Genomic DNA, 68796 nt, shown 5'->3' with positions numbered 1-68796 from the left:
GTTTGTCTAACCTCTGACCTGGCGGCTGTGGACAAGTTCAGGTCTGCTATAGCCTGCTCAGGTCTACCATACCTCCTTCCAACAACTCAGCAGTTAATCCTCCTAGCTATGGACTTTCACATAGCTTTCATTCACGGTTTCTCTTTTCACAGTGTTCTACGTATATAAGGGCTTATTCACACAAATAATATTCTCACACTAGTTGTGTAATGCACACAAAACGTCTGTGAATAGGCAAGCCATTCTTTTAAATGGATGCAAATGATTACAGCATGTTCCATTTTTGGGCGTTCCATCAGAACACGTTACCCATTGTTTTCAATGGCACCTTGAAAGATATTGCGATGCTTCCTATTAGAGTCAATGGGAAACACTCACGATGCTATCAATGGCATAAGGATCGCAATTTCACAAAAGCGATTTTAAATCAAAAATGCTTTGCATCACTGTGAAAAACGCACACTGGCAAGTGTGATATCGCACGGAGTTCCTTGGTCTGATATTGTGCTCACCCAAGTGAAGATAGTCTCACAGAAAAAAACACCAACTCACCCTCCTGCAGTGCGAATGTGTCAAGCCTAAGGCCTCATGTCCATGGGGAAAATCAGGCCCGCTACGGATTCTACATGTAGAATCCGCAGCGGGTCCCTCCTGCCCCGCGGACATGAGCGCTTAAAATAACAATTAATAAGAAGCAAGAAGATCCGGCCGTGAGGGAGAGAAGACGTGCCCGGCCCGCTGCGGGTAAGTTATTCTTATTTTTGGTCTCCCGCGGATCCGGACGGCTTCCATAGGCTTCAATAGAAGCCTGCGGGAGCCGTCCCCGCGGGAGACCCGCACGAAAATGGAGCATGCTGCGTTTTTTTACATGCTCCCTTTTTTTTAAATTCACTTTTATGACCATCCGCGGGTATTTATCTTCCCGCGGGTGGTCAATGCATCCCTATGCTTCGGCTCGGCGGATGTGCCCGGCGCATGCGCGCGGCATGCTGCCGACGGCCGAAGAAAGAAGATCCGGCCGTGAGGAAGAGAAGACGTGCCTGGCCCGCTGCGGGTAAGTTTATTCTTTTAAATTCTTATTTTCAGCGCTCATGTCCGCGGGGCAGGAGGGACCCGCTGCAGATTCTCCATGTAGAATCTGTAGCGGGCCTGATTTTCCCCGTGGACATGAGGCCTTAGGGCACTGTCACATGTCCGTGAATCTCGCTCGAATATGAACTCCATTCTTTTCAATAGAGTCATATACATAAGGGAAAATTGTTGCATGCTCTATATAATCGCGTTTCTCGGAACACATTTCAATGGGAGCTTTAATGCATTGCATGGCTCTTGCTTGCCGTGCAATGTGAATGCGAGGTTTCCCATTGAAATCAATGAGAAACACTTCCGATCGTCTATCCTGTGTGAAACTTGCCCGAGTGGATCGGAATTTCACAGATGCAATTTATATTGGTGCATTTAAAGCGCTGTATATACACAACCATATATGAAAAGTTAAAGTACCGTATTTTCCGGCATATAAGACGACCCCCCAACTGTCAACTTATACGCTGGGAATACGGTGTAGGAAAACAAATCAATACTCACCTCCCACGGCGCAGCTGCAGGCTGTCGCTCCCTCCTCCTCGCCGACAGAGCATTGCTTTCTGGAGGCGGGTCTAGAATGACCCGCCTCCAGAAAGCTAATGCTCTGATTGGCTAACTCAGCGCGGCGTCAGCCAATCACAGCCACGGGAGGTGAGTATTGTTTTTTTTTTTCTACAGCTTATACTCGCCGTATAAGACGACCCCCGACTTTGGAGAAGATTCTCCTGGGTTGAAAGATTGTCTTATACGCCGGAAAATACGGTAAAATTTATACACAACATGAAAACATAAGAACTAACAAATTTCTATAATCTTAGAACTGGCATTTTGTTATTTCATCAAAAGAACTGATTAAGGGCTCACACCCACGAGCGTCGCGGGATATGCTCGCAAATTTATGCTGTGGGAGTACCGCAATTCGAAACAAAAAAGTGCCTGCGAGTGATCGTGGAATTCTGTGGTCTCCATTAATGTTATATGGCAAATAGAACATCCGTGGCAAATAGAACATGCCGCGATTTATGTCCCGTGGCAGAAATCTGCGGTAGCATTGGCAGACAGAAAGCTATTAGGTTCAATAGAACCTAATAGCCGCCGAATTCCCCAGCAGATTTCCTCCGCGGGAAACATGGTAGAAATCCATCCGTGGGCATTCACCCTAAGTTTCTTACAGTACAACTGTGTAATTCAATTACACATTCTAAAAACAATGTTGTGCAATCTTGTACTAAGGCCGGATCCACACGGGCGAGAAAAAAATGCGAGATTTGTGCGTTCATAGAGGAATTCCCCACTGTGATGCGAGACTGGTTTCACATGAAGACGCCTCATATGCAGTGGGCTTTAACATGGTGGAAAGTGCGATAATCGGGCCGTGATTCTTGACCCAATATCACCCTCGCAAAACTGGCCTCAGGGTGGTTTCACACACGTATTTGAAAACCACCACAACTTATGTGAGCCAAAGCCACAAGTAGATTTAAAGGGGGCAGGAAATATAGAAGGAAGGACTTCATCTCTCTGGATCCACTTCTGCCCTTGGCTCAAAAAAACTGCATGAAAAACTACAGTGGGCCCCCCCCCCCCTCCCAAAAACACACTGTGTAAGACCATCTTTAGGGCTCCTACCCAATAGCGATATAATTTCATACGAGGTGAGAGTGAATGAAAACTCAAGATTATGAAACCAATGATTTTCAATGGTTCTATACTCATTTGTGATTTTTACTTCTATGTCTCACAGCGCAGAGAAAAAAAAAAAAAAAAAAATCGGCGATATCGCTCAGCGTTTTCAATGGGGCCAGCAGCAGCAGCACCAGCCCCACTACAAACATAGGGAATACATTGCGGACTTCTGTCACAGCTATGGCAGCGGATTCCTTCATCCTTGCGGGGACCACGGGGGATGAAGGAATCCTCTGCAACAGCTGTCACAGATGTGGCAGAAGTCCGTGATGCTATTTTATTGCTTTCAATAGGGTCGGCACTGCTGCGGCCCCATTGAAAGTAGTGGCTTGCAGGCAACCTCTGCAGCGATGATTTTCGGGGAAGGGCTTGAAATGTAAGCCCTTCCCTAAAAATTATCCCTAGCTGTAAAAACAAAAAAAAAAAAAGTAGAAAATAAAAATACCTTAGTAGAGGCTCTTCTCTCCAGCATGGCAGTCGTCTTCTGGAGGCTGGGGATTGAAAAATCACCGCCGCCAGAAGGTGCTGGTGTCATTGGCTGAGCGCTCAGCCATTGAATGACAGCTGAGCGCTGCTTGTGATTGGTTTTTTTTTTTGTTTGTTTTTTTTAGATATAAACATATATTTTTCTATAAAATCTACGAGAAAAAAATATCCCATGGCCCCAAAAAATACCCAAGATAAAGAAAAACCACAAAACACAAATTGCACTGGGTCTATTTGCATGGGCAATTTTTCTCTTGCAGCATGCCCTATTTTCGTGCAGGTCTTGCGGGAGAGTCGTTTGTATAAATGTGCGTCGAATCTGTTTTTTTTGTGCTGTGCGACTCGCATGTAAATATGGCCTTATAGAATGAACTTTTAGCATGAGATGGTAGAATAGCTTGAAAAGAATCGGTCATGGAATTGCAAAGATACAATAATCACGCGGCTTGAACCTCCATGATTTGAAAGCTCCTGTGCCCACTAAGAATGGTAGATTTTCTCTAGGGTATGACCCCGTGTTATGTATTTCCTGCTGCAAATCCGTGCTAAAACTCTTCATTTTGCCAGAAAATCTGTTTCTTCATGCATGCCAAAATCCTGTTCCAATAGTTAAAATGAAAACACACTGCATTTGCATGCAAATCGCATTTACATGTGATGTTTTTCACATAGCCATGGCATTAATAATAGGCATTATTGCCCCCCAAAGAAAGAAAATCGCAGCATAACCTATCTTGCATTTTTGGTCCAAGAGAAATAAATTGCCCATGTGTATAAACATATAGGAAATAGTGGACAATTTTCTTGTGCAGGTTCTGTACATAACATAATCGGACACAATTTGCCCATTTGTGGTGAATTTTAACCCCTCATTTGAAGAGGTGAAATATGCAGTAACAATCCGCAGCAGAAATGGAAATACTGCAGATTTAAAGTTTCTTTAAGGATAGTTTCACACTGTCTACAAAATGCATATATGTGAAACCCATGGTGTCCAATGAGTTCTGTCACATGAAAGAGGTCTTGTAGCTTGCTACATTGCAAGACTACAAAATCGGAGCATGCTCCATACAGGCGCGATTTGCTATTTTTTGTAGCCCATGTTTCCCTATGGAGCCTCCTTGCTTATCGCATCGCACGAACTTGCGATTTCTGTGTGATGCGATTTTAACATTAAAAAGTTCTATTAAGTTTCTTGCTGTAAAATCGCACGACTAATAGCGCAAGAAAATCGCGGGTAGCAGTGACGTGATGCTATATTTTTCCCCAAGAAAAAATCATCACTGATGCTGCAAAATTGTGTGTACTTAGCAGCGATATCGCTGTCGCCCGTGTGAAAGAGACCCAAGTCACATTCACACCGCTTGCACTGTAAAATGCGTCGGATATTGCACAACCAGTTAAAAAACAGGAAATGTGTTAGGTGCATATATAACAAACCCTTAGGCCTTCCTCACACAGGCGTTGGCAGTAAACGCAGCATTTTTCAACGCTGCATTTCCTGCGGTTTCAGCAGTGTTGGCATGCGTTATGCCAGCGTTTTCTGCACAGCTGATAATGCAGCCAAGGAAGCTGAAAAAAAAAATCAAATACTCACCTAGTAGGTGCTGTCCGCTGTCCCTGCAGGCTTCCAGGCACCTGTCTGTTCCTGCAGAGCATCTCTTGCTAGTAACGGGGTTTCAAGAGCACGCCTCCAGCAAGAGATTGTTCTGATTGGGTGAGCCACGAGCCATTCATTGATTGAATGGTTGTGATTGGTGCATTCAGCGCTGGCTGTGATTGGCACTTGATTAGCCAATCAAAGCAATCTCCTGCTGGAGGCGGGATCTTCAAACCCTGTCACTGAAAGAGTGAAAATCATGCTGTGAATTCGCAGAAGTCCATTTCTGTGCGCTTGGGTAAAATCTCAACCACTTCGCTGCTACTGCAGTAAGCAGTGCTTTTGCCTCCCATAAAATCGGCCACATATCTGTCCCACGTCTGCGTAGCCTTAAGGCCTCTTTCACACGGGCTTTAAAAAAAAAATAAAAAAATAAAAAAAATCGCCGTTTATAACCCTTATCCGTATGCTATTAATTACATTTGCATTATAAAATTAACTCCACTTGTTATTTCATTGCATTTATTTAGACATTCTTACGGTGAATAACGTCTGAACCCTGAAAATGATTTAAGCAGAACAAGTGACCAAGATGAAGTGGAGAAAGAAGTCAAATTCATCTGCATCTTGAGACAATAAAAGGTCTCTTCAAGGATGTAAAAAGTAACACGATAGAATCAGAACACAATTCTTGCAATAGAAGCAGAACCAATGCATCTTTAATAAATATTCCATAGCCTTTAATATGCACGTTCTATTCCCAAATGGTGGCTTCTGGTAGAAACGGACAGTGGATTTCTTAAACCATGTATCCAGCGCCCCAGACTCTCCATAGGATCCAGATGTCTCAAACTTCAATGTGAATATTCTCTGTTATGATGTCTTATAAATACTTGAAATTATATAAATACATAAATTGATATATAACCATTAGGAGACTTTTAATGAACTTTTTTTTTATATAAATGTCCCTCATTGTCTTGCAAAACGTGTACCTTTACAGTTTACAATTAAATTAAACCTTCCAGTCCATTCTGAAGAAGTATAGCGTGTGCCCAATAAAACATAGAAAAGATAATCTGAAAAACACAGAAAAGTGTAAAAACAAGGTGCTGTTATAAGAAAAAAAGTTCTTTTTATATTTAAAATTCAGCGGGGATGAATTCCAGCATCACTCTAGAATATTGAGCAGCCACTACAGCTTAAATAAATCTCTTATTAAGATTCGATTTTTACCAATAGTGCTAGCGCACAAGAGGCCGCACCAGAAGTGCACTTTTCCAAGATTTTTGAGGTTCCCAATTTAGCGGAAACAAGTTTTGCCTCACTCTTTTTGAAAGAAAGAAACCACAGCATATATATCAGAGATTCTATGAAATCCATCTGCGGCTTAACTATACATAGACTAAGTCTCTATTTGGAGGTCTCTTCCCACCACGAGCACAATCTTCTGCATTATTCCCCTGTGTGTCATTGCAGTCATATTCAAAAGGCTTCGGGTAGTTGTATGGGTGGCCGTTATCGTCAAAGAATCTCCGGAAGGTGAACTCATAAAAGGCATGCTCGGGGTGTTTGCCATTTTTATACCACCCATTTAGGGTGTCGTTTTTATTTCCATCTTTGTCTTCATCATTCCAGAGTTTATCTGGATCTACTGGGTCGAAGTTGGAAGTGTCCGTGGAATGGGTGATAGTGGGAATATACAAGGCGTGTTGTTGGCGCAAGTCACTAGAGAAGTCTATGCTTTTAAAAAAAGGGTGAGCTTTGATCTCATCAATGCCGTTCTTGCCTAAACGATCTTCGGGGCCTCTGCAGAGCTTCACAATTAAGTCAGAAGCTTCTGGTGAAAGATTGGCTTGAGGAGGGATATGGAGTGCCGTTTGCCATTTTATTACCTTAAAAAGAAAAAAATAAAGGTGAATACATTTTCACAGTAGTTTTCCAGCTTGGGTGGATCATGATGGAAAAAGTACAGAGCACTGAGCTCCTGCCTCCTTTCCACCCCCTCTCCGCCCCTCACAACTAATTTCAATGAAAGGGGGTGGAGCTACATCCGGGAACTTAGCTCTGCCTCCGTTCCGCCCCCTCCCATTGCAGATAGTGGTGAGGGGCAGAGAGGGGGTGGAGAGGAGGCGGGAGCTCAGTGCACTGCTCCTGGCTCTTCCAGCTTCCTCCCCCTGCACAGAGGGACGCCGTATATCGGCCGGCGTGAAAACCCAGCCGATATACGGTCGTCTGAATGCGCCCTTAGGAGAATCTGGTTCACATAGTGTAAATAATTTTCATGCATTTTTTTTTTTAACCAAAAAGGAACTAAAAGGGAAGTATAAATTAAGAAAAAATAATCTATTTGTGTGGTGTGAGCCTAGACATAAACTGTACAGTCACATAGGAATGTCAATAGTAAGATGGAACAATACCTCTGCAGCGCCACCTATTGGAAGGCAGCACTCCTGCAAGTCAATGCCAGACTTTTAAAATAAGATTAGGGCTCTTTTCGACTGGCGAGGAAATCACGCGTTTTTCGTGTGATGCGAAAGTGGGAGTTCTCGCAAGAAAATATAACACATGTTGGTCAATAACAGTCTTTCCACTTAGCTGCGATGCAAGGATTAAAAATCGTGGCAGTAGGATTATTTCTGCATTTTGTTTGTTTCTCTCGCACGTCTAGTTTAATAAGAAAACAGATTTCTCACATCACATTGCGTTTTTTGCAGCTTTGCAATGCAATTTTTCCATAAAAACCTGCATCAGTCTCCTGCTCTAAAAACCCGCCAAGAGCACGACGTGCAAAAACGCACACTTTTGCGATGCGATGATTTTACAGGGAAATCGCAATCTAGCAAATTGTGATATCGCTGCGGTTTTCTCGCGGCGATATTGCTATCGCCAGTGGACATGAGCCCTTAGGGCTCCCACACACTTGTGTTTTTTTAACGCTGCGTTTTGTCAGTGGGACTTTCTAATGTTAAAAACGCATTGCAAGTTGGTGCTTTGTGATTTTTGTGTGATGCGTTTTTAACATTAGAATGTCCCATTGACAATCGCATTAAAAAAACGCAGCAATAAAAAAATGCAAGTGTGTGGGAGCCTTGATAATAATGCCTAAGGCTTAATAAAAAAGTCTGACATTGACTTGCAGAAATGCTACTTTCCACTAGGCGCTGCAGAGGTATTGCTTCATCTTACCTATGCGCATATTCCCTGAGGAGCATGTATGGCCTTATAAGTCGCCTCACACACCTTTTAAGTGCTCTCTTTAAGGAGAAACGATACCCTTCCTAATCCGAATGTCATTTACATATATTAGTCAATTTAAAAAGCTAATTAACAAAAGTAATATTGTGTCATTAAAACAAGTCCATTCTTTTTAGAAATTAAGTTCGATACGAACATCTTGCTATGCAGGTCTATGATGAGAAATCTTTTTAGCTCTTACTTTCATTTGCGTTTCCAGTGGAGACCCCGCATGAAAAGGAGCCTTTCCAACAAGCATTTCATAAAGTATAACTCCAACACTCCACCAATCACAGAGCTGCGTATATCCTACAATACGAAAATAATCATTATTCCACCATTCAATAATTGTGCACAAAGGATAAAAAAAAAAAAACAACAGGTACATTTTTGTAATGCATTGCAAACGGTGGCATCTAGATGTGATCCACATGCAGTTATGGTCTTTTAACCCGCAGTCCACTCTAACAAGTACTGATCCAAACACATTTCAATCACTGACTAATTTCACTTTCCTTCACATGGGTCAAGATTTGGCTTATGGGGATGAATGATTGCAATTACAATCCATTGTCCCAATAGGCTGGCTGTATAGCTCACTGTTCACATGTGGAGATTTACAGCCAATCATTTTTTAGGTTTGCCGAAACTGAATGATCAGCCGACAAACGAGCATTAGTTCGTTCATTGATACTTTCCACCACCTGTTCGGCAGGTCAATGAGCCCTAGGAGAAATTTGCAAGTCTGATAAGTTGGCCCATGTAAAAAAGGAGCACTGGTCCACATGTAATAAATACCAGAATTGCTGTTTTTGTTCATCAAGCCTCCCCAAAAATGGAATGAAAAGGGATCAAAAAAGTATCATGTACCCCCAAAAAGTACAAATAAAACAACAGCTCATCCCACACAAAAAGGAAAGCTGCACGAATGTGTTTTTTTAAAAAGCATGAGATTTTAAGTTTTGTAACCCACGCTTTACCTGTACGCAACAGGACCTCTGGTGCGATGTAGTTAGGGGTGCCAACCAGCGAGTGTGCCAAGCAGCGTTGATGTTGTCTTGCTGCTCGCCACTCAAGAGGCTTGGGTCTGTCACTGCACCTGCAATTTGCTGGGTCGCCCCATTCACTGCTGAAGTCCATGCTATCTTGTCGCAGGTGGTCACCTATACCAGAACAAAGAATAAAAAGCAGAATTAGACATTACGTACTGACAACAGAGAACCTTGACCTCATAAAAACATATAAAATTGATGGTCAGTGTGAAGAAAAGTCGTTGCAGGTCCTCTTCTGGTCCCAATCACAGCTGAGAACAGGACATGCCAGGTTTACAGTCCCGGCTGAAAGGACCGCACACACATGGGTGTCAATGGACTGTCTGATGCGACTTTAGTCTGAGGTTATTGGGTGCAACTTGCATAAGGCCCTCTGACAAAGGGGATTAGAATCGGGGATCACAGACAAATGACTGGCTGTATTACAGCAATGTTTTTCACTTTTAGTCCCTTTTAGTCTTCGCTGATAGAAACATCACCAGTGTCTGGATGGAAATTCCCAGTAAGCAGAAACAAATATCTCAGAAAGTCATGCATAAAAGGAATTAATCAATAGGCAATTATCTCAAAGACAGTAAAACCACTTTGCTTTAAAAAGTAATCTTCTAGGAAGTGGTCCTCTCAAAGAAGAGGACCAGAATACATAATATACAAAAGAACTAAAAATCTGTCACAGGAACTGTGATTTGGGGTGGCCTTCACTGTAGGCAACAAATCCATCATTTATAATGTAAGTGATGGGTATGACGTGTCCATGTATATATTTTTTAGCTTTCCTGACGTACATGCTTTGTTGAACATTTTTTAGCAGTTATCCCCTTTGCTGTTACCTTCAGCGATCAGCCATTGTCACCGATTGTTAAATTTCCTCCACAGGGTAAAGGATTGCTACAGTATGTCCAATGACATTCAGGGTGTTGATGTAGCACCCAAATTAGTATGGACCTCTATGGTAAGATACACTCTTTGGGGCAGATCCCTGTTCTCTTTTAAAATATGAGGCATGTAAGCATCCCTGAGGAAGCCGTACTACGCAGCGATACGCGTGGGGTTCGGGGTTCATCCCACGGGCAGCATCATCATCTATGGTTACCTTTGTCTATTACGGACTTTATCACTCAAAGCAACTTTTTTGAAACAGCGATTGTGAGTTTATATTTTCCTCACTATTATTAGGATTTAGGCAGATTTGCCTTTCTTTCTTCTCATGCACTTTACAATTCTTAGACTTGAATACTTCTCTTTTTGATGTACCTATTGGGTGCATATGTATCTGGATTAGGAACGTATTGTGCCTCCTTATCAACACCATGTCCCACTTGGGACCTACCTGCGGTGTCACATACGTCTTGGTTTTTGTATATTGGCTAGTATTTTGTTTTTAATTGTTTATAAAATGTGTCCTGATGTCCTTGTACTAATGATGAGCGTTTGTTGGACTTTTATCTTGTGGTATGCATGGCTTTCTAGACATAGCTTGCTTTATGGGATTTCAATTGTTTCCACATGCAATCTCGCACCCCTGCATTATTAAAGGGGTTGTCCCGCGAAACAAAGTTGGGGTATACACTTCTGTATGGCCATATTAATGCACTTTGTAATGTACATTGTGCATTAATTATGAGCCATACAGAAGTTATTCACTTACCTGTTCCGTTGCTAGCGTCCCCGTCTCCATGGTGCCGTCTAATTTTCAGCATCTAATCGCCCGATTAGACGCGTTGCGCAGTCCGGTCTTCTCCGTGTTGAATGGGGCTGCTCGTGCTGGAGAGCTGCTCCTCGTAGCTCCGCCCCGTCACGTGTGCCGATTCCAGCCAATCAGGAGGCTGGAATCGGCAATGGACCGCACAGAAGACCTGCGGTCCACCGAGGGTGAAGATCCCGGCGGCCATCTTCGCAAGGTAAGTAAGAAGTCACCGGAGCGCGGGGATTCGGGTAAGTACTATCCGTTTTTTTTTTTCAACACATGCATCGGGTTTGTCTCGCGCCGAACGGGGGGGCTATTGAAAAAAAAACAAAAAACGTTTCGGCGCGGGACAACCCCTTTAATGGTGGGGGTGCCAATCTGTGATGCACCCTTTTAAAATATCTGCAAATGTCTAAATCAATGTACATTATTTAAAAGGGAATGTACAACCTACCTTTTTCCTAAATAAACCAGATAATGAAAATTCTCTGCTTCAAGGTCTGTTTTTAGTTTCTGATAGTATACCTTTTTATTCGATTTTCTAATGTATTCTAATTATGGGGGAAACCATCTTGCTTGAGCTTACTGTTAACAGCATTCAGAAATCTGCTTTACGGCCTGTAGTCTGGAATTGACTGACTTCTATGGGAAAGTGTTCTGGCATGTTCTGTGACAGGTGTAGAGGTCATTGTGCACGGAGGGGGAGGAGGTGAGCAGTGACCATCACGTACTGTGAATAGTGTGATCCTGTGTTAACTGCAATCGTGAGAAAAACGAAGTAAACCCACTTTGAATTCTATGGTTTCATGTTTTAGGACACTGTCAAAAAATCTGGTCCCTTAGAAAGTCTTAAAATTAGGTAAATAAAACCTCAGATGACGAATTATACCACGTCAGGACTTAACAAAAAAATCTAGACCAGAATTTCATAGAATGGTAGTTGTAAGGGACCTCCAATGCAGGCTTCACTAAATCATCCCAGACTGATATTTGTTAAGCCTTTGTTTGAAGACTTCCATTGAAGGAGAACTCACCACCTCCCGTGGTAATCTGTTCCACTCATTGATCACCCTCACTGTCAGAAAATCTTTTCTGATATCTAATTTGTGTCTCCTTCCTTTCAGAAGCCTTGTGTGAAAAATTAAGCACACCCTTACTACTTCCATAGAAATAACAAGATGCTGCTAATCAAATGCCTCTGACTAACTGATCATCAGCAAGTGTGACCACCTCTATAAAAGCAGATGTTTTGGCACTATGCTGGTCTGGAGCATTCAGAAATGTAACACAATGCCAAGAAGGAAAAGAATCTGCAATAATCTGAGAAAATCAATTGTTGCTGCTCATCAGTTTGGAAGGGTTGCAAGGCCAATTTCATAGAATTTGGAGTCCATTATCCACAAATGAAAAACATTTAAGACAGATGACAATCTGCCCAGGAGTAGATGTCCCAGCAAATTCACCCAAAGGTCAGACTATGCAATGCTCAGAGAAATTGCAAAGAACCAGAGAGTTACACCTCAGTCTCTGAAAGCTGAAGTTAGTATCTTAAATGTTCATGTTCATGACAGTACAATTAGAAAAAGGCTGATCAAGTATGGCTTATTTGGCGAGGTTGCCAGGACAAAACCTCTTTCTAAAAAGAACAAGGCAGCATGGCTAAAGTTTGCAAAGTTGCATTTAAACAAAGCACAAGACTTCTGGAACAATGTTCTTTGGACAAACAAGACTAAAGTGGATATATCTGGCCATAATGACCAGCGCTACGCCTGTCGAAAACCAAACACAGTATGTCAGCACCAACACCTCATACAAACGATCAAGCACAGGAGTGGAAGGGTGATGATTTGTTTTAAGAGTCATATTTGGGGCCATTTATTCAAAAGTTAAAACTTGGCTGAAGCTGGGTCATGCAACAAGACAATGACCCTAAGCAAAACAGCAAATCTACAACTTAATTGCTGAAAAGGAAAAGAATCGAGGGGTTGCAGTGGGTCAGTCAAAGTTCAGACCTCAACCAAATTCAAAACGCTATGGTGGGATCCTAAAAGGGCTTGTCCACTTTCTACAGCTTTTTAAGGTTTTTATTTTATTTTTTTAATAGGAATAGGAAATCATACCATTTTCTAATATACATGTATTTAAAATTCTGTTCAATCCTTTCTTACAGCAGTGCAGACCTCAACTCAATTGAAATACTGTGGAGGGACCTTTAGAGAGCATTGCATAAAAGAATGTCTACAAACATCAATGAACTGCAACTACATAGTAAAGAAGAATGAGCCAAAACCCAGAAAGATGTGAGAAACTGATAGTCATACCAAAAATAATTACTTTGAGTTGTTGCTAGAGATGAGCGAGCGTACTCGTCCGAGCTTGATACTCGTTCGAATATTAGGGTGTTCGAGATGCTCGTTACTAGAGGCGAGTACCATGCGGTGTTCGAGTTACTTTCACTTTCATCTCTGAGACGTTAGCGCGCTTTTCTGGCCAATAGAAAGACAGGGAAGGCATTACAACTTCCCCCTGCGACGTTCAAGCCCTATACCACCCCCCTGCAGTGAGTGGCTGGCGAGATCAGGTGTCAATCGAGTATTAAAATCTGCCCGCCCGCGGCTCGCCACAGATGCATTCTGACAGAGATCAGGGACAGTGCTGCTGATGCCGGAGCTGCTATAGGGAGAGCGTTAGGAGTATTTTAGGCTTCAAGAACCCCAACGGTCCTTCTTAGGCCATAGAAATCGCAGATCGCACCTATCTGCGATTCCTGTTCTCTTCTCTATATGCGCTCAATGGGGCCGGCGGCAGCAGCGCCGACCCCATTGAGAACATATAGAAGACAAATCATTCTTCTCTGCCACAGCTGTAACAGCTGTGGCAGAGAAGAACGATGTTTGCCCATTGAATTCAATGGAGCCGGCAATACAGTAGGTTCCACTGAAAGCAATGGGCTGCCGGCGTGCGCGGGATGAATTGCCGGGAAGGGCTAAAATATAGAAGCCCTTCCCTGCAATTCATCCAGAAATGTGTTAAAATAAAAAAAAATATATATACTTACCTTGTCCCGGCAGACGGAGTTCAGCGCGGCCGGAAGTGGGTGTGAAGGGGGTGTGAGTCAGACCTGCCTCTGATTGGCTATTTTTACACATTTCTGGATGAATTGCAGGGAAGGGCTTCTATATTTAAGCCCTTCCCGACAATTCATCCCGCACTCGCCGGCAGCCTATTGCTTTCAATGGAGTCGGCTATAAGCATGTAACCCAGGAGAAGTGGCAGCGGAGTGTCATGCAGGCAGTGATTGTGCTTTGTTGGAGGTAGTGTGGTGCTTAGCTAAGGTATGCATTGCTAATGAGGGTTTTTCAGAAGTAAAAATTGTTGGGAGGGGGGGGGGGGCCACTCTTGCCGCTATTGTGGCTTAATAGTGGGACCTGTGAACTTGAGATGCAGCCCACCATGTAGCCCCTCGCCTGCCCTATCCGTCACTGTGTCGTTCCCATCACTTTCTTGAATTGCCCAGATTTTCACAAATGAAAACCTTAGCGAGCATCGGCGAAATACAAAAATGCTCGGGTCGCCCATTGACTTCAATGGGGTTCGTTACTCGAAACGAACCCTCGAGCATCGCGATAATTTCGTCCCGAGTAACGAGCACCCGAGCATTTTGGTGCTCGCTCATCTCTAGTTGTTGCTAATAAAAGTGGTTCTACAAGTTATTGATTCATGGAGTGTGCTACAGTTTTCACACACTGCTTCTGCATTTTGTCCTAGTTTTTTTTAAAATAAGGACACTATGTGATTTGTCATTTGTTGTTGTTCATTTCAGGTTGTATTTACCTAAAGGTCCATTTAAACGCAAAGTTAATAGTTCAAAAGATAGGTCTTGAGCGATTGTTTTGCATAAACAGCTAAAGGACAATAATGTCCATTAGCAGCTTATCTCCTTCATTTGCATGTAAATGATCCTCCAGGACCTGTATGCAGAGAACCGCAGGTGGTCTGTTCTCTGCATACAACTCCTTTGTCCTGCTATGGGGCTGCAAGCTGAATACAATGTAATCAGCGATCCTTTGGAGAATACAGCACCATGGACAGCAAATACAGCATCTGTGTTATCTTCTGTCCGGCTGAATGATGGATTTTATGCTCACCTAAAAATCATCGTTCAGCCGAAGAGTGAAAGATAGGAGCATTTACACAACGATTATCGCTCAAATGATGGCTTTTGAGCGAATTGTAAGCGATAATCATTGAGTGTAAATTGCCCTCAACTTTAAGACCTTCTAAAAGAACCAGATTTTTTTATGTATAAAACCAGAGAATTCAAAGAGGGTTTATTTAGTTTTCCTCATGACTCTATAAATAGGTGTAACCTTTCATTATAACTCTGTCTCTGATAACGAGAAGACTAGTGAAAAGTGATAGCTACAAAAACAAGAGTGTCGTGTCAGTCTATAATTTGGTGTGGTTGCCAGAGTGAAAACAGCAGGATTTCAGGTTTTTGTTTTCTTTAAACAGGGACATGGAAAGGTAAGAAACACAAAATCCCAAAAACTCTTTAAACCCCCCCCCCAAAAAGATAACATACATTCCATTTAACTAGTATTAATCCTTACCACTCTGATAGTATTTCGAATCATGTGTCCATCGAAATCCCGTACACAGGCCAAAATCGGTGAGTTTAATGTGCCCATCACGGTCAATAAGGATATTGTCAGGTTTGATGTCACGGTGAATAAAGCCCATTTTATGGACACTTTCAACGGCACAGGTGAGCTCTGCTATGTAAAACTGAGCCAAATCCTCAGGGAAAACCTCTTTACGGATAAGGAGGCTCATCATATCCCCACCTGGAATATAATCCATGACAAAGTACAGACTGTCTTTGTCCTGGAAAGAATAGTACAGTCGTACTACCCATTCATTATCTGCCTCTGCCAAGATGTCTCGCTCAGCCTTAACATGGGCTACTTGGTTGCGTAATAAGACATCCTTCTTCCGTAACGTTTTCATTGCATACAAAGCATTGGTATCAGTCTTTCTAGCCAAGCACACTTCTCCAAAGGCTCCGATCCCCAGAGTTTTGATTTTCACAAACATGGATTTGTCCATTTTGGCTCTCTTAAGGCGGATGTAGTTTGATTCTTTCTGACAAAGCATTTTCCTCATTTGGTCTTGGGCATCTGCGGACAAACCCACCTGTTGAAAAGCAACAATATGAGATCATTTTAATTAGAAACTATATAATGATTAGCTTTTGGCCACACATACCAAGTTAACAAAAAGAAAATGCTAGTTTTAGTAGTTTTCAAAAGATTCCGATTCTGGATACTTTTAATTAAAAGGTAATCTATGATGATGTGGCATGACTACCAAAGAAAGCTTGCTAAGAAGGCCAACACACTCATAAGATGTGCTCCCTAATATTAACACCTGGTAAAGGGTAAATGCTTCACTAGTACCGTACTATCCTCAAGAGATCCATCCATTGAATGGGTAAAAGGTTAAATTATTTAAGGAGACTAAACGATTTCAATTTCTTTTGTGTAAAGGGAAAATCCAGTCAAGTTGATGATCTAATCGTGTTAGGCTGCTTTCACACAAGCGACAAAAATTGCGAAATTTTCTTGCGATGCGACAGTGCTACAAATCGCATGTATCTGAAGCCCATACTTTCCAATGGGTTCCCTCACATTCAGAATGTTTTCTCTGATGCTATGTTGCGAGAAAAAATAATAAAAAAATAAATAAATAAAATAAAATCGCTGAATGTTCAAAATATGAGCGATTTGCGATTTATTTTGTTCGCTAAGTTTCCCTATGGAGCCTCCTTCCTACTTTAACGCATCGCATCTCACGAACTCGCAATTTTCATGTGATGCAATATATTTTCCTACCCCTAAAATAAGCCCTAGCTGCAGTTCCTGAAAAAAAAAAAAAGAAAAGACTTACCTAAAAGGCTTTGTCTGGGTCTTCCAGCTGCTGTTTGGAGCTCTGCCAGGCGTCCTCCTAAGAAGATCACTTCCTGTCCACAGAAGATCACTTGTTGTTTGTGGGATTCAAAAATCCTGTTTTCAGGAAGCGATGGCTCTGATTGGTTCATTCAGCGCTACTCAGCCAGTCAATGCAGCCTCAATGAACCAATGCAAGGGCTGCGATTGGTTCATCCAGCTCTGCATTGATAGGTTCTTCGAACTCTGCTCAACCAATCACGCTATGGAGGTGGGATTTTTGAATTGGCCATAGCTCAGCCAATTCATAAATCCCGCCTCCACAATATGATTGGTTTTTCAAACTCTGCTCAACCAATCAATGCAGAGCTGGGTGAACCAATCACAGCCCTCGCATCGGTTCATCGGACGCTGCATTGTTCGGTTCACCCAGCACTACTCAGCCAATCAAAATTTTTGAATCCCGCAACCAGGAAGTGCTCTTCTGTGGGCGAACGAGAACTGCAGGATGCCCGGCAAAGCTATGGAGAGCAGTGGGAGGACCCGGATCCAGCTTTTTAGGTAACTACTCCTTTTTCTCCTCAGGAAATGCAGCTAGGGCTTATTTTAGGGTCAGGGCTTAATATTTTATCGCTGGCAGCAATGAAGGGATGCACGTTTTTTTTCACAAGAAAAGTGCATCGCTGACGCTACCAGATTGCGGAAATACAGCTGCGACATTGCCGCGATTTTGTAGCGCCGATATCACTATCACCCATGTGAAAGAGGCCTTAAGGGCATGAGTTTGGGATCTCAGACAACCACTGCTTTTCAGAATGTTCAGATTTCTATTAATGAAAATATAGCACAATGAATCTAACTGATCAAAACTATCTATAACCCCAAAAGAACCCTTTATAGTGCAGCTTAAGGGCTCTTACCAACTTGTGCTTTTTTAACGCTTCGATATCACTGCGTTTTTTTAACGCAAATGTCAGAGGGACTTTCTAATGTTAAAAATGCATCGCAAGTTTGTGCTTTGCGATTTTTGTGCGATGCGTTTTTAACATTAGAAAGTCCCATTGACATTAAAAAAATGCAGCGATATCGCAGCGTTAAACTCCAAGTGGGTAGGAGCCCTAAAAATGAAAAACGAGTTTTTTCAGTTGGACAGTTTTGATAAATCTTCCTCAATTAAATCAATGGCGGTCTGTTTACAATGATGCAAAAGAGTTCCATGAACAGCGCCAAAGTGGTTTGTGCGTTTATGTTCATTCTTAAAAACCGCGGTGGCCCAAGATTACTGACTTCATCGATTTGATGATCTCACATTAGACAAATTAGAATATCATTGTCAGTAGATTTCCCCTTTAAATTGGTACTAAATTAGAACAGATAAAAATGAAGATCTCTACTGAACGGGAACCTACATGTTTTTGGGGGGCAGGTTTCAAAAAAGGAAAATCTGTTGTGGCCATGTCATGATTATACAGGGGCATGGTTGTTTACCGAAGAGAACTCTACGACTGTCCTGTAATAGTCCGTCCCCTGTGTGAGCATTACATGACCAGGACAGATTTAAAGGGACTGTCATCAGGATCATGTTGCCTAAGCGTTGGCTAGTCGCCTTGGCAAGTGTCCCACATGGCATTGCTGTGGTTTCTTCGTGCCAGATTTAAGATAAGTCAGCAGAGTATACCTTTGCAACCAACTAACTAAAGCTCCCAGTTGGCCATTACCAGTGAAGCAGAAATTAGATTTCTGTAATAGTCACACTTGCCATTTTCATAGATTACTGTTATCCAGCATCAATCAAATCCCAAGCACTGCTGTCTGACCAAATAAGACAAGGGTTCAAAACCAAAATGGGAAAAAGTGAGGAAAATAAAAACCATTTCATAAAATTCAGAAACATGGCATACGAGATGAGTATTTGTTACATGGTTGTGCAAACTAAATGTAGAACCGCAAGCATAAAATATTTAGTCCTCAAGTTAGATGTGCAGCGGTGTGTGACATGGGGCAACCTCATGCTTACATTCTTATCACATAGGATACACATGCAGCAGCCTCGGAAGATCATGCTATGGTTAACGGCACCATGGCGCTGACGTTTACTTGCCTACCCAGTAATGGAGGCTTGAAGAGCTCAGCCAAGCTCCAACCATAACTGTTTAAACCATCTGTTAGTGAGTGGGGAAAAGGAAGAGAGATACAGAAAATCTAAGAGAAGACAAACATTCAGAAGAAAATGGAGTGAAATCAGCAAAATGTTAAATAAGGAGCAATAGCTCTACTTTTATCATATGCATATACAAGATTGGGCTTACCAACCAAACCTCAACACATACAATGATGGTCTATTATTAAAGGGGTTGTCCGAGAGTTAAAAAAGTTCTACAAAGGGGGAATGGTATAAAATAACAAACAAGCACTTACCTGGTAAATCACTGGCTGGTTGTCTCCACCGGTCTTTGCTTACATGGCAGCATCTACCTATCTGACAGCTGCAGCAATGTCATGTGAGCTACACCCTCCAAAGCAGAATGCCACCAGTGGGACTATAAGCGACTAGCCCATATAACTAAGCCTGAAGAACCAGTAACATTACCAGTGATGAATGGCGCCGTTTAGAAACATTGAGACATTTCCAAAAATATAGTCTGCAGCAAGAGGTGTGCAATGTAAAAATAAAAAAAGGTAACTATAAAACAGTTCGGACAACCCCTCTGCAATGCAATGTCTAGTTTACTGGCTAGAAGTTCAAAACATTTCAGTGCAAGGAGAAAAAAAATCCTTTCTAATGGTCCAAAGAACGTACATAGTGAAATTCTATACACTTTTTTTTTTTTTTAAACAAAATCCAGCACCTAGAAGAAGTTGCTGTTTTGCTGCAAAACTCAGCATGCAGTTACATCTCAGAGAGATGCCAATGATTAGAGTTGTAGTGTGATTAGATGAACAGTCCTGCCACCTGAAGCCCTAAAATGGATTCCCCCCATGACCTATAAAAGGCTTTTAGAGGCTCCTTGTGTAGTGGACCTTTTTGTTAAGGCCCATTTAGAAGCAACGATATTTGCTCTTTTGAGCGATAATCATTGTGTCTAACTGCACTGACATCCTACAGTTTTCGTTAAGCCGTCGCTCATCGAAGTCTTTCAGCATGCTGAAAGACAACAATCAGCCTCATCAGTGGGGACACCCAGCTAGTCTTCTGCATCCTCCGCTCAGAGTGCAAGGCGATCACTCAACGTTTGAGCGATCATCTTGTGCAGTAAATGACATGATTTTCGCTCAAAAGTCGCTCAATCGACATCTTTTGAGTGATAATCGTTGTGTCTAAATGGGCCTTTAGGCTTGTGTAGAGCTTCTCTGACACAATCAAAGTGATTTCGCTCAGCTAACAAGGGTTTGAGAGGGGCGCATTATTGGAATGTGAGAGGCTGGAGGGTCGCATCAACGAATTGCCGCCACCTGGGCCGTTCTGACCAGACTGTTGAGACCAGTCAATGCGCGAGGGCGCACACACAGCCACCAGATCCAGGACGCTCTCGACAGACCACAAGCAGAAAGGATCTGATCAAACAAACATGAGCAGTTCCAACAGTTTGATTGTCCGCCATCCAGAGACACGTGGCACCATCAATACAGACCCCCGTATCTGTTAGAACCATTTCCAGGCACTTGGCTGAAGGACATTTGGTCTCACAGTGCCCAATACATGTATTACCTTTGACACCCACTGTCACTAGCCTTTGCAGTGGTCTCATGAACAATGAAACTGGACTGCTATGTAGTGGACCCGGGTCTTCAGTAATGAATCCAGGTTTAGTTTGGGAACCTACGACAGCTGTATTCATGTCTGGAGACTTAGGTGTGAGCGCCTCAATCCTGCCTTTGCTGTGGAGCGGCACACTGCCCCCTGCTGGTGTGATGGTCTGGGGTCATCGCATATAACAGTCGGTAGCCCCTAGTAGTACTATGAGGAACAATGACCGTTCAGCGATATATTCAGGACATCCTGCAGCCACATGTGTTCCTCTCATGGCGGCTTCCAGGGGATAATACTCAGCTGCACACACAAGGGGGTCACAGGAATGTCTCCACAACATTGTCACACTTGTATAGCCACCTGGTCGCCAGATTTATCACCAATTTAATATGCATGGGACCATCTGGGATGCCAACTTTGACAGCCTACGACTTTGCATGATCTAGAGGCTCAGTTACAGCAAATGTGTACAGCAAATGTGGACTAATATGCCACAGGATATAATACAGAACCTGTATGCCTCAATGCCCACCTGTATCACATCTTGTATCCAAGCTAGAGGCAGTACAACAGGGTACTAGAGCCTCCATGCCCGCCTGTATAACATCTTGTATCTAAGCTAGAAGTGGTACAACAGGGTACTAGGGCCTCTCTTCAAGGGGTCAGTTTTCTGCACTAAATAACCCATATGCTCTGATATTGTAATCACTTCTATCAATGCTACAATCACACAGAAAAAGTTACATTCCATTCTGACAACTTCTGAGTGCTTGATTATTTTTCAACAGTGTATTTCAATCATGATGGACTAACTAGAAATCCTTCCCTTTTTAGTCTTCTATGGCCCGTACACCTCTTTGATAACCTGCCATTTCAAGGACAGAGGATTGCTCAAAATATAGTGGTAAAAACAATACACATTAGTTGTCAGTGGTTTCACCAACAATTCTCATGTGCAGCCAGACGTTCCCTCCATTCCTGTCATATTTTGGCATGACCAACAGGTTTGTTCACCTAAGCCAGCGATTCCCAACTGGTCCAGTCCTGCCCGATTTCCAGTTGTGTGGTCACGTGTGACTGGAAGTCAAGAAGGACTGCCGGAGCGAAGCAGCTTATACAGCAAAGGGGAAGAGTGTGTGTATATAGATTTCTTTTAAACTATACAGCATAAGAAGGTCCGCAGGAGCACTACTGCTGATGGGGACAACAAGGCGGAGCACTATTAATACCAGGGAAACAGAGGGCAGCATTATTAATGATGGGGACAATACAACGGTGCATTTTTACTGAAGAAGGGCTACAAGGGGAGGCTCTATTAATAACGGGGCAATAAATTATTAGTGAGGGGGAATAAAGGGCAGCATTATTTAGGACGGGACAACAAGGAGCAGTATTTTTAATAATGGGGCAACTGAGGGCATTATTAAGGACAGGGCACTAAAGGGAGCATTTTTAATTATGGGGACACTGACGGTACATTTCTACTGATTGGGCAATAAGGGGTATCATTTCTGATTAAATGGGGTGGGGGTAAATACTGGGGCCACTATTACTATAGGGGTAACGAATAACTGAGGTAAAATCATATATAGTGATAAGCCACGTTCCCTGATCACACCCCTTTTTTGGTTGGGGTGCCCTAAGGCTAAAAATGTTGAAACAGTGCCCCAAGTCCTTATTCAAACATATTAGTCTAATTTTGGTTATTAAACTGAACAATTTGACAGAGTATGTGCGTTTTAAATAATTTTTTGTTGGGCTTTTAACACGTCTTATTTGTTATTCACGCATGTTAAAAAAAGTAAGATGGCCCAAATGATGTAATCTAAAACTGAAGTCAATGGGTGTGTGAAAAAAATAAAATGCACACAAGTCATGCACCCATTGACTTTAATGGCTGATTTTAGTGCACCAAAAAAAAAAAATGCAATTATGAATGACAACTTTCACTTTAATAGGTCCGAGTTCTGTTAGTTGTAAACTTGGAGGGAACTGGAATGTTAACACCCTTAAAGTGCAACCGCCATTTATTTTCTTAAATCAATGTAAACGTCAGGTGGTTTTAAAGAGGTTTCTCAATATAAATTCATTACTGCATTTAAGAGGCTTTTATCTGGAAATCAGTACTTGGATGGCTACTACTAGCTTAACCAGGTGGAACATTGCTACATAGACAAGATCCATACTCCGCTGCACAGACGCCGAATACAACTGGCTACAAAACGGGAGAGAGTTTGCAGCCTACGTATTAAAATCCAACTCTCATCAACACAGTTCTGAATAGATTTGTATTAAAGATGCCTTTTAGTTCTCTTAACGTCTAACTTTTCTTTGGTTGTACACGGTTTCTTGGCTGAAAACAGGCACACTCGAGAAAATCTGCCTCCCCTCTAACAAGTAGCTGCATTCAGCTTCTCTCGCCAGCGAGCCCAAGTACTTGACGTACTGTATCTCAGTGATTGAACAGAATACAGAAAACCATTAATGGCTACCTGACGCACTGAGACACATACAGGAAGTTCCTCGGGGGCGGGGCCTGCTGTGAAGAGAAGTGCTGCACAGTAAGTGGCCAGTAGCACTGCCCTGCAAAACAAATGCAGAAGGAACTTGTCTCTTCATTCTCCGCATTGGCGGTGATCTCAGAGATTGAAGCCCAACTGTTTATAAGGTTATGACATATCCAAGCAATAAGCCATAATATTATAGACTATTTTCACATAGAGCTCAAAAAAGTAGGGAAAGTTGCCTTCTCACCCGACACATTTCGTTTTCAAGCTGCTTCTTTCGGTGCAGTCGCTGATGGTGAGATTTCAGTATATTTTCGACATGTTGCTCCATGAAGAACTTAAACGCTTGAGGAGAATAGCTCTGAATGCGAGACTCCCTTCTCTCTTCATCCCGCTTATTTTTCCTTACAGGCACAGGTGATGTTGTGATCTGTTTCTTTTCTTTTTCTGTGGTTTCGACAGTGGTGTCAATATTTTTATCACCTTCTTCTTGGATACTGGAAGATACCGGGGCGTCATCTTTGCCAGATTTCAGACCTGCCTCGTAACCAGTTGTGTTTTGCTGTAATAAGTGCTTTGGGTATGGTGGTGGTGGCCCCTGGTAGTTTGGGGCTTCTGGTTGTGGTGGCAGCAAAGGAGTGCCATGTGCAGCTACATCCGAGTAGTGTCCTGGCTGTACACCCGGCGTCATCCAAGATGGATGTGCTGGTGCCAAGGCAGTTTGAAGTTCTGGTTTTAACACCCGCATGCTCTTTACAGGTTGCTGTATAGGAGCAGGTGTAATTGCAGTCACAGTTGTGGCAGAAGGTTGAGTATTAGCAGGATGGACCTGGCGAACTCCCATTGGATTATTGAAAGAGTTGGACCGTACAGGGATATTATTTTGCCATGATGGCATGTCATGATTTCCTTGGGGGGACTGGGTTGAGGAGGACTGAGGCCATGAAGTTGGATGACCTGGAATGCTTAGGTTGTACATTTCCAAGTTGTGACTATTTCGATTTGGTACGAGCATGGATGAGGGAAGATTTCCATTATTATAGGCAGAAGGAGATATTGGCCCATTACTTCCTTGCATCTGTAAAGTTGCACTGTTTGGACCATTTGACATCGGATAAGGGGGTGGCTGGTTCCTCCCCACGTTGTTATTCCCTTGATGTGTTATGAATTCAGATTGTCCATTACCATTCTGCATTGCAGGTCTCCCAGAATAACCAAATTTGCTGGTGCTAGATGTTTGCATTATAATGGGCTGTCTTCCTACAGGTACAGGGTTAATAGATCTCTGTGCTTGAGATTGGGAGTTAATGATCTGTGCAGAGTTCATATTTGTAGGTGGGTATCCCTCCTGCCAACCTCCAGGTGGAACTGGGGAAATACGGGAAATCACAAAGTCCATATTAGCAGAGTAACGCTTTGTCTGGGAGTTTGGTTCCCAGGATTGTGGCGATGGAGCAGTACCTCTTGGCGGAGGTTGTGGTGGTGGAGTAACACTTCTCACTTGTGGTGGAGGTGGAGGATTGACTCTCTGGCCATTTACTGGAAGTGCCTGCGCAAATGATGAAAGGCCCGATCCAGACAATGGCCTTCCCATATCAGTTTGTGTAGTTTCTGATCCCCCGTAAACAACGCTGTCAGACAACGGCGAGATGTGTCTTGGGGGAACCAAGGATTCCTTTGACCCTTTCCAGCTCTGCCGGCGATTAACTGAATGCTGAATATTACCTGCAAAATCAAATGATCAAACATGTTAAAAGGTACATACACCTTATGTTACTAATTAAAAACAATGACTTTAGAAGGCCATATGGTTGACATATATATGAGCAAATCCCTCGGACAAAACTCGATATGATCGCTTGTTGTGAAGAAGCTAGATGGTTGACAACACTTGCACTAAACGAATATGTATAGATTAGGTTAGCATCAGAGCCTGGCCGAAGCTCCGGAGAGCAGTGGAAGGGACCTGGATGGCGCCAGCTAGGTGAGTATTGATTTTTTTCCCAGCTTCCTTGGCTGCGTTTTCAGCTGTACTGAAAACACACTAAAAACGTTGTCAAAAATGCATAAAAACGTTGCTGAAACCACAGTAAACGCAGCGTTGAAAAACGCAGCATTTCTGCAAACGCCTGTGTGAGGGAGGCCTTAGAAAAAGCTGCTGGAGGCTGTAAATCCCTTTCCATTGGGAGTACAGGGTTTCTCGGGGTCTGTACACTACACACAGTGCACCGTAATACTAACATGCAGCAGTCATCACCTGGGGCACAAAGGAGCAGCTCGTCCTAATACAAGTAAAGGGCAGTAAAGGACATGCCTGCCTGAATTCTCAGTAAGCAGGCCATAAGTGCCCAGGCAACTCCATCGTTCACTGTTCTGCATGCGGAATATGAGCGATGAACAAATTCTCGTCCATTAAAGTCAGAGCATGCATTTACACTGAACGATAATTGCGCAGATTCTCAAGGGATTGCAGGAATCCGAACAATTATCCTGTGGGCCTTAACCTGGGGGCCACTTGTATTTGCACATGTAGTACAGGTCAGCCTTTTTTGCTTTATATATGCTTGGTAAGTTGCTAGAACAATTTCATCTTTTAAAAAGTTTGGTTGAACTATGACTCCACGTACACCACAAAGGCCTCATGTCCACTTGTAAATTATTATTTAAAATCCGTAGCGTTTTTTCTGCACGCGGATCAGCGCCCCATAGGGATGCATTAGACACCTGCAGGTAGTTAAATACCTGCGGATGTCATTTTTCCCTGCAGACGCGCATCCGCGTGCAGGAAAAAATCCGGAGCATGCTCCATTTGGTGCGGGTCTCCCGCAGGCTTCTATTGAAGCCTATGGAAGCCGTCCGGATCCGCGGGAGACCTAAAATCACAATATACTTACCTGCTGCGGGTCGTGCGTGTCTTCCCTTCTTCCTGGCCGGATCTTCTTGCTTCGGCCCGGGGGATGTGCCCGGCGCATCTGCCGGGCCGAAGAAAGAAGATCCGGCCAGGAAGAAGGGAAGACACGCACGGCCCGCAGCAGGTGAGTATATTCTATTTTCAGCCCTCATGTCCACGGGGCAGGAGGGACCCGCTACGGGTTCTCAATGGAGAATCCGTAGCGGGCCTGATTTTCCCCGTGGACATGAGGCCAAAAGGTCTCACCTGGAAGCTCAATTCATCATCACACCTGTTGATAATCTGCCATGGTAATTATGTGTTCCTTGGTAATGTAATTATTCTCACAGGATAAAGTTATTCTCTTTAAGGACTCCTTCACAATGGTGATCGTGATATCGCCGTGAGAAAATCACTGCAAAATCGTGACTTTTTCCCAACGATTTTTGATTGTCAGCGCTGCTTTTTCTCACCATCTCTGTCACCTGTGTTTTTTTCCGCACGATTTTTTAGTGCCAGATTCAATAGGACTTTCTACTGTTAAAAACGCATCGCATGTAAATCACAAGTTCTTGCTTTGAGATGAAATAAAGGAGGGTCCATAGGGAAACATGGGAGATAAAAAAAGGCAGAAATATCATAAAAGTGAAGGAAACCATTGAAAATTCTTGGTTTCATAATTCTATGTTTTCACTCACTGTCGCATTGCTCAAAAAACTGCACAATTTTCTCGCAAGTGTGAAGGTACCCTAAGGCCTCATGTCCACTCAAAAAATACAATCCGCGCAGAATCTGCTGCGGATTTCCACGGCGGATTCCGCGCGGATTTGCTTTAAATGGCATTTTTTTTTGCATGCAGATATCTGCACACATTGCTATCAATGAGATAGCAATGTTGCCGATCCGCGCGGATTCCGCAGCAAATGGAGCATGCCGCGTTTTTTCTCCCGCGCATGAAAAACGCAATTCTTTTAAAATGCCATCCGCAGGTGCAAAACTACATTTAATGGACCCGCGGATGGCAATGATTCCCAATGGGCAAAATCCGCTGCGGATTCCGTGGCGGAAATCCGCAATTCCATTTACCCAGTGGACATGAGGCCTTAGGCTTTACAAATTGTACAAAAACGTCCTGTTGTGATAGGTTATATTGGTAAGGAATGGGATATTTTACATCCTGCTCACACATAGTAATGGCCCATATACACGGGACGATTAGGATTCAGAATTGTTCAGATTTGAACGATAATCGTCCTGTGTAAACACATGCAGCGAGCGAATGAGAACTGTTCCTGAACGACTGTCTGTTTACAGTGCATGGAGGTGGGCAGGGGGAAAACCCTGCCCGGCCCGCTATGCCTTCATGCCAGCAGCGCTGTGAGCGATGCCAGCGATACTCACTCGTGTGTAACAGCACAGCGGCGAGCATCTCTGGGACGAGCTGCCAGACAGCTCATTCCGTGTAAATGGGCCTTAATACTCATATTTGCTAGGTAATGGTTTCCAAAACCACAGTACATTGTCTTACGCCTGTGTGCATAATCCTCATCAATGGATATATTATTTTATAAAGGTGCAGAACAGGTGAGCAATCGTCCGCTTAAGTTGACCATTTACCTGACGGTATCATTCCAGTGTTGTGTGATCTTGCTGCAGCAACAATTGGCGTCTCCCTATATGAATCTTGACAACTCATCCTGCTGATGTATTCAATTGCTGCTTCTATGCTGCGACTATTAGTCTGCTGTAAAGCTCTGACCACCATATCCTACAAAGCAAAGATGAGAATTAACGGAAGCAGTAGTGAAAAGTACAGCACCTTTTTTTTACGCATCTTAACATTTGTAATTCTTGCAAAATAGTTGTTCCAAATGCCAATGCTTAGAACCAAAAGTACAAAAAGGCTCATGTACACAGCTGTATTCAGGATCCGTGTGGTGCAAATCCCAAAGCTGGTGCTGGCGCCTTCCCAGGGAGACATGCAAACAGCTGTATTTTCTTTATTTTCCTACATCAAATTGTTTTAACATCTAGAAGCATTACGATACAACAGACAATATGCTATAGGGTGTTACATATTATGGCAATCAGCAATGCACACAATAGGCCTCATACCCACGTACGGAGCAGGACATGCCTGCAGTTTTACGCCGCGGGGTTAAACAAAAAATTCCTCGCTGGCGATCGCTGAAAATCGCACATTTTTCCGCAGTCTCCATTAATACTATATTAATGGAGACCTCCCACCGTGGAAAAACGAGGTAAAATAGACCATTCCGAAATTTTTATCTCCCTGCGGCGTAAATCTGCAGCAGAATCCCACATGTGAGGACTGAGCCATTAGGTTCAATAGAACCTAATAACTGCGTTATTCCGCCACGGATTTATGCTGCGGGAACTGCGGTGCAAATCCGTCCATGGGCCAAAGTACTTGTTAAACAATTATTCCCTTTGTGCCCTTAAAATATCTGTCATTAAAAGTCACAAACTCGAATTTAAACTGCATTTTAAGTCATCACGTTAGATTAGACATTATAAAGTCCAGCTTCCCTGTTATAATCACCTGTCAGAACAAAGGATCCAGAATAGTAAAGGCAAGTGTACATATACAGTTGTAGGAGTTTTATATCAATGGTCACCATTTCCTCCTCCATCTGGATGATACAAGTTGGGTTCCTGCATGTCCACCACATCAGTAAATCCCTATAATATTCCAATGTTTGGCCCAGGAGGAATGTTGGTCAGGAAATACTGGCTTGGGGCTTTGATATGTAGGAATCCTACTAGTTATTATTAGGAAATTTTAGTACCAGTGTTTCTGGTGGTGCAATGCGGCACACACCTCTGCTACGTGCACGTCACACACACAGCTCTGGAAATGAAAGACCAGTGGTGACGTCAGTCATGCTCTGCCCATGATCACATGACATTTACATTATCCCGAGTGAATGATTTACATGCTCCACCCCTGATCACGACGGTGACGTCCTCAAATGTCCCTGTTCGCCATTGAGGGAGTTACATGCTCCGCCCCTTATCACATGACTGTGACGTCAAAGGTCCTCACATCCTTGTTCAGATAACGGGTGGACTACAAACCCTCTGCAGCTTCAGTTGCTATGGAATACTAACGAACACCTAGCCAGACAGCAGCCGTGTGCATACAGGACCTGTGATGTCACAGTCATGTGATCAGGGGCGGAGCATGTACGTCACTCACAAATCCACTCACGCACAGACGGACAGATCGTTGTTAGTAGTTTGAAAACAATAAAATAGTGCAGGATGTAACAGGTATTTGTGATTGAAGACACAGTGGGCTGATCATTATCAGTTCCTCGGTGTAATACCTCAAGCATTCATATCACACCTGTTGGTGATAGTTTGGGGACAGTCATTAATGCCAGGAACAACGTCCAACTCTCCTTGTTTGTATGTATAGAAACACATTCAATCAGAAAATGCAGTCATCCTCTGAAATGACCAATAAGCACAGCCGCGTTATAGCCAATGGCAAAATGTGGATAAAAAGATGTCTAAAACACAAGTCAAATTCAAGGTATAAGGGATGAATCTGGCCTGCAACATCATTTTATGTGGCTCGCGAGGTCTGAATGCAGAAGAGCCTCTTCTGGATGTGAGGGTACCGAGCTGTGCCAGGATGACTCTCTGGTACACTGTGAACTCGTTTCGGCTACTCTGCGATGTTGAGTACATGCGGACTGAGCACCATTACTGCTGCCCCTGGAGCCTTTGATGTGTACTCCCATCTGTTTCTCCCGCTGAGCCTATCCAGCAGCACAGCACTACTTGCACGGTCTCAGACCATGACGCAGCTTGTACATCCCAGCAGGTCCCCGCTACCAGTCTGCAGAGGACAGTCTGTTCCAGTGTGTCCATACATATTCTGTGAGCATGCTGCACGCATCAGAGAAGACGTTTTATACTGCTGCCTAAAGCAATTGTTCAGTTTTAAACTATTAGGACTCCTTTCCACTGGCGAGGTAATCGCACGTTTTCAGTGCGATGTGAGAGTGCGAGCTCTCGCAAGAAAGTCCCTCACATGTTGTTCTATGACAGCCTTTCCACTAGTGATGTTTAAGGGCAAGCTGCGACGCGGGGATTACAAATCGCAGCAGGAGTATTGTTTCAGCGGTTTGCATTTTTCTGTCGCTTATACGGCACAATGGCAAAACAGATTCTCGCATCGCAACAGCTTGCGATTTTGCAGCGCTGTGATGCGATTTTAACATTGCGATTTTCTCACAGCTATATCGCTATCACCAATGGAAAGGAGCCCTTAAGGGAGCATCCATAGGACAGGCTGCCAGTAGTAAATTGGTGGGGGTCTGCCAACTGGGATCCCCACCAATCAGCTGTCCACTGAGTTTGTGCACCAAGTTGATTTCTGCAGCAACAGACAGCTCCGTTCTCACGGCACTGGCCAGGCTTCGTGTTATATGTACAGCTTTCATTCACTTCAATGCAAACACTAATACTAAGCCTGGCCACTGCAATGGGAACGGAGCTGTCTGCTTCCTGCAGAAACAGTAGTGGCAAAAAGGGGTGGAATTGGAGCTGCTCCAATGAGGATCCAGTGATGAAGTGCCAGGGTGTTATTCCAGATGAATTGTTTTGCATATGGTGAGATAGGAGATGTGTATTAAATTTTGGGGGCTGCCAGGCCAGTGACTATACAACCTATATGATTGACCAGTAATAGTTGTGGAGAAAGAAAATCTAAAAATGGCTGGTGGAGTGGTGCAACCTTTTTAAGAAAAATGTGCCCTTATTCGAATATAAAAAAGGTGTTTTTTATTTAATAAAAACCTGCAGAAATCAGTTCAGTGTACGAGCGAGCGCACTGGCCTAGCAAACAGATGATTGGCAGGAGTTCCGGGCAGTAGACGACACTGTTCTAATAGTGATGGCTTATTCTACGGATAGGCCATCAATAGTTAACAACTGGACAACCCCTTTAACCCAGTGAGTAAGCGCTCTGCCCGAAGAAATTTTTTGGGAACCTTTTACCAAGTTCTGCTAACTCTGACTACAAGGCAGTTCAGAATCGAGTGTGTTGGGGGACTTGTGCCCAAATTTTTCCAGACTAGAACTTTGCTCTGGTCTGTTTGTTCCCCCTTCCTGCCCCCTTTTTAATATAGGATTTAAAATACAGCCTTACAATTACAAACGTCCCTTTGAAGGCAACTATAATGCTGAGTTAGCACTGGTGAAAATGAGTTTGAGACCCCTGGCCTAGCGAGCAGATAGACACAGAAGAAAAGGAGGAAGAAAGAAGCAAAGCCACAGACAAAACAGGCATATAAATATTGCTTCTCAGTCTTCTATATTATCCTACAAATCCCTCATATCCTGTAAACCCTTCCTCTCCGAAGGCCTTCCCTCCTGGATTAGTCTTTCCTTCCTCCCCTCACAGTTGCAGCTTCACTCCCTCATTCATGGTTCCTAGGGGCCTTTTACAGGTTGAAAAATCTCGCTGGATGTGGGAATCTGAGCGATTAGCGTTCAGTCAAAATGCATGCAGCGACTGAATGATCATTTGTTATCATTCATCGTCCAGTTTCTGCATGCTTAAAAACTTAACAGCGATTTGACCGTGTAAACAGGAAATTGTTCACTGTGAATGGAGGCAAGCCAGATCGATCCCTGGCCCGCTCAGCATCCATTCACCCAGCGATGAACATTTCTGTGTAAAAGCACAGGAAAGAACACCCCTGGGATGAACTATTGGGGATCTACGTCCGACAGGTTATCCCATGTAAAAGAGGCTTAATAGCTCACATACTGTCCGACTCCATTAGCTATAGAGACATATATATATTATATATGCATCTTGACTTGGCAAGTTTTGCCCACTCTTCATTGCAAAAGCTCTCCAAATCTGTCAGACTGCTATGGCATTTTGTGTGTAGCGACATCTTCAGGTCAGCCCACAGATCTACAATAGGATTTGGTTCTGGGCTCTGGCTGGGTCATTCCAAAATGTTCATCTTCTGGTGAAGCCATTCTTTTGCTGATTTGGACATAAGCTTTGGGTCGTTGTACTGCGGAAAGGTGAAATTGCACTTCAGGTTATTAGCCGAGGCCTGAGGGTTTTGTGCCAAAATGGACTGATATTTGGAACGCTTAATAATTCTCCACACCTTTTAATAAAACCCTAGCTCCAGCAGCAGCAGAAAACCAGCCCCAAAGCATACTGCTGCCTTCACCATGCTGCACTGTGGGTCTGGTGGTCTTCTGGTGATGCGCAGTGCTGCCTTTGTGCCAAACATACCTTTTGGAATTAAGGCCGAAATGTTAACACTTGGTCTCATCAGACCAAAACACGTTCCCCCACATACTTCTGGCAGACTTGATGTAGGTTTTGAATGTTTTTCTTTGTTAGAAAAAGCTTCCATCCTGCCACCCCACCGCCCAGACAAAGAATAGAGGAGATGGAAAACACTTCCTGATCTTCCAGCCCAGCTTTCAGCCGTGTCGGAGGATCACAACTGTACTGAAGTGAAGGGAGGTGTTTTTGACACAAACACCTCGCAAGCTCAGGAACATCACATGTTGCATACGACCCAATATCACGCCCGGTCATGTGAAGGAAGCCTTAGCTCAAAAAAAAAAAAAAAAGGCTGTGCGCATGCACCCAGTCAAATGAATTGGTGCAATTTCAAATAAACTTTTACAGATGCAATAACAATTTTTTTTAAATTTTGATTATAAATACATGAATAGGGTTTTTAAAAAACTTTTATTAACTTTTATTTTTGTAATGATTAATAAAAATTTCCTAAACTCCCCCTATAGGGAACTTGAACTTGCAATCATTTGAGCATACCACGGTATAATATAATACTACAGTATTACATTATACCACAATCTCATAGACAGTTTATCTGCAATAGTAGCCATGGGGATCTTCAGAAGACCCCGGGCTGCCTTGGCACCCTGTGATCTCATTGTGCAGGGGGCATTCGTGACCCAGGAACTCTGATCGGGGCATTTAAATTCCGCTGTCAGAATTGATGGCGATATTTAAAGGATTAATAGCCAAAATCAACGTGACAGCCGGCACCTGCATTGTATGGAGCGCAATCTGCTTCCACTTCGACCCCAATGTATCCTGGCACTGACAGAGGGTGCTGCCTGGAAAACCCATTTATGGTGGTAAACGGTCAAAAACCCTTGATTGGCTGCAAAAGACCTACAGCAAGGTGGTGGCAGAAGGCACCTAGGTTTCCATTAGCAAACTGAGGCACATGCTAAACACTGATGACCTTCATGCCTGTACACCTCTACTTACTCAAAAGAACAGGAAAAGTCAGATCCAAAATGCTCAAAACAATATAAGTAAGCCACAAAAGTTTTGGGATTCTTTTCTGTGGAGCGATGAAACAGAAGTGATGCTTTTCAGATCTATGGATCAGTGGTATATCTGGAGGATGAAGCATATACAGTAACAAACACCCCACCTACAGTAAAGTACGGCGGGGGCTTGGTGATGCTCTGGGGCTGCTTTGCTTCCTCTACACTGGAAACCTGCAGAAAGGTCATGCCTTCTGTGGCCATCACTGGAACTTCCAACAGGACCATTATTCCAATCATACGACACAGTCCACCAAGGCCTGATATCAGAAGTCCTAGAAGATTCTGGAGTGGCCGTCACAATAGCTCGACTTAAACACCATAGAAAATTTTTAGTGGGATTTGAAGCAGGGGGTTGTAGCATGCAAACCCAAGAATATTAGTGAACTGGAGGCCATTGCTCAAGAGAAATTGGCTAGGATTCCTTAGGAACGCTGTAGAAGCTGCTGTCTGACTATGCATCATGTTTGCATCAGGTCAGAACAGCAAAAGGTGCTCCACTGAGTACTAAAGACCAGTCTTGATAATTCTGAGACTATTGCCCCCTGCACAATACACAGCCAGATTTCGCATGCAGAATCCGGCTGTGCCAGCAGCAACGTCCGCTCGTACCTGGTTAGTTTCTTTTTCTTCTGTGATGTGGATGGTCGGCACTACTTTTCCTGCATTATCGTCTAGCAATGACGCGGAATACGCAACCTTTCCGCAATGTGATTGCGGATCAGACGTCTTTCATTGAGTTCAATAGAAGCCATCCACGCGGAATCCGCGAAAAAAATGTGATTTTTCTTCTGCTTGCAGAATCCGCAATTGGTTTCCACAAGCGTGCAGGAAGAATCAATTTCCCATGGCATGCTATGGGCGCTATTTCCTGCGGATCCGTGATGTGGACGTCCGCCACAGATTCTAAAGCAAATATCCGCCCGTGGGCAGGAGCCCTATTGCAGCCAATAAAAATTGCATTATGTGTTGAATTGGAAGACACCACTTGTTATATTAGTTGTATTGAGCTATTTAAATGGTTCTTGTTTGGTTTATTTTTGCAAACAGCTAAAAGTTTGGAAATTTGGCAAGTAAATGTGACTTGCAATGGGAGTTAAACAATTCTGATCGCAACTGTATGCCTGTTAAGTGCTAGGCCTCCCTCACACATGAATGTGGCAAAGCACCGTGATTTCCCACGTTTTACTCTCATTTTCATCCCTCCTCATCATTGATGAAGTGCGCTAAACGCCCAAAAATAGGACAGACTCTGCTCGCAAATCGCGGCGCTGGAAAGTGGCGTTATCAAACAGCTGTCTGAAAGGCTCTATTGAAAACAATGGGAGCCCCTGACAGCGTTTAGCGCTAAACGCTGAAAAAAAAATCATCTGTGTGAGGGAGGCCTTAAGGTATGGAACGTTTTTTTTTTTTTATGTACACTGAGCTGGAGTTGCCTTACCTCATCAAACCCAGCAGTCTGCAGGTCGTGGAGCATTTTTCGATTTATTTCATTTCCACCTCTCTGAGGAACATTTGTGGCGTTGGCAAACGGCTGCAAAGAGTTGCGAATCTGAGCCAAAGCTTTGTGATAAGTGACAAACTTCTGAGGATTCCGCCCCTGCCTTGGATCTTCAGCCTTAGTTGGCCCCTGCTCAGTCTTCCCAGCATCAGATGGTTTGGGTAGATGGCGGAGGCTCTCACGTATTTCCAGAAGCATCTGCTTGCTATTGCCTGAGCAATTGCTTGCTGGAAAGGTTTTAGGCCTCATTTGCCTGTAGCCCTCTGGTTTCTCCCCCCTCTTCATGAAAACACATGTATCTGTGTGACTTCTTGCAGAGACAAAGCTAAAACTGAAATTCAGTTGTAGGGAGTAGAAACAATAAGATCAGTGGATTGTCTTCAGCGGCAATAGCTTGTAGTTCAGTCCACAACTCACAAAACCGGAATCTGTAGCGGACATGGAAGAAAAATGACAGAAATTAACAGAACATCGTAAATTATACAAAATATCATACAAGATTAGTAACAAAGCACCGGGAAGAATCAGGGATGTTGTATCAATTGTGCTCAAACTATGAAAATGCCGCACATCAGTGGATAACCACGGGAAAGGTCACCGCAACCTGTGTGGACCGGGGAGGACGATGCCGAATGCTCATGAGGTTTAAACACTTATTAGGTCTCCCTCACACAGGCGTGGCTATAAGCGCCGTGTCTTACTTTCGTTGTGGCCGACGCCAGCATTGATGAGGAGCTTTAAACGCCCCAAAACAGAACATGCACCGCTTGAAAATTGCGGCTCTGAAAGGCGCTACGATCGAGCGGCTGCTTAAGCGTTCCCATTGAAGACAATAGGAGTGTTGTACCGCAATTAGCGCGGTGCTGAAAGCGCTGCGTTAATTGCGGTAAGAAGCGCCTGTGTGAGGGGAGGCCTTAGTCTTGAACTAGAAAAGAAGTTTAACCACCTTTCCTTCATGCAGATGCAATCTGAAAATACCCTTACGCCATTATTACCCCTCCCGCTAATCCATTACAAGGACTGGCATAGAAGACATCAGGAGCATGGCACTAAAGCGAAGCCACAGATCAATAGAACGATTCTACTGGCAGCGAGAGCTTATTTACTGCTGGAATCAAAATAATTATATCACTTCCATGCGATATCCACAACGGCATAAAAAGTGACCACAGTAGAGAGGACCTGTCACTCTTCTGGTTCTTGCACTTGGCAATATACTGTATGTACAAACAGCAAGGGAAACTCTTAGTAGGTAAAGTAGTCGTTGGAGGGTATTAGACCCCCCGTCCACGGGCGTTGTGGTATCCCGCAGCGGATGTCCACTGCAGGAGCCGCAGACCAATCTCCGCCGGTCACCCTATCTGACCGCGGAGAATCGCGGCAATTTGCAGCATGCAAATTATCAGTGGGGCGGTGCTGGGGACATTTTTTTTGCTTCTTAGGACAGAACGGAGGAGGAGGAGGGAGGAGGAGCTTAGAGGGATTGTCCAGGGGTTAGCTGCTCATCAGTACTTGGTGGGCGGGGCCTGGGCAGTCAGCTGCTGCTATATGACCACACCGGGCCGACGGCAGTGATGGCAGCCGGGTCACACCGGGCCGTTACCACATGCGGCTGTCTGCACTGGCAGTGTTACAGCTCCGTTACTCCCGCTGTGCACCACGCTGACAGGCGGGACTAGTATGCCGCAGCCGCCCTCCTGGTGTGAACAGCCCGGACACACTGACATCCGCCGCCGTCATCACGTCACACAGCGCGTCCGCCAATCCCGGCGCTCCGGGCTCTTTGTTCTGGACGTGCGCGCTGTTCACTCTTTGTCAGTGTTAATAAAGTTATACAAACACGGCGGGGCACCGGGGGATTCCAGACGGAGGACCGGCGGCGCCGCCGACACCTCACTGCTCCACAGCCTCATCTATGGTGAACGGTGCGGACCTCTCCTGCACAGGCGGAGCCGCCACCCCGCCAGCTCCGCACCGCGAGCAGCTCACATGCCGCACGAACAGCTCCCGCCCGCTAACGGCTCTCTGCACTCACCGCCACTGAGTCCTGAAGACCCAGCTCAGTTCCGGGCGGCCATTTTGCGCCTCGCTCCTGTGCCTGCCAGGTTCCCGGATGTTGCTATTTTTTCCTTTCTCCGGTTCCTCCCATCGTCATCCGCCGACACAAGCCCCGCCCCTTGCGTCATGACGTCACGTAGTCTCCTGACGCACAGTAAATGACGTCTTGTATGTGCGTACTGTAGCAGCCAACATTCTTAGAGCAGCTAGTAAACCGATTAGTCGGGGATCCTGGTACCACCGGCTTCTGCTTCGCGGTTATATCATTAGTTGGGGGGGGAAGAAGGTTGTAATAAGTTTATTAAAAACTAGGAGATATAACCATGTGCTGTGCGGCGATTTTAGGACTAGCAGCCCTGGAATATACAAAGAGAGGGCCACAAGAATGAGCCCAGCCGCACTGTTATGGTAGCTGGCCGAAAGAAAATGTGTTGCACAGAGCAACCAATCACAGCGCAGCTTGCATTTTACTTCAGCTGTATAAGAAGTGAAAGCTGCCCTGTGATTGGTTGCTATTGGTAACAAAAATTACAGGGGAAGTCGGTGACTTTTCACTTTTTAATTCCGCCAGTATTCGTCGCCGGTGCTGAAGAACACTCATGCTAAGTTTCACTGAAATCAGACCAGAACTGTAGATGTCTATACGACACAAACAGATTTTGCGCAAATACTGGGGCAATACGCGAGGAGAGGTGTAATTCCACTGGAGAGCGAGAACACATCTGGGACTCAGATAAATTAGCCATTACAAGCAGTATGTCTTTGTTAACTGCATGCAAATAAATATACCGTGGGCAGAAAAAGTGCGGTAGAATATGCCAATACGCACACGAAACGGCAGCACTGAGGCGAACGCAAATGCACATCCGCTGATGTGAAGGAGCCCTGAAGCTTGGCCTGACCAGAGGGGTGCCAGCTACTCCTGTTCAGAAGGGTATAAGGAGGAATCCACATTAACAGTACATTGGCATGCTGCAGCTTTACAGTTGGCCCCGCGAGCAGCCGTGGATGCGGCAGAGTATGATTTATTATCTCATCCACACAGCGTGTGCTGGAAATCCTACAGGAAAACCACCCCATAGGAACATCCTAGAGGCAATTGTGGTAGAATTGCTAAAGGCCCATTTAGACACAGCGATAATCGCTCAAAAGCCGTCTTTTGAGCAATAATCACTGTCTAGCTGCACTGACTGTGCAGTTTTTGTTAAGCCGTCACTCATCGTTGTCTTTCAGCGTGCTATAAGACAACGATAAGCCTTATCAGGGATTCACAGCGGGATACAGCTGATACTACTGTTTCAGCTGTATCCCGCTCCCTGATGACAGGCTGGGTATGAAGAACAGAGCGGTCCAGCGCTGTTCTCCATACCTGGCACGGAGCTCTCAGCTGTATAACAGCCGGGCGCTCCGTGCAGAAAACATCTGGATGCAGAAGACAAGTGGGGACACCCGGCTTGTCTTCTGCATCCTCCGCTCCAAACGCTCGGTTGTATAACAGCCAGGGTCTGGAGCCGGGGAACAGCTGTATGAAGAAAACAAGCGAGGACACCCGGCTTGTCTTCTGCATCCTCTTCTTCGAGCGCTCGTCTGTGTAACAGCCGGGCACTGGAGCGGGGGAACAGCTGTATGAAGACGACAAGTGAGGACACCCGGCATGTCTTCTGCATCCTCCACTCCGAGCACTCGGCTGTATAACAGCCAGGCACTGGATCAGGGAACAGCTGTATGCAGAAAACAAGCAGGGACACCCTGCTTGTCTTCTGCATCCTTCGCTGGCAGCGCTGGGTGTTTGCTCATCTTGAGCGATCTTGCGCTGTAAATGACACAACGATGATCGCTTAAAAGTCGTTAGAGCAACATCTTTTGATCGATTATCGTTGTGTCTAAATGGCCTTTAAGTCAGTTTTCTAAGGCTCCGCTCACATCTCCAGCAGAGGTTCACTGCAGATATAGGCCGCCTGCAGACGGCCAGGTCAGATCCCACTGCGAGAATTCTCGGAGCGGGATGCGGACCCATGCCCCTGCAGAGGCCTGCGGCTCACCTGCTCCGGCGTGTCTTCCCTGCGCTGTGTGCCGGCTGCCGCACAGCTGGCGCATGCGCAGAGAAGAGCCGGCCTGTCACCACTGACCTTTCTGTGCACGCCTCTGCGAGACCCGCACAGAAGTAGAACATGCCGCAATTTGTTTTCACGCAAACAAAATAGAAAAGATACCAACAGCACAATTTCAAGGCTAAATGTAGCCGGACAGGTATATGCACAGCCACCATAGGTCCTGACCCAGAAATGGACCTCAGTTGCAGATCAATGTAAATAGACGAGATGGCAGCATCCGTGGTGCAATTAAAAGTAGATTTTTATTCCTCCAAGACGATATACGTGTCGACCCTTTTCGGGGTCTTTTTCAAGTATAAAATACATCCCCAAGTGCCACAATTAAATACCCACAACCTCCAATCACAGTAAAGTACACAGATAATTCTCATCAGTAATCACATAGTTACACCCATATACTGATGTCATCATGGCGATCTCACCCCATGGTCAGTTGTCCGGCATCCAGATGTCTGCGCCGCGCATGTGTCCAACTCCGCTGCTCCTTGGTATATGTCACAACATCGCGACCACTCCATTGGTACTCAAGGCACATGCGCAAAACGAGATTTAGTGCGCATGCGAGGGACGTCACGGACTACAGGAAGTGTCATATATCTCTCAGTGCATGCTTATTAATGCTTAAAGTACAATAGACTCCATCTTAGAGCAGGGCAAACTCTTAGCACACGCTCAGAAGTGCTTAAGATGAAGTCCGCTCCATCTTGGAGCAGGGCAACTTCCCAACGCATGCTCAGTAGTGCTCAAGGTTACATAAACCCCATCTTGGAATAGGGCAATCCGCATCCAGCAGTATATATCTCTCCTAAACACCACTATGCTGTGAAGAAATCGTTATGAATGTGGACTATATCAATCACCTTATGGATTATTATTTTTTGTTCATTATAACAATCATGTCTATAGTGATCATAATGTTTTTAAGTACCATAGAGAAGAATACATATAAAGATGAAATATATATGTCCATGGTGTTTCAGTCCACATGAATGCAGCACCAAATAATAGATTATTGACATCAGAAGTATACCACATCCAATCCAGCATATCAGATATGAACAATTTCACAGGAGAAATATAACCGCCATGATGACATCCAGTGCAGTTGGCAGACGCGACCAAATCACGGCTGTCTGCCTAGGATTGCGTTATCTAATGCAATCCAATGGCAGCGGGCACGGGCGGAAATTCTGCGGGAAATGCCGCTGCAGAATTTCCGCCCATGTGCAGGGGGCCATAGTCCCAGATGAAGTAGAACAACTTGCTGGACAGGGGTCCAGCGCTTACTTCAGGACTGATCTGTCTGGCATCCCGTTTGCCTCTGCTCATTGGAAACAGACTGCTGGAATGCCTATGGAACCTCAGCCTTGTATAGTTAAATGGTGAAAGTTTTCAAAGCCATTTTGCAGCTAATCTTGATGAAAAGTATACTACAGTTTAGGGTATATATCTGCTACACAGACCCGTCTCTCCAGGGTAATAGACTGTGAAACCTGCACATGGCCCGATCCTGCAGACGTATCACGGTACATCCGCACACACCAAACACTTTATGCATTACGGAGCGTACATGCTGCAGAGATGAAAGCTGCACCCCAGATACAGTTATGGTGCAGGCTTTGTTTTTTTGCATGCAGTTGAAATTTAGCAATAATTTTAGTTGTACTGGCACTGTAAATGCACATCATTTACACCCCACATGGAGGCACCCTGTTCCATGGGCTGATGACTGCCTGTACAAACATTTATTCCCAGCCATTGCAGTATAAAGGTGTCAACCGACGGATCAGACGGGGAAACACTTGCCATTCATCGTGTCTTTACACAAGGGGGTGTCCCGCCAACACTAATGGAGGCTGGTTCAGCAGATGCGTCAAAACATTCTGGCTCTCCATAGTCTAGGCTTTAGTAAGAAAACAATAAAAGGGGGTTTGTGGTGTAACCATAGAGCTGTCATTGCGTACTCCCTGCGCACCGCACAACTTTCTGATGCGGGTGGCACACAACAAAATCACATTTATGTAAAGCCGCCCTAACAGGGGTGACCCTACGAGAGAACTCCTTACTAAAGAAACTGGCACCTACTTTTAGCAGTATGAGCTAAGCTGATGGGCTGAAAGTAGGGAGTTCTGTTTTCAGAGCCACATACAAGCCTAAAAAGCCCAGTTTTACTATGGGAACCACTTTCAGCTACAAACAAGCCACAAATATTACAAAGCTCTCCTACTATTTACAACAAATATATTCAAAAACGTCTTAAGGCACCCACCACCAGATTAGGGCCATGTATAGATTATAAGGGGAGTTTTCTACAATTAACATTTAAAGCATATGAATTTGCTGAGCTATAAAATGTTTGATCGGACTGCAGGAACCCAGTTCTCAGTTCCACAGGACCCTGGGCTGGAATGGCAATGGACTGCGTACACCCAGCCAAGTCTCAGTTGGGAACTAGACTTACTTTATTCTCAGGAGTGATGAAGATCAAATCCGTCAGGTCCCTAACCAAACATTTATTTATATTGCAGGTTAAATTGGGAGCAAATTACTTTAAAGTTGCTACATGACATATTAAACAATGGACATATTCAATTTCCAGAGATGGATCACAAAAGTCAGATGTTTTTGTTTTTTTATTATAGAAAATGTTAACAGTTGAAACATTAGGCACTTTTCTGTCAATAATAACATAAATGACATAACCAACAGTGAGCAAGTGTGTTCTGTCCGTGCAGTATCCAAACCTCCCTGTTAACCCAACGAGTCCAACTACTGGTTCAGTCCCACAGGCCTTACGGGAGTGCTTGCTTGAGAACGTAGATTGCCTCTGCATCAGTACCACAGACAAGGTATTCCCCTAAAACATCCAGGCTGTTTACAGATAGGGTGGTAGAGGGTAAAAGGTTAGTAATCTCTAGGTGTCCTTTTGTTGGGTCACTATTTAGCCAAGCGGTCATCAATGATTGGCTAAAAGACTGCCCTGCAGTGCTCCGAGACATGTTCATATTTCCTCTTCCTCCTGTAATATAAGAAGAAACTCCATGAACAGAGCAAGGAAACATGGCTAAAGCTGTGCTCGACTAGGGACCTCTAACAATTGCTAGAATTGGTTGAGTCGCCATATCGTAAACCCTTTGGGTTCTTGATACTCCTTGGATAGCCAAGTGCAGGAAATATAGTGTCATCTATCAGTAAAGCACTGCAAAACACTAACCATTGTGGGAACTTCACAAACTTTAAAAAGGTCACTGTCAGTTTGCTGAGCTTAGAACGGTATAAAAGGCCAAAAATTAGTCTTCCATGATTATTGTACTGTGTTTAGAACGGAACTGCTATGGACGCCTTTGTTTTTTTTACTTATGTACATGTATTTTTGGCTGAAAAACATGTTGGCAATGGGGTTTTATTAAAAATTTTGCACCATTTGGCTTCTGCAGGTTCTATATATTACTGTATATAGCAAACTGCAGAATGCCGTTCAACACAAAATCAGTCAGTGAGCTTATCTTCCGGGCGAATCTCCAGCCACTTTCTCTCCCCTTCAGAGTCTAACTCAGATTTTGTAATGAATCAGTTGAGAAGATCGGTCAGAAAAGGAGAGAGGAGCTACAGACTGAGCCAAAATGAGCTCTGACAGACTTGTTATAAAGTGCGATACATAAAAGGTGAAGAAGGCAAAAGGTGCAAAATTTTGAATGAAGCCCTGATACAAAAATAAAAACTTTTTTCAGCCAAAACTACAGACAACTAAGTATTCAAAAATGCCCCCCAAAAGGTGTCCATAGACTTATAATTTGCAAGGGAAATATTTTGCTATTCTGGAAACTACCACCCAACATTTACCAGCCGTATACATACCCATAAGAAACGAGGGCTTTTCCATAACTTCAGTTGATGCATCCCAATGCCACAAAGACCCATCCTCAGAACACGTGAATAAATGATCGGGTTTTGAAGGGTGAAAATGAACCTCCCACACTATATAAATACACAAGGAAAAGTCATTTACAATATCTATTTTTTTATAATCAGGGCCAGGTAACGCAGATTAGACAGCGGCGACTTACTCTCTGCTTCGTGGGCACTGAGCAGAGATATTGGTGTCTGGCTCTGCCTAACATCCCAGATACAAAGCATGCCATCCTGACCACCTGTAGCTACAACATGCTGCTGACTCGGATGCCTGTCCAAGCAGTGTAATGGCATGCGTTCATTAGCTCTAGAAAAAAAAGACAAGAAGATACAATTATCTCATTGACTGATGTAAAGTTATCATAATGAGTATAATTAAAGGAATTATCCATGATTTTATCAAGATTTTGAAGCCCCCCCCCCCCCCCCCCCCCGCCGCCGCCGCCACACATACAAGCATCCTTCTTTCCCCACTTGTGCACAGAAAGGAGACGTCTGTGCATACTTATTGCTGCTGTGATTTAGGATATTACTATGGACAGTAGGTGTCTTCTGGCATCAACAATTGTCTGCCGTAGTCACATAACAAGGAGCTGCGAGATCTACGGGGGCTTGTGGCTCTGAACCAAGCACCTTTTTAGGAGCTAAGCAAGCACAAAGTTTCTTATGGGGGATTAGGAAGTTCCTAATGCAAACTGTCAAAAATCCAAAGCAAATTCTCCCATTGACTGGGCTAAATGTGTGTGCAGATCCGCAGGCGAAAAAAAAAAAAAAAAAAAAAAACTAATTCAAATTTCTGACGTGGATTTTCACTGAAATCCGCATCGGAAGATTCCAGATTTATGCCATGGGAAGATAGTCCTGTCCTCCCCTGTGAAGGGCCTGTAAGGTGTAAGTGTATCCATTTTATTTATTTTAAGCAGCAGGCGATTTTAAGCTTTCTTTCAATATATCCAATCAGTTATTTCAGGATACTTTTTATAGAAAAACCTTGAAACGCTGTTCCTACTCAGCTGGGGAGTCTGTCTTCAGTGGAATAGAGTACAGTGACTGTTACAGGCGCAGTATTGTACGTATTATAGTTTAGTATTAGTTATGGGTAATATTTTTCTTATTACTTTATTTCCCCTTCTGATAATGTTCCTTACTGGCCGCGGGTGCTGTGAGGAGTAGCCAGTCTCTGCGTTCCTCTTCTCATCGCCCCTACTCCCAGCTGAGACCCGATGCACTGTGTTAATGCCTCAGTATTACACAGCAGTCTTAATAAATTGCTGTTAATAGCTTAAATGTAAACTTACACAGAAAATATATGTGTAGGATCATTCCCTTGTTGCCTCAAGTCCCACATCTTCAACTGTCCAATGGAGTTAACTGTTAAAATTTCTGTTGTACGGAGGAAAATTACTGCATGGATAGTACTGCTATCTGCATCATCTGGGGTGCGAGGGAATAAAGAAAATACATTTATATTTACATATTAGATCCAATACATACAGTATTCTAAACATGTACTACAAAACAGTGAAAGGGCCTTTATGGTTTTTTTTTCCCCACAACGTAGCTTACCGGCCTAGTATATACAGTACAAGTCTGCTATTACTACCTTGTCTAGTTATTCATTTCTATGTTTAAATCCCTGGAATCCTCCTCTTTGGATGGGTCATGTGATCTTGTAAGAAGGGTGAGCGGTGCCCCACTCCCCTCTTACTGCAGCTGCTCTGACAAGTGGCCCCGTTAAGCCCTCTCCACTCTGACCAGGAATGTGGCCTGAAGACAAACAGATCAAAGATATAGGCGCTGTGAGGCGCCAGGTGGACATCCTGCTCCTTGCATGATATCGGTCATCACACGCTGGGAAGGACAGCCCCCCTCAAAAGGGAAATGGATAGGGGCTAAGCCCAGGTCCCGAATGTTTAGGGGCATTCTCGGTGCTTCAGGCGTCATATAAAAAGATTTTTGAGCTGTGCCACAGGTATAGAGCTGAGCTGGTGCAGAGCTGAGGGAGAGGAAGCTGCTGACCATGAGAGAGGGCCAAACAGAGCCGAGTGCCAGACTGAAAGGTAAGCCTGAAGCGTGGTCCCCCGAGCGGTCAGACAAGAAAGAGGAGGATCTCACGGCCCTGAGCTGGCCAACCACCACCAAAGAGGAGACTGAGCAAGGAGGATGCCCTTGACCCACCCCCTACAACGCAGTGGGAACACTGGGAATCAGTAGAAGCTACAGGCCCCGCACAACAAACTGGTATCCACGCCTAGCATCTCTGATGAGGCCGTGCTCAATAGTTAGCTAGCAGGCCTGCTGCAGGGTACAGAGACTGACCTGAGAAAATCTGACTATTGCCTGAACATCTCCCGATTTGTGGACTGGGATATTTTGCGAAGGGAACTGAAGGACAACATTAGGGCTGGAGGAGAATTAATATTGAAAGGGAAACTGTACATTACATTTCAGAATCTGCATTTCTCAGTCAATACAGAGATTAGTTGACTGTTATTAGAGGGGTATTCCAGGCACAGACTAACATTTTAAAATCTAATGTACTGCATTGCAGTAAGTAATTTAGTCATAGGTTCGCTGTACATGGTCTAGCTACTTTATTTAGACATTATCTATGTCACATGACCCTGCACCCAAACAAATATCTTCACTTCCTGTAATATTTACTATTTCCTCTCCTGTTCGTAGCCTCCAACATCCTGTGAGCAGTGATGGGAGGACAGGAGCGGAAGCTCTGCCCTATATTGCTCATGGTCATTTCAGAGCGCCAGAAACTCCTGTGTGCTTCAGCAGGCTTTGTCTGGCCCTCTGACCGAGAGGGAGGTGCTGGTAAGTTGTAGGACCTGTGAGCGGAGCTATAGCGCTGGACGCTAAACAAGTTCTACGCATGCTGGAAGTTGCATGTCACAGTCTGTTGCCGTGTTTACTGTGGAAGCGATGCAAGTGAACACAGCGGCAGATCGGTGGCTGCACATGACAAAGAAGAGGGTCCAAGAGCAGAATATAAAAAAGGTACAAGTTGCTGCTACGTAGCTGTACCTCCTAGATTTCAGCATTTTCATTTTGTGCCCAGAAAACCCCTTTGATATTGTTCATGAGGTATTACTGTTATTATGGATTGCTCACAAGGTATCATTTTGCAACATTTTAGTTAACTGTAGATAATGCCTAGGTATTCAAAATTAACAGTTTTATTGCTTAATCACTATTAGGCATCCTTCACATGGGCGACATGGCAATGCCATGAGAAAAATCGCAGCGCTTTCTCACGGTAATACCACATGTGAGGATTTTCAGGGGGTGGGGGTGTTGAAATATATGCCCTACCCTGAAAATATGCCCTAGCTGCAGGAAAAAAAAAGTATATATCACCTAGAAGCGCTGTTCAGGGTTCTGCTGCAGCTTCCTCTCGGTCCCCGGCACTCCTCTTCTTCATCTTTTCTGCCCGGAGATTGAAAAATCCCCGCCTCCTGGAAGCACTGGCTGTGATTGGCTGATGCTTAGCAGTGCCAGGGACCAAGAGGAAGCTGCAGCAGCGTCAAACAGTGCTTCTAAGGTGATGTATATGGTTTAATTTTTTTCCTGCAGCTAGGGCTTAGGTTATGGCTTTGACAGTAGGCTTTCCTATTGTTAAAGTTGCATCGCATGAAAATCATGTTTTCATGTGATGCAACAGAGAGGAAGGCTCCATAGGGAAACATGGGCTACAAAACCTCACGAGTCGCGTCCATATCGCCGGACCCACAAGGTTTTTGTGTCGGTTTGTCGCATGCTACAAAACATCGCATGTGTGAATTAACCCATAGGAAAGCATGAGCTTCACATACACGAATGTAGCATTGTAAAATCACTTTGTCGCCCGTGTGAAGGAGGCCTTATTGTTCATTTATATTCCTTTTTTTCTAAACTATTGCACACATTAGTTTCTCCATCTGCTGCATTGCATCCAGAATCCCACATCGCTCCACCTACAATCATCTTATTGTGACCGCCTGGGAATTACTTGTCTCTGTATTCTCTCCAACAGTCACTATCTCAGTCAATGGGACTTCCTGAATGATGCAACCGCATGGACTATACCACACAGTCTTTTCACAGGGAAGGACAGAAATTCCTATCAGTTACTGTTGATGACTAGATGCTCCTATCTCACACAAATGATAATCACACTGTTCTCCCAGCAGACAGAGATGGTACTTGGTGATGTGATGCATCAGGAGATTGATAGCACAGCATAGAAAAGGGTATATGAAAATGGGTTTTCTAAACTGAACACTCTTTAAATGGTCCCACTTTTTTTTTTTCTCAGAAGTTATAGGTCCTATTTATCTGGAGATTATCGTTATCACGGCAAGGAGTAAACATACCAATTGTTCGTACTATTTCTTTACTGTCAGCTCTGAAAAGATTTATACGACCATCTTCACCAACGGAGACTATTTCAGGATTGCTGCACACAATACTAGTGCAGGGAGCTCCTATGCCATCAGAACCACCATGGTGATGAGCATTCTCCCATTTCTGCTTTTCTGACAGAGTCTTTGGGGGGAAAAAAAACAAAAATTAAAAAACAAAAAACACCTATGATTCAAGAGTGAAGAGAGGAATAATCCTGTTAGTTCAGTTTTCACAAGCCCTTTACAACAGCACCCAATGGAGGTTGTTCCCCACCTTTTGTAGGGACAGGAACACAGAGGTTAAATAATCCCTCCCCTCGAACCTCCCCAGTGTTTTCAGAATTACTACACCAGAATAGAGCCATGGCTTGGCCCAGTTAGGTGATAGGGCGTCTATCCCTACAGGCTGCTGTTTTTGGGCATAGGGAAAAGAATTTCATAGTTTGAGCTTTTGGATGAATTACCGATATGGACCAGACTGTAGCTTATGCCAAGAAGAGGATTTTTGCTGCTAGACCTTGTAGCAAAGATCAGGTTTCTCCTTGATGTCTGAGAAAAGAGACTGTAGCGATGTTGTCAGAGTATTCTTATATGATAATCTCAAAGATTATGTTCCAGACAAAGTAATGTTTCCCAAACTGCTCTTAGTTCTCGATGATTGGATGACATCTTCTTGATCTCCCATAACCATCTTCCTTGTAGAACGTGGTCCTGTTAAAAGAGGTTCTTGAATCTAGTCTAATCTTGTGATAGGTTTCTACTAACAAAGGAAATGTTTCACCTCCCTTGTCAGCTTTATTCTCTTGTTTAAGAAAAACGCAGCCAAAGATGCTAAAAAAAAAAAAAAGTCAATACCTCACCTAGCTGGCACTCTCTGGATCCCTGCCGCTGCTCTCCGGAGCTCCCGGCACTTGTCATCGCCAACAGAGGATCTTTTGCTAGTAACGGGGATTGAAGTCCCCACCTCCAGCAAGAGATTGGTCTGATTGGCTGAGGCAAATGATTGTCAGCTGGCTTCGCTAATCAGAACTGGCACTCGATGCCCCAATCACAGCCATTCAATAAATGGCTGAGATCAGTGCACCCAGCGTTGGCTGTGATTTGATTGGCGGAGCCAGTTACACTTAGCGGCCTCAGCCAATCAGACCAATCTCCTGCTGGGTGTTTTTTTTTTAAGGTAATGCAATTAGCGCTGCCAAAAACATGGTACGAAATTGTGACACATTTTCAGCAGCTCCAAAACCGCTGTCTATTCATTTCAATGGACGACGCAGGGCTGAAAATGGCCAAAGATAGAACATGTATCGCTGTCAAAGTACAGCGTTGAAGATGCTGCGTTTTGACGCTTGTGTGAGCAGCCCCATTGAAATGAATGGCAGCGCTGTACAGCCTTTAGCCCAGCGTTGAAAATGCAGTGCTAAATGCTGTAGAAAAAAGTCTGTGTGAGAGAGGCCTAAGTCCACTGGACTGCTGGAAAACATGAAGTTAGTATTTCCAGCAGACTCGTTTTCAGTCTTATTGTAGTTTTCTTCCTTTAGAATAAGGAAATCTACAACACTATTTTTAATTTTTTGTCTTCTGGTAAGAGGGTGGACTGAATTGATGAATTTAGAAAAATTCCAAGAAATAGCTTTTTCCTTCTGTGATTCAGTTCTGATTTTTGAAAATTTATGATCCATCTGAGGTTTAGGAACAGAGTTTGTGTCATTAACAAATGATTGTTTAATATGGTTTCTCAAGCTGCAAAGAAAAGAAAGTCGTCAAGATATGGAAAAATATTTATCTGCCGTTTACTGGGGGAAAGCTGCAATCTCAATCAGAAGCAAGAATCCCTGACAAGTAACAGTGTACAACCCAATTATATTACAAAGTGGAGAGGGAATACCGCCAACCTTCCCTTCTTCGGCTGCAGCCACACTTCCATCCAGCAGCACATGGAAAACTCTTTCAGACACACACACACACACACACACACACACACACACACACACACACACACACTCTAGATTCCCAACTAGAGGAGTGGGTGTGATGCAGGGGCCTTTTGCAGCCCTCCCTACGACCTTCCCTCTGTAGGGTCAGGAACACACTGGGGAGGCATTATTCCTGTCCCAACAAAAGGCGGGACCAATCTGCACTGGATGCTGTCGTGAAGGGGGAAGGAAAAAAATAATGCATCACATTTTATTTAATGTGTGTGTGGTTCATGTTAACATGTTACTACTGACACATTCGAATCCATAACCAATGCAGAGATCACAAACTGAATTAGTATACTATAAGTAACCTGATTGCCTTGATGATGACGGAAGATGGTTACTCCTCCTGTGGACGAGGCGGTTACAATTCTTTCTTGATCTAAAAACTGAAACAAAAAATCTTTACAGATTTTCGATCCATAAGAGCATTTCAGAGATGCCTTTTAAAAATACAGAATCTGAACATAAACCTGATTGGAATAGTTTAACCCCTTGAGATATCACGATACACTAGCTGTACTTCTTTTAAATTGGAATGATGAAAAGCAAAAGGATGGCCACGAGTTAAAAATTTAAGGACCCTAAGGGTATGTTTACACATAGCGGAAAATCTGCTGAATTTCCGCATCCAAAGCAGAGTACCATAGGTGCGGATTCTGACCCTTATCAGCAGTGATTTTATAAAATCCAGCACTCCCCTCACCTCTGAGGTCTTCACTCAGTCAGCGCTCCCCGGCAGCTTAAAGTGAGCACATTCCACATGCTGTGGATTTTGACTCTGTTTTAAATGAGGCACCATTTCAGAATTTTCTGTGGAAATTCTGAAGCATTTCCGCTAGATGTAAACATACCGTAATGAAGCTTAAAGGGGTATTCCCACCCCAGCATTTCATGAAACCCACAGCCATTTCCAGACGACCACACCAGAGCAGTTGAGACATCAGCCTTTCACGGTTTCTGTAACTCCCATTGAAGCGAATGGGTGTTATGGAAACAGTGCAGCACAATTATGAAGTCAGGAGGCGGAGATCAGTGGCTGGACAGCTAGAGGAAAGCATGGAGGACAAGTACAGCAGGCGGCCACTGATCCACAGCTACTGCAGGTTAACTGCACGATGCATCTTCAGTTAGGATGTATATGGCCATATGGTTGTAGGGAAAGGGTTAACATACCATATAATGTGCTGAAAAACATTTTGTGATTTCTAAGTGGAGTGGTGGAAAAAAAAAGCATTTGTGCCAACTTTGGAGTGGTCTTGTTTTTACAGTGTACACACTATGTCAAAAATGACACGACAACTTTATTTTGTAGTACGATTATGACGATACCAAATTTTTTTGCTGTGCTACTATAAACGGAACTGCAATAGGACCATGTGAATAGAGCCTATTCTAAGTATACTGTATAATTAAGGTCCAATGTCCACGGGTGAGTTTGATTTGCGGAACCCGCACAGGACACCTGCAAATGAAGCTGCCCATAGTGAGACATGGACGTCCGCAGATGAATTTAAGCATGGGGATTTGTTTTGCGGACTCTTTGGTCTGGAAAACAAACTGTAGCATGCTCCATTTTTCTGCAGATCCTGTCAATGGAAGCCGTCCGTTCCACAGCATACCCGCAGCTGACACTGCGGACGTGCCATGGATCTCATGGGAAAGCAGGAGTTTAGAAAAAAAAAAAGATGTACTGTGCATGCACGTGGCACGCTGGCCAGTGCGCCGGACGCATCCACAGTAAAGAAGAAGGAAGATCCGGCCCGGAAGGGGAAGACCCGGATTGGTAAAAAAATGTCGTCTACAGTGGGCAGGGTCAGATCCCGTGGGCAGAATCCAACTTACCTATGGACATGCGGCCAAATTTGTATGCTCCACTCATTCTCATTACTAAAAGGGGAAAAAAGCATCACTAAAGGGTTCACATGCAGAGATAGAAACTGCAAGTCCCTTCAGACACAGTTTTTATAAACTGCATAATTAAAACAACTCAGATTTTCCTTTTGAAGTCTTCCTCAGGCCAACGTTTCTATTAGAGTGAGACAAATACCTGCAAGTCCATCACATCTCCTTTATGTTTGATCTCGCACAACAACTTGGGGTCAGCTAGGTAATCTTCCTCCATATTGATTGTGCCAAAGTCTCCAGTAGACCATAGAGATAGTTGGTTTTCCTACAAATGAAAAAGAAAATAAATGTTAAAGGGCTATTCTGTCTAGTGAAAGTTGGGGTACATGCTGCTGATGTGTCCCAAGCTCCCATCTAGGGGACATTTATGATGTACAGAAGAAGGATTACCATTGTACTTTATAAGAAGTATGGGCAATGCAGAGCCATTTCTTCTTGCACAAGTGCCCAAGTCATCGGTCCAGCCTCACTGGCAGATCTCTACACTGTAAGATAAATTGGCCTGAGCCTGCAGTGAAGTATCGGCATACACTATTTGCTTGACGCGCATTTACATTGAACAATAATTGATAAATTCCTGTACTTTTGGTCGTAGTTTCGATCGTTCATTGGAACCTTTCTGCCAGTCCTTTCTAGGGAGAGAAGTGTTATAACACTTGTTTATATCAAAGGATTCGTCAAAGACAAACGATTTTTAGGGTCACGTGAAAGATCCGATCAGCGAGAATCTGACGATTTAGCGCTGATCATTTGCTCGCAGTTACATGACCTAACAATTATGAAGCAAAAACACTGAATGATTATATTCACGCAATATTTGTGCCGTGTAAAAGGGCCTTTAGACTGCAATGTCTATATATAAGGATATGTTGTCGCTGAAGGAGACAAACCGTACAAAATCCTTAAAGGGGTTGTCCCGCGAAAGCAAGTGAGGGTATACACTTCTGTATGGCCATATTAATGCACTTTGTAATGTACATCGTGCATTAATTATGAGCCATATAGAAGTTATTCACTTACCTGTTTCGTTGCTAGCGTCCCCGTCGCCATGGTGCCGTCTAATTTCAGTGTCTAATCGCCCGATTAGACGCGCTTGCGCAGTCCGGTCTTCTCCCTGGTGAATGGGGCCCCTCGTGCCGGTCCTCGTAGCTCCGCCCCGTCACGTGTGCCGATTCCAGCCAATCAGGAGGCTGGAATCGGCAATGGACCGCACAGAGCCCACGGTGCACCATGGGAGAAGACCCGCGATGCATCGTGGGTGAAGATCCCGGCGGCCATCTTGCTAAGGTAAGGAAGAAGTCGCCGCAGCGCGGGGATTCGGGTAAGTACTAAACGTTTTTTTTTTTTAACACATCCATTGGGTTTGTCTCGCGCCGAACGGGGCCTATTGAAAAAAAAATAATCCGTTTCGGTGCGGGACAACCCCTTTAATTAAGCCCTACTGCAAAAATGATTGCCAGCCCAAATTACATGGATTTAAGTTAAAAAAAAGTTCTCCCCAAAAGGGTCTTAGCCCTTAAACCCCTTGGCACCATATCCTAAGTGTGCGGGGTTTGTTTGGAGCAAGATGGAGAGCAGAGCCCACTTCATATATAGCTGGCATCCGACTGCAACTGCCCTGATCAGTATTCTTGCCTCTGGCGTCTGTTAACCCTTTAATTATCCCGATTGGAACGTCTGTGCTGAGATTGCAAAGTGTTGTTTACTTGTCATGACTTTCTGAAGGCCCACATGTATTTCTGCCTATTAAGACGGGCCTGTGACCTGTCTTAACCCCTTGAGGACCAGGCTGGTTTTTGTACCTTAAGGTACCAGACACTTTTTTGGGATTTTACCCATGTGGTGCTTTAACTGTCCTATTTTTATTCCTTTAGCTACCAAAATTATTTTTGCTGTGATTTTTTTTCCCGTGACATAAAGGGCAATTTTTAAAATATCTATTTCACTGACTCCCCCCCCCCCCCCCCCGTTTTTTAGTTTTATTGAGGGTAAAAAGATTTTTTTTTAAAAAGACTTTTTTTTACATTTATAGTTATTTTTTTAAATCAGTATATTTACACTAAATAAAGTATGGGAATGGGTTCCTCATTTTGTTTCAAACGTTTTCATATATAATATGTATGATTTTGGATTACAAGATGCATGCGGCGACAGTTTTGGTTGGGTTTGGGTTATTTTCTTTTTTATGTATATATTTTTATTTTATTCTGTCATTTTTCTTTAAACTTATGTAATTATTTTTTAACCATCTATGTCCCCCATGACATCATATAAGACCTCAGGGGAACATTCACAGGTTTTTTATGTTCGAGTTACAGGGAAACCATCCCCTGTAGTGACATTAGTCACTGACAGAGCTGATCAGGGTCTGCCAGGACCCTGCAGCTCTTCTGTGACAGGGTATTCCTGGCGGTCATGTGATCGCTGGCTCGCATGGTGGAAGAAACACTTCCACTTTTCAGTACATAGCACTCATTGAGTGCCATGTACCAGGGAAAGAAAAGACAAAAGTGGTTAAAAAACGCTTCCCCCCTTCTCCTCTGGGTTCTCTGCTGTAACTAACAGCTGAATACCCAAACTGCGCCGTATTTTTACTATCGGTTGGGATTAAGGCTGCATCCGCATGGGCTACAAAATCTCGCTACAAAACATCCCTACAATATGAATTCCATGGTTTCCAATGGGTTCTTTCACATGAGCAATGTTTTGTAGCCAGTCTGGATACAGCCTAAAGCCCAGGACCAAGCACCGTTAATTTACAGTGCTTGATCTTTAATAAGTTAGTAGAATGCCGCAGAAAACTATAATATACCGCAAATCTCAAGCACTACAGTATATAGTTAAGGCCTGTTTCCCACAATCGCACAACATGGTACAACATTGTAGCGATGCAACATCACTACAAAACGCATGTATGTGAAGCCCATGGTTTCATATGGGTTCTTTCAGACTAAAAAACATCGCACATGTGAAGGAACCCATTGGAAACCATGGGCTTCACATACATGTGTTTTGTAGTGATGTCACATCGCTACAAAGTCGTGCAATATTGTAGCCCGTGTAAAACAGGCCTTAAGTGATCAAACAATCTCAGAAAAACAGTTAACGTGAAAAAACGTTATTTAGAAAAATAAAAGGATATTAAAAAGTTTTTAAAAATGCCATATTAATTTAAAAAAATAATCCAAACAAAACACATTTGCTATCGCAGCGTCCGTAAAATTCTCATCTATCAAAGTAAGGCAATATTTAACCCTTTCCAATCCACTGTCTTACGTCTAAAGACATTCTGATTGAAGGCCGTACAGCTCTGATGCCGGAAGACATCCGGCAGAGTATTCTTACTGTAGATTACTGGCCGCTCTGTTGTCGGGGGCCTCTCCAGCATGTCCCATACAGCAGTACTTGCTCTAGCCAGCAGATGGCACCATTGTATAATGGCAGAAAGAGAAAGCCCCCTAGGAAACCCTGAATCCAAAATTGGATTGCAAGGGGTTAACCAGCACGGTTAACAATGGCTTACTTAGGGAGCCTTCAAACTGGCAATAAAATTGCGTGATTTTCATGCGATGCAAGAGAAAACGCAGAATTATGAAACCAATTATTTTCAATGGTTTCTTTCACATTTGCATTTTTAAGATTAGAAAGTCCTATGGACCTTAGCTGTAAAAAAAAAAACGCAAGAAAACTGCGTAAAAAAAACTCATAGGAAATTGCAAGTGGCAGTGATGTTTTTACGAGAAAAAGCAGTGTTGACGCTCAAAAATCACGGGAAAAAAAATACCGATTTTACAACTACCAGTGTGAAGGAGCCCTTTATGTCATAACAAAAAAAGACAAAACAAAAATGAGCCCTCGCACAACTATGTCGACGGAAAAATAAAATTATGGTAGTTCCATTCATTTTAGCGGGGTCACAGAAATAGCCAAGTTCTTGCCGCTTCGCTCCCTCCAGCAGTCCCATTGTAAGTGAAAGGACCAGCAGGGCGCTTGGGTGACCATCGCTCCATTCAGTCTCCTCTTCACTGCTAGGGGTGCAGAGACCCTGTAGTGTAGAAGATGGGAGAAACGGGACCACCATTCTCAGGATTAGGGGGGCTCAGCAGTGAGACTCCCATTGATCAGCAGTGGGCAAAGGATAACTTGTGATTATAGTACTAACCCTTTAGCCTCCTTCCCACGAGCGTGACGGGCTCCGCCGCGTAATATTACGCAGTGAAGCCCATCACGGCGCCCCCCAGAGCCCCTATACTTACCTGCGGGAGATAGCGTGAAAACGCTTCCCCGCCCACCGCCGTCGCGTCGTGTGACACGCCCACGGCGTCACGTGACGCGCCGGCCGCGTCAAATGACGCTGCGGCGGTAGGTGGGGAAGCGTTTTTTCACGCTATCTCCCGCTGGTTACAGCGGGAGATAGCGTGAACGGACGGCTTCCATTGACTGCAATGGAAGCCGTCAGCGTGTACAGCCCGTCCTCACCCGCAGCAAATAGAGCATGCTGCGGGTGAGGACGGGAGAAATCGCGGTGCGTAATTCCGCGGTGGAATTACGCATCGTGAGCATTGTGCTATTAGGTTCAATAGAACCTAATAGCAGGGGGCCACGCAGCGGATTTTTGCCGCGAATTTACGCGGCGTAAATCCGTTCGTGGGAAGGAGGCCTAAAAGTGAACCTGTCATCAACTAGAAGCACCATACACCAAGTTATGGCACTTATAGTGTAGATGACAGGGGGCCCGGGAAGCTGTGCTCATACTGAAGCCAGCTGGACGCAAACTAATTTGCATTGCGGAATCTAGAGCGGGCGATTTTTCCTGTACACGAGCAGAAATCAATTGCGATTTCCGCTCGCGAAGGAAAAATAAATAAAATTTAAAAAAAAAAAATCACAGCATGCTCTATTTTAGTGCGGATTCTGCACGGGTGGCTTCAATTGAAGTCAATGAAAGACGACCGACCGGCAGGCCCTTCTGCAATGACATTGCGGAAACTGTGCGAGTTCCTGTATCATCGCTTAGCGACGCAGCGGGAAAAGCAGGAACTTAGAAAACAAAATTAAAACTGTACTGCGCATTTCCAAAGGCTCACGGTGCGGACCATCCGCAGTACAGGAAAAGAAAGAAATGTCAGGTACATGCGGATGCCGGCTGGGCACAGGATCAGATTCCAGTCGTGTGCAGGAGGCCTTACTCGGTCCACAAGTAAAGCCAGCTTGGTCCTTTCCCAGGGCCGTGTGTGCAAGTCCATTCATCCTTATGGAAGTGCACTCACAGCCTTCTGAAAACAGTCAACATGCTGACGTGTGCCAACTTTACTAGGGGGCACTGCAGGAACAAGTGACCAGTTGAGTAAGAGACACAGCTGGCGGGACTCCCCAACACCTAAACTACAGTCACCATAACTCGGTTCATGGTGCTTACAGCTGATGGCAGGTTCCCTTTAACCCCTTAGGCCCAATGTCCACTGGCAGATTTGATTTGCAGATGCCATGCTCGAAAATAAATTGCAGTATGCTCCATTCTACTGTGGATGGGCGTTATTGATCTCTATGGAAGCGAGCAATCCGTAATTCAATTGCAGATGCATCGCGGACTTGTAGGCAGATACCTCTCTGGTTACTTGGAGACCAAGCAGGAAGGTGGGGAGAGGGAAGGCAGGCACTTGGGGATTGCGATTTTTTTCCCTGAACGGACGATCCACAGTGCATCCACGTACATCTGCACGGAAAAAAGGAAAGAAGTAAAAATCTCCTCTGCGATCGCTGGCAAGCATTTCAAAATAATTCCCACACTGACACGCAGGTCTTCCGCTGCGGAAATCTGTTCGTGCCGTGGATATAAAGCCTTAAGGACACGGCCTATTTTAGCCATAAGGTCGGATATTTTAATGGATTTTGATCTCCACTTTTCAAAAAGCCATCATGTACGAGGATTTTTCTGTCGGTGTGGCGCACTGTAGTTTCTATTGGTACCATTTTGGGGGACATATAATGTATTGTAAAACGTAATCATTTTTTGGGAGGGCAGAGAGAGAAAAAAACATTTGTATTTTTCTTCCACCGCGTTAATGATACAGCATAAATGACATGGATTTTTTTCTGTGGGCTGGTACGATTACGACAATACCAAAAGATTTTTTTTCCCTTCACTTTTGCATAATAAAACCTCCCTTTTTTTAAAAAAAAGTATATTTTTTACATCATTGCTATTTAAAGTCCCATACCCGTTTTATTTTTCAGTGGCTGGAGCTATAGAAGGGCTTGTTTTCTGCATGACGAGACATAGGTTTTTTTTTCTTGTACCATTTTGGGTTACATACAGCTTTTTAATAAGCATTTTGCCTCTATTTTTTAGGTGTTTTTTTTAACAGTTTTTGCCTTGCAGGATACATAAATAGTATGTTCACTTTATTGCACGGGTCAGTACGGGTACAATTATACCAAATATGTGGGATTTTTTATACAAACAGGGGAAAAAGCACAATTTTTTTTTTATTACACATTTTTTACATCTTTATGTCCCTGTAGAGGAATTGAACCATAGCAGCTCTGATCGCTTACAATAGCAATCACAGGCCATGGCAAACAATGCGCTCCCCACTGTAAACCATTTACATGCCACAATGTACATTGATTGCAACATGTGTGGGTTAACAGCGGGGATCACTGTTCTTATTGATCCCCGCTGTTGCAGCGTGAGGCCGGCTGTCAGTCACAGGCAGCTCCCATTGTGGAGTGGTGCAGGCTCACTTCAGAGCCCGGGCCATCGCCAGGACGTAAACTTACATCCTGTGGTGTTCAGGAGTTAAAGGGATTGGACCAGAAGTTCAAGATTTCACAGGATGGGGGATTACTTGCTGATCAGTGGGGGCCTTACTGCTGATCTTGAGAATGGGACTCCCATGTTGCGCTCTCCTGTCACGATGGGGGGGGGGGGGATGGGCGCTCATTCTGGTACAGCCCCTTTAGGGCAATTATGCCCCAATAAAGCCATAAGCACGTGATAAATCATCATTTATGAAAGTTTTTGTCCAGCAACAAACAGGCTTAAAGACAGATATAAAAGGACAATTAAAAAAAAGGAATGATTGCGCCAAATTTATAATGGACCAGCAAAATACTGACGCAGATGTCGTAGCTGTATGAGTGCGATATGCTGCGGACCGTCAGACTATATACGCATGCAACAGCTGACAGAGAACACGTATATTTCTACAGCAGCGGGGAGGTTTGTAGGCTCTGTTCAGACAGGAGGGTTCTTTAGCTGAACTTCCAGAACATAATTATGTCCCTATAGTGAGAACCTGCGCCATGACGTCACGTGCACCCCCTGCTGACGTCACTGCTGCCGGGCGACACTGCGGAGGGGATACTACCCGTTAACCCTTTGTGGGCTCGGTGCTGCTCACCTCATTGTCCCAGGAGCCCGCGGCAAACACGTCGGGCTGCTGCAGGGAGGAGGCCGGTACCGGGCGCCAGCGGGTCCTGCTGATCTTCTGGGACACGTACTTGGCCACTAAGTTCTCCATCATACTTCCCGGGAATGGCGGGAGAGCAGAGCTGTGAATGGTCCCCGGCCGCTCCGGTGTCAGACTAGTGCGGACACCAGGGGAAGAGGGGGGGACGGAAGTAATGAGGAGGGTTTGCCGTCTGTGCCTGACTTCGACAAAATGGCGCGTGTGTAAAAGACGACGTAGGACGCCATTTTTCATGGCATTTTTCTAAAGCGTGAGGGAGACTCATGAAAGCTGTTACAAGACAGCAGCCAATCATAGCACAGCTCTCATTTCGTGTACTGCTCTTGAAATGAAAGCTGTGCTGTGATTGGTTGCTGACCGTTTTCATGAATCTGCCCCTATAAGGCATGCATTCACACAAGCCAGATAATGATGCGAGTCTCGCACGCTGCATGAAGCGCACACGAAAATACAACTCAATTTTTGCAGTGCGTGCATTTCCATGGGCAGTGTTTCTCTTGCTGCGTGTCCTATTTTTTCACCTCCCTCGGAATGCATCACCCATTGTTTTCAATGGTACATTGCATGCCATGTGATGTCTGCCAATGTAATCAATGGGAAAGGCTTGCCGATCCTCCGACACGTATAAAAACAATCGCCAGAGGATCGCAATTTCAAAAAAGTAAAATGCGCGTTGACAAGCGCGATATCGGCCATGTTTCTCAGTCTGATATCACACACGCCCATGTGAAGGCAGCCTTGGGGAGAGGCAGACATTCTACTTATTGTGAGATAACACCATCTACAATGAATCCCCTCTACTGAAGATCTCAGCGTTGTACTCATTGCAGCCCCTACGCTCTGCCGCAGAGATCACATGACATACGGACTGCGATACACACTGCGCATGCACTGGATTCTGACGTCACGGATATGCGCAGTGTGACTTTTTTTTCTCAAATTCCCCCATTCTGTGTAGAGCGGGGCTCCGTATTAAACACCGTCCATTCAGAGGCATTGCGGGACGGCAGCGTCACAAAACACAGTCCTTCAAGATTTCCATATGAAACAGAGAAACAGAGCATGCTGCGATTTATTCCTCCTGCGTATCATGTGCAGCGCTCCCTCGCAGCTCCAACACATAGAGTCCAGAGTCTTTCATCGCCTCCATTCACCGTGTGTTACACACGGGAAATACGAGGGGATAATACGCTGTGACATTACGCCCATGTGAATGAGCCCTAAAAGGAATTATTAGGAGAATTTAGCTGAAAAATAGTTCCTTCCTGCTCATTTGCATATATTACTGAGCGAACAATGTGATTGGCTGATGCTGTAGCTTGGGAATCAGTGCAGCAGATTTCAGCTCTGGAGCACTGGATTCTTACGGCAGTTTAGTGACATCTGCACAGTTGTTGGTGATGATTGGGGGTCTATGGAATTGACTACTCTGTGTTGGTGTGAGAATGACAAATAGGAGGAGCTCTACAAAGACTGCAGGGGGCAGCAGTTTAGTCTCCAGCTCTGCGCTCCTGCACATCCCTGCTATACATCACACTATAGATTAGGCCGGCGCTACACACAGCTTTAGCCGCAGCAGGGCTCACACAAACAAAGATCGCTGTGTAGCCCTGCAGCCTCGCACTGCCGATGGTCTCAGCGCAGTCAGGGTGGGAGTCACAGGTGGTTGTGACCATGTCACAGTGCAAAACATCCAACCTCGTCCCGGTAGCCTACAACTTGCAGTGCAACGGCACAAGTCCAATGGCAGTGTGAGTTTGCAGGCTTCCACAGTGATGTTGGGTCACATGACTCCTGTCGCAGGCAGACTCTGTATCACCGCACACTAATGCTTTGACCGTACGACTGATAATTCCCCTTTATCCCTGTTTTCTTACTACTACTGGCAGATATACTGAGACGATAGGAGTTGTTCTTTTTGTACATTTGGGACTATAAGGTCTCTGGCACACGAACATACAGTGGGGAAAAATAGTATTTAGTCAGATACCAATTGTACAAGTTCTCCCACTTAAAAAAGATGAGAGGCCTGTAATTGACATCATAGGTAGACCTCAACTATGAGAGACAACATGAGAAAACACATCCAGAAAATCACATTGTCTGATTCCACATACATTATAGTATGAATTTCTATCGGCTCACAGCAAGTGTTTACTTGACTTTCTGGATCATGAATTGACAGCTATATAAAAAAAATTGGAAATTTGTGTGTCCATATGACAAGTGCCATATGACAAGGCCTAAAGAGACAGGACCCCACAATCCATTATCCCCAGGGTAAATGGCTGCTCTGTGCAGGCCCAAAATTCTGCAAATTCTTGTGCAAAGTGGCCATTCCCCCTGGAGTGGCCCCAATAGTAACTGTGCCCCCTGCAGCGGCCCCAATAGTAGCAGTATTCTCTGCAGTGGCCCCAATAGAGAAAATATAGCCTGCACCCACTATATTAGTATAATTCACACCAGATAACTGCCTCATAACTGCTAAAGATTTCTCCTTCTGGCACAGGAGCAGCCCAAGACACATGTAGTAAGTAGCATACGCCTCATAACCCCTTAACGCCACAGGACGTAAAGTTACAGTACTGGTTACAGTTTCTAGTCTTAATAAATCAGCCCCATTGTGTTTGAAGATAGAAGAAAAACGTGTTCTGTCCCAGTCCAGCATAGAGAGGGTCCTGGAGGCGATTGGGGAAGAGTTGGGAGGATCCCCGACCCGCATTCCATCCCATGAATTACACCTGCTGCTCTGACTCTTTATATAGAAGTACTAGGGAGTGATGGCTGTAAGACAGGAGCAGACAAGAGGGGTAAGACCAGGGCAGAGACTGCTGATGGGGCTGTGCTACTAGCACTGAGGAGGGTTTTAGTTTGCTGGGATGAGTTGGTTATTTATGTTGCTGTGAGAAATGTCCCCTCCGTACAGCTGGATAATATACTGCAACTGTTGTACTTTATAAGGCTGAATGCACACGGGTGGAAATTCTGTGGTGAGATTTCATTTGGCATTTCCGCTGTTGCACACTTGCATAGGATTGCAGTGGTTTATGCAATCCTATGCAGACAGCTGCGATTGTGATTGCAGAAAACATGTGCGATAACCAAATCGCAGCATGTCCTATGTCAGTGCGAGCCTTGCAATCGCTGACCCGCTGGTCCTGCACTGCGCATGTGCGCCAGCCGGCACATCCACAGAGCGAAGATGCCGGACAGATAAGCCATGGGTCACTGCAGGGGCACAGGTCTCATCCGGTTGCGAGAATCTTGCAGTTGGAATCCAGGTACTGGTGTATCTTGTCTCCACTGGAAGTAGGGGTAGAGACATGGGTTAGCCAGGTTGACAGAGGGGAGGGCCAGGTGAGTCCCACAGGTTGTGAATGGCTAATGCAGGCTCTCACAGTCCCCGATGGGCTCCCACCAGCTGCTGTCAGAGTATTGCATCTCCCCCATCTTCACTGACCCCAGGGCCCAACTCGCTCGTACTGTCCCCACATCTGCTGCACCTTTGCTCACAGTCCCAATGTCTCTTCGGCGATGTCCTCCGCTGCGCTGTAACTCCCCACCTCCCGCCGCTGTCCTGCGCTGCTCCAGTCCTCCGCTGCACTGTCTGTCCCTCACCATCTCTGCCGCTTTCCTGTGCTGACAGCCTCCCAGCCTATGTGTTCCAATCCTCTGCTGTGCTGTCACTCACCATCCCCACTGCTCTCCTGCTCTGTCATTCTCCAGGGACATTGACAGCAGTGTGGTCCGGACTGCAGATGGGAGCTGACAGTCTCTGGAGTCGGGACAGTGACTGCAGCGGGGTCCGGACGGGAGATAGGAGCCGACACCCAGAGATGGAAGGGCTGCAGGGGCAGCCAATCAAAAGCTTTGGGCGTCACCTGCCTCAACACAGCTCAATTATGTCTCCACCCCAAGCATCCGGTCAGGGGCGTACCTAAAGGCTGAGGGGCCCGGGTGCAAAAGTTCAGCTCGGGGGCCCCCCCCCTTGGGCCTCCACCCTACACTCCCCCATACCCATATCGTGCTGCGGCTGCATACATGATCTGCCCCTTGGTTTAATCTTTCCAAACATGATACATTTCCTGCACATGAACATTTGTTTGTAGCCCCGCAGGCCACTCTCACACACCGCTTTTTACCGCTATTAGCACAGCGCCCCGAGTGCCGTACTCACCACGGTATAACACTCCCATAGATTTTAATGAGCTTACTCAAAATTGAGCTGGAACGCGGTGTCCCTATCACTGTGATTTTCGAGAGCTGTCTGTTCTATTTTTGCATTTTTGTGGTTTTTAACACATCTCCTCACCCATCACAATGATGGGGCGCATTAAAAAGCGCTGTCAAATGCTGTAACCTGTGTTCAAAAAGGCTGCTCGAAACTCTGGTAAAAATGCCACGATTACAAGCTGCGTTTTCTGAACACGTGTGAGAGCAGCCTTAGGGGGGTCATGTTTTTGTTGCACTTTAGAACCACAATTAAGACACATAAAAAACCTGCATGCAGTATTTAAAGACCGCGTACTTAGGGTGACGACCCACTACAGTTTTTTTTCACGGCAAAATTTGCAGCATTTTTTTTTCTGCAGGGGTCTATGGGCCTTGTAATGTTAAAATCACAATCGCGCAAAATCGCGATTTTGCGGTAAATTGCGATTTTGCGCGATCGCTATTTTAACATTAAAAGTCCCATAGACCCCTACAGAAAAAAAAAAAGCTGCGAATTTCGCCGTGAAAAAAAAACTGTAGTGGGTAGTCACCCTAAAGGAGCTGCAGACACTATTAATAACCGCATGGGGTTTTGATGCGTTTTTTTCCTTGTGTGTAAAGGGTGCAAATAAATACAGTAAATCCAGGGAGATATATAACTTATACCAGAGAGAGATAGAGAGATAGATAGATAGAAGATATGAGATAGATAGATAGGAGATAGGAGATATGAGAGAGATAGGAGATATGAGAGATATGAGAGAGATAGGAGAGATAGGAGAGATAGGAGAGATAGGAGAGATAGGAGAGATAGGAGAGATAGGAGAGATAGGAGAGATAGGAGAGATAGGAGAGATAGGAGAGATAGGAGAGATAGGAGAGATAGGAGAGATAGGAGAGATAGGAGAGATAGGAGAGATAGGAGAGATAGGAGAGATAGGAGAGATAGGAGAGATAGGAGAGATAGGAGAGATAGGAGAGATAGGAGAGATAGGAGAGATAGGAGAGATAGGAGAGATAGGAGAGATAGGAGAGATAGGAGAGATAGGAGAGATAGGAGAGATAGGAGAGATAGGAGAGATAGGAGAGATAGGAGAGATAGGAGATAGGAGATGAGAGATAGATAGAGGAGGGAGACAGGCAGATACACACACATATATACACTTACCCCAGGGCTCGGTCCACTTCTCCTCCATGTGACAGCAGCAGCAGGAGAGGTAAACTCAGAGACTTCCGTGCAACAGGAAGCAGGGGGCAGCACATGATCACATGATCATTGTGCCCTGCCGGCCCATGTGACCTCCTCCCTCCTCCCCTGCCGGCCCATGTGACCTCCTCCCTCCTCCCCTGCCGGCCCATGTGACCTCCTCCCTCCTCCCCTGCCGGCCCATGTGACCTCCTCCCTCCTCCCCTGCCGGCCCATGTGACCTCCTCCCTCCTCCCCTGCTGGCCCATGTGAGTACCTCCCTGCTTTTCCTCTCAGGCTGGCCGATCAGGCTGAAGCATTATGCGGGGGAAAGAACAGCCAGCCATTAATGCACTGAATGTGCATGTGGGTATGGCGAAGGGCGACCCCGGGGCCCCTTGAGCGCAGGGGCCGGGTCGCCATGGCGACCCCAGCACCCCCTGACGCTACGCCTATGCATCCGGTGGAGACGTAAAGCACCAGTCCCCGGAATCCAACCAAGCCGCATGCATTCCCCATAACTCCTTAGGATATGGTAATACTGTGGAACTGCTGTGGATTCCACATTGCAGAGTTTGCTGTGAAGAATCTGCAACATTTCACAGTACCAGACTTCAAGAAGCCTTGGCCACACACTGGAAAAAGTAATTTCATTTATTCTTTTTTATGCCAATAATTGACATAATTTCTGGTATAAATCTAAAATTCTGGTGCATGGACGGACACACAAATGTGGCATATCTATTAATGGGCCTCTTAATAAATTTGGAGAATCTTGTGCCAAGGTTTGTAACAAATTTCAGTACTAGATTTTCACCCATAATTTATTAATCCTACTTATCAAAATTCTGGGAGTTAAGGAAACGGCAGTTTTTATAGCTTCCTTTTTCTTCAATGAGAACTACAGAAACTGCACTAAGCTCTTGACTCTATCCATATCTGGACGGGTGTCCAGTAGTGTTTTGCTCCTTTAGGTGCTTGACTAGCACTCAATGACAAGATGCTTTCACACAATCCTTCATCTTGAAGAATCTTGCTTTATGGCCTGCCAGAGTGTATGTCCTCAGCCCACAGCTTAGAGGGCCCCTAGTTCAAGGTAAAAGCCAGGTCACAGGCTACTACTGAAAGTAGGTGTAGGTGGATTTAAAAACAGTACACATTACAGTAAACAATAAGTCTTTACTCGGCAGCTAAATTAGAGTTAGAGTCACTAATTGGGCACAGTTTCAAATACATTGGCTGGCTTTACAACTCAGCAACACTCTTTGCCTGCAAGCCATTGTAAGAACAAATAGTCTCTTAAACAGCAGGGCGGCCTCTGTCTTGGGTGGAGCCGAAGGGGCCTCTGTCTTGGGTGGAGCCGAAGGGGCCTCTGTCTTGGGTGGAGCCGAAGGGGCCTCTGTCTTGGGTGGAGCCGAAGGGGCCTCTGTCTTGGGTGGAGCCGAAGGGGCCTCTGTCTTGGGTGGAGCCGAAGGGGCCTCTGTCTTGGGTGGAGCCGAAGGGGCCTCTGTCGTGGGTGGAGCCGAAGGGGCCTCTGTCGTGGGTGGAGCCGAAGGGGCCTCTGTCGTGGGTGGAGCCGAAGGGGCCTCTGTCGTGGGTGGAGCCGAAGGGGCCTCTGTCGTGGGTGGAGCCGAAGGGGCCTCTGTCGTGGGTGGAGCCGAAGGGGCCTCTGTCGTGGGTGGAGCCGAAGGGGCCTCTGTCGTGGGTGAGGCCGGTCTGTTCAGCATCTGGAAAAAGGAAAAATAAATAAGTAAAGCAATTAAATTTGCCTCTCGGCCGGTCTGTCCCGCGTCGGGCCTCTCGGCCGGTCTGTCCCGCGTCGGGCCTCTCGGCCGGTCTGTCCCGCGTCGGGCCTCTCTCGAAGAATATGGTAAAAGAAAATTTAATTAAAATTTAACAAACAAGTGTTGGGGTATAGAACAGGTGAGTGATGTGAGTAGTCCTTTAACTCTTTTTCTCCTGGAAAATACTTTACCAAATTCACAGTATACCTATATATATCTCCTCTCAGTAATACACCATCGCTAGACAATACGCAGTTTACTGTCCTGCTCAAGTTGACTGAACGCACTTGGACAGAAACAATCATTTGGATGGCTCTTTTCAGAAGCCTCTTGCTGCCACACCCGAAGTCAATGAACATTGATCTGCACTTTTAACTCCTTATATGGCGCAATCAATGTAGATCATGGCATGTAAAGGGTTAACAGAAAGAGGGCACTGCTTCTGTGACCTCATTGGCCCCCCGTGATGTAATGACGGTGGGCCAATGGTTTGCCATAGTAGGATGAACGCTACTACAATCGATAGGCATTGCAGTAAGAAGTCCTACAGTGCCTTATCACAGGAATATGATGTGTAAAAAAAGAAGAAAAAAATATTTTTGCACTCTTTCCCCTTTTGTGTAAATAAATAAAACTCTTCGTATTGTGCTATACATAATTGTACAATTAATTGAGCATCTTGCACGTTAAAAATGCAAGCAAAATGCTTTTCTTTTTGCCTCCCACAAAGGCAGATAAAAGTGATCAAAAAAGACATATGTAGCAAAGTGGTACCAATAAAATCACAACTTGATATGCAAAAAACAAGACCTCTAAGAGCTCAGAAAATGAAAAAATTGCGATGTAGAAAAAAAAATCCAAAATAGTGTTTTTATTGTAAAAAAAAGTGGTAAAACCTTAAAATAAGAATTTTGGTATTGTCATAATTGAACCGATTTGCAGTAAAAATGTATCATGTCATTTATGCTGCATGATTAAAGCTGTAAAAAATGGTAGAATTTGTGTTATCTTTCCCTGCTCTCAAAAAAAAATGTATAAATTTACAATATAGCATATATACCCAAAAATAGTTCCAATAATTCCCTTGGCAAAAAAACAAGCCCTCATATGGCCAAGCCAATTAAAAAAAATTACTTTTTAAAAGGGAAGATGAACCCCCCCCCCCCCCCCCCCCAAAATCGTTGCACCCTTATGCCCAAAAGGCAATGACCTTAAAGGGTTTTAGAGAATGGGGATTGGGTGAATGAGATTACCCCCCCCCCCCTCTAGTTACATTCACCCTGTTGTAAAAGCACCCTGTTTTTGCAAACTGACTTTATAAATGGTTGGTAGCCCTGAATTTGGGTGACTTGACAGGTTTGTTATAACAGAGCACATTATTCTGCGTACCATATGGGAAGGACGAGTGCCTTCAGCGCTTTTTATACATACAGTGCCATGAACAGTGACAAGATAAAACTGTTCATTTCCGCAGTTTGCCTTATTTGTTGCCGTTTTCTATGTAGGTGTGTACATTATATGCCCAACCTGCACTGATATGAAGTATTCTGTGTATTGCTGTGATCCTTTCTACTTATAATTATTTGTTTTAGATATATATGAGAGGTTTTTAATTTTTCAATATATTTTATTTAAAAAAAAAATACTTTTTTTTTAGTTCCATTAGGGGACTTGAACATGCGATTACTGACAGACTACACAGCAATACTTCTATATTGTATCGTGTCACTGTTGAGACATAAAAGGCCTTAATACAGTCCCAGGAGCATTAACGAGGCCTTGGGTTGCCATAGTAACCCCTAGATATCCTATGGTTGTGTTGCAGGGAGGGCTGAAGGAGATACCCTGTAACGCCATAGATGCTGCGTTCAGCATTGAGTGTGTAATATAAGTTAAGCAGCTGGCATCTGGTCCCAGAAGATGAAGGGGGATGTCTGCTATTTAACACATTCAGCACCCTCTGTGCTTGGAGCCGGCTTGGCTCCCATACATGTACAAGTTAACACCTATATGTTAAATGCTGGTTATTTCATTAATCCTTTATTAGTTTTGTCATTTCCAGCGATGCAATTTTTAGCAATATCCTATGAAAACCCTATCTCAATGGCTATTCAGAGTGTGTATGTATGTGTGTGTATATATATATTATATTTCTGTACATAATAGTCACAAAAATATATTACATGTAGAATATCTGGCAGTTCAGCCTACAGCATTAGGGTGCGTCACACGGGCAAGAATGATTTCGGTGTGGACTTCCTGCACGGTGAATCAGCATATGCTGCAGATTTCACAGTTTTTAATCTAAAAGGTGAAATCTGTGGAAGTCCACACCAAAATCCAAGACAAAATCCTCACCGTTAAACTGCCTTAAATGACTGCTAATCTTTGTGTGACTTGGTTGCTTACGACTCCAGGCGACCCCCTCGCTGGCGCTCCTTGAGGCTGACGCTGCGGCCGGCACCGGCTTCCCCTCTGACAGCTGCGGTTCACTGGTCCCATCAGGTAATAATCCAGTCCTTAATGTCTGTTCCGTCTGTCCTCCAACGTATTTGGCCCCTAGATGGGTCTCCGCTGCGCTCTTTGTCTGCCTGGTCTTTGCTACAGGATAGATCTCCTTGGACTCTCTGAAGGACTTGCTGTTGCCTCTTCTTCCTTCTCCATCTGCCACTGTCACCATTTCTCCTCTTCTGGCTTCTCCAGCTGTTCCTGGCAAAATCCAATCCAGTTATATTAACATCTTGTCAGCAGCACCAGCAGTTCTCATCTGGCGTCTGACTGACCAACTGCCACTTTTCCTTCTGGAAGCTCCGCCCACTCCAGGCTCCGCCCACTTCACTGCACTACTCAAAGGATAACTGTTATGCTGTGTCGCACGAGAACTAAGTTAAAGAGTCCATATCACCCTTTACAATAGTAAATATATGCTATATATATATATATTAGTGTGTGTGTGTAAATGATAATCC

General features: G+C 44.5%; 3 protein-coding genes across 5 annotated transcripts; all 3 read right to left on the bottom strand.

The window, feature by feature from the left end:
• Window positions 1-6197: 6197 nt before the first annotated feature.
• Window positions 6198-36960, bottom strand: LATS1 (large tumor suppressor kinase 1). The gene is made up of 8 exons (XM_066605433.1): window positions 36844-36960; window positions 34749-35236; window positions 27548-27698; window positions 23288-24765; window positions 15448-16030; window positions 9076-9258; window positions 8298-8404; window positions 6198-6753 (listed from the first exon to the last, which is right to left on the bottom strand). Exons 2-8 carry the CDS (start codon window positions 35091-35093, stop codon window positions 6253-6255), a joined length of 3348 nt encoding a protein of 1115 aa, XP_066461530.1. The 5' UTR covers window positions 35094-35236; window positions 36844-36960; the 3' UTR covers window positions 6198-6252.
• A 4635-nt stretch (window positions 36961-41595) lies between these two features.
• NUP43 (nucleoporin 43) lies at window positions 41596-58782 on the bottom strand. 2 transcript variants are annotated; one of them, XM_066605432.1, is made up of 9 exons: window positions 58577-58697; window positions 56777-56886; window positions 51313-51435; window positions 49574-49651; window positions 47257-47428; window positions 44191-44326; window positions 43048-43199; window positions 42839-42958; window positions 41596-41999 (listed from the first exon to the last, which is right to left on the bottom strand). In XM_066605432.1, the coding sequence occupies exons 3-9, from the start codon at window positions 51385-51387 to the stop codon at window positions 41773-41775; spliced, it is 960 nt and encodes a 319-aa protein (XP_066461529.1). In that variant the 5' UTR covers window positions 51388-51435; window positions 56777-56886; window positions 58577-58697; the 3' UTR covers window positions 41596-41772. The 2 variants fall into 2 exon arrangements, with proteins under 2 accessions (XP_066461529.1, XP_066461528.1); XM_066605431.1 differs by lacking the exon at window positions 56777-56886 and having other exon boundaries at window positions 58577-58782.
• Window positions 58783-65266: 6484 nt separating this feature from the next.
• On the bottom strand, window positions 65267-68579 carry LOC136611279 (collagen alpha-2(I) chain-like). 2 transcript variants are annotated; one of them, XM_066590745.1, is made up of 2 exons: window positions 68186-68579; window positions 65267-65770 (listed from the first exon to the last, which is right to left on the bottom strand). In XM_066590745.1, the coding sequence occupies exons 1-2, from the start codon at window positions 68505-68507 to the stop codon at window positions 65343-65345; spliced, it is 750 nt and encodes a 249-aa protein (XP_066446842.1). In that variant the 5' UTR covers window positions 68508-68579; the 3' UTR covers window positions 65267-65342. The 2 variants fall into 2 exon arrangements, with proteins under 2 accessions (XP_066446842.1, XP_066446849.1); XM_066590752.1 differs by having other exon boundaries at window positions 68237-68579.
• Between the last annotated feature and the right edge of the window lie 217 nt (window positions 68580-68796).

This window comes from Eleutherodactylus coqui, chromosome 1, assembly GCF_035609145.1.
Source record: "Eleutherodactylus coqui strain aEleCoq1 chromosome 1, aEleCoq1.hap1, whole genome shotgun sequence".
In the NCBI taxonomy this organism is placed as follows: Eukaryota; Metazoa; Chordata; class Amphibia; order Anura; family Eleutherodactylidae; genus Eleutherodactylus; species Eleutherodactylus coqui.
Note: the sequence above shows the minus strand (reverse complement) of the source record. Positions and strands in the feature narration are given on the sequence as shown.

Coding starts and splice junctions, on each gene's coding strand:
- LATS1 (XM_066605433.1), bottom strand. CDS start 35,093: ATGAAGAGGGGGGAGAAACCAGAGGGCTACAGGCAAATGAGGCCTAAA. Junction 27,699..34,748: donor AGACTGCTGGGTTTGATGAG/GTAAGGCAACTC, acceptor TTTGCTTTGTAG/GATATGGTGGTCAGAGCTTT. Junction 24,766..27,547: donor CACTGGAATGATACCGTCAG/GTAAATGGTCAA, acceptor TTGATTTTGCAG/GTAATATTCAGCATTCAGTT.
- NUP43 (XM_066605431.1), bottom strand. CDS start 58,699: ATGATGGAGAACTTAGTGGCCAAGTACGTGTCCCAGAAGATCAGCAGG. Junction 51,436..58,576: donor CGGGCTCCTGGGACAATGAG/GTGAGCAGCACC, acceptor TTTCATTTGTAG/GAAAACCAACTATCTCTATG. Junction 42,959..43,047: donor CAGTGCCCACGAAGCAGAGA/GTAAGTCGCCGC, acceptor GTATTTATATAG/TGTGGGAGGTTCATTTTCAC.
- LOC136611279 (XM_066590745.1), bottom strand. CDS start 68,507: ATGGTGACAGTGGCAGATGGAGAAGGAAGAAGAGGCAACAGCAAGTCC. Junction 65,771..68,185: donor TCATTTAAGGCAGTTTAACG/GTGAGGATTTTG, acceptor TCCTTTTTCCAG/ATGCTGAACAGACCGGCCTC.